The 71268-nt window shown below is 49.5% G+C and overlaps 2 long non-coding RNA genes across 10 annotated transcripts; one reads left to right on the top strand and one right to left on the bottom strand.

The window, feature by feature from the left end:
• Positions 1-6393: 6393 nt before the first annotated feature.
• LOC109549227 (uncharacterized) lies at positions 6394-18618 on the bottom strand. Of its 7 annotated transcripts, none has more exons than XR_002175455.2 (4): positions 18437-18618; positions 17694-17849; positions 9560-9653; positions 6394-8644 (listed from the first exon to the last, which is right to left on the bottom strand). It is a non-coding gene; the product is annotated as an uncharacterized lncRNA (long non-coding RNA). The 7 variants fall into 7 exon arrangements; XR_002175456.2 differs by having other exon boundaries at positions 18487-18618; XR_002175457.2 differs by having other exon boundaries at positions 17694-17821; positions 18487-18618.
• A 19708-nt stretch (positions 18619-38326) lies between these two features.
• On the top strand, positions 38327-63093 carry LOC109549214 (uncharacterized). 3 transcript variants are annotated; one of them, XR_004522225.2, is made up of 11 exons: positions 38327-38454; positions 39161-39920; positions 40618-43472; positions 47080-47380; positions 50181-50340; positions 52676-52819; positions 54593-55250; positions 55475-55672; positions 60313-60382; positions 60917-61126; positions 61639-63093. It is a non-coding gene; the product is annotated as an uncharacterized lncRNA (long non-coding RNA). The 3 variants fall into 3 exon arrangements; XR_012325971.1 differs by lacking the exon at positions 61639-63093 and having other exon boundaries at positions 55547-55672; positions 60917-61632; XR_004522224.2 differs by lacking the exon at positions 61639-63093 and having other exon boundaries at positions 60917-61632.
• The last annotated feature ends 8175 nt before the right edge of the window (positions 63094-71268 follow it).

Genomic DNA, 71268 nt, shown 5'->3' with positions numbered 1-71268 from the left:
TATTCTTGTTCATTTAATTAAAAGTCATATTTTGCAGATAATAGGTGCAGATGGCTGCAGTAAATCGATGCTTTCAGTTAGCGAGGCCCAGGCAAAGCTGTGTGCACAGGCTACAGGTGACCAGTTACTGGATGCAGACCCTTGGGAGGTACTCTCACCCTCCCGAGGTTGTGAATAGGAAACAGGCTCCACTGGTAAAGGTCTTTGGGGATTTGACCCCCGTCTTCTGGAGGCAGTTACAGCAGGGCTTTTCAATAGCATAAAATTTATTTACCCTCCCACCTCTACTTCCCCCGCAGAAGGGCAAACCCAAGGGGAGAATGACAGGCATGTCTGCAAACACATCCGCTGTCAAGCTCACATTACCGCCTGCCCCACCTGCCTCCCGGCACCTACAGCATCTCTGCTGTCTGCGGACGCGTCTCTCCCAGCTTCTGCCCACCCGGCCTCCGGGCACCAACTCTGATGAGCAATTACCAGGTTCCTGGCCATTTGCAGTCGCTGCTCATAGCAAGTCTCCTCAGCGACTGCAGTTCCAGGAAGCCACAGAGAGCTCTGTCCCCTGCCGCCTGGAACTTCATTTGGCTCTGGTGCCCAGACCGTCTAGAAGGGGTACGGTGGCGTGCCTGGGCGCTTAAGCCATTTGTGGTAAAAGGATCCGGATGTGCAAATGGCTGAGTGCCCTAATATTGGATTGTTTTTTCCGCTAGAGGAAAAACAGATTTTTTTTCTTCCAGCTGGCTGCAGCTCCATTCAAGTTATTACAAAAAGAACTTATATTGGCAATTATGTACATGGGAGTCTTTAACAAAGGCGGCCTTGCTTGGTGCAGGGCCCAGCATGGTGGACCTGTGGTGGCTGACATTTTCATTCAGTGGTTACAACTGTGCACGGCACTCTGGGGGCTGAGCTGAAGAGAAAACGTGTGAAGAAGGAAAACAGCAAGGCAAGGAGAGGGTCTGGGCACCCCAGGCTGAGGAGACCTTGAAGATCCATGGCAAGGAGGGCACAAGACAGAAGCGGGAATCACCAAATACAAGCAGGGTGGGGGGTTCCTGGGGGCCAGGCTAGATCTGGGGGCTGGAAATAAACATCGTCTCAGGTCACCTGTTACCTGAGCAATGACACAGGTGATGGGCTAAGTAGGCAGGTGAAAGAGGGTGAAGCCAGAGGCAGGGAGGCCAGTTAGGAGGTTTCCTTGACAAACATTCAGTAAGCTCCTGCTATGTGCTGGCAACATGCCCAGTCTGGAGGTGCGACAGAGAAGAAAGAGGGACCAGATTCCTGCCTACCCAAGGCTTCCATTCTTGGATGATAGATACTCGAGGAAACAGATGTTTATGCGTCAAAAAGAAAATAAACAAAGCAGGAGGCAGCAGCTGGGAACCGGCCATGTGGGGTATTGGCTTTGTTCCAGCCAACAGTGAACACAGTGAGATTAAGACCTTCAGAGGGATTTAGATCCATTACTGAAACCATGCATTTCCCTTTCAGAGGGTGTGTAAGCCCTGGAGGATTGAACACTCCAGAAATACACATTCGGCCCTTCAAGTCCATTTGCACGACTCCCCTCCCTTCCCTCCCTTCCCTCCCTCCCACTCCCCTCCACTCTAGGCTATGTGATGAGAGGAATCAAGAATTTCACTGTCTCTTCCCATGAAGTAAGACCTTCCAGAGTGAGGTCTGAGCCTTTCCCTGTGCTTTCTTTTTAAAGCTCACACTCCTAATAGGAAACCTGGCCCGTGTGGACGCTCCACGTGGGCAAAGGTGTTTTAAATGCAGTGTAGACAGAGCATGACTGAGCCATGTCTGGATGTTGTGATTTTTTAGCCACACAAAAAGAGCAGGGCTTCGTTGGTGCTGCGGGTGATTAAGCGTCAAATATGTTAGATTGGAGAGCTCCGCGGCTGCCAAGGCAAGTCACCCAGTTAAATAGCGACTCTACAAAGATAGCACTGCCAGGAACTCCAGCCAACGGTGGGGCTGTGTGAAAACCTCAACCTGCGTCCACACCATCACCCCTAATCGCAATGAAGACCCCACCAGACACACTCTCTTAGGGCTCCTCTGCCACTTGGGAAAGGTGATTGCGTTCATTTGTGCCTTTGGTTTCTGGGCCATTTAGTGGTTTGGGGCACCTCTAGTTGAGGACATAAGAAGTAATTGGTCTTTTCAGGCCCAGGGTTCATGCTAACGCCTGCTTATCCCCAGCATGGGGGTTAGTTGTGCTAAACAAAACTCTCTGGCCACACCAGCCTCCACTGGAGAGAGAAGGATCACAAGCTCCTGACTCCTTTCAGGAGTGTGTGAGGGAATATTTTCCCTGTTGGATGGAAAGGAGAAACCAACTGGGTGTACCACAATTCAGTTCTGGCTAACCCAGAATTCGATGCCACCAGAGGTTTGCACAGACTCCATAAGTTAAGGGCTTCCTGAAAGCCGCCCTAATTTCAGATACCAGCCACCCTTCTGGGGGTCCCCAGCCACCTGCACTTCTGACCAACTGGCTACAAATTCGGGGGTTTTCACAACCTCCTTGGGTTCAATAATTCTGTAGCATGACTCACAGTACTCAGTGAGTTACTCACCTATTCTCATGAGAGGTCTTATCCACCCAGATGGACTGTTAATTGCCCAAGGCCATGAGCAGCTTCTGAGAATTATCTCACAATCACGCCACCAAAACCCAGGTAAAGAGGTGCTATGATTGTCTCCAACAAGGAGGAATTACGTTATATAAACAAGATAATGTGTGTAAAGCCTTTGGCACTGGGCCTCACACATTGGAAGCACTATAAAAAAATATTTTTAGGAAACTGAAGCCCAGAGAGGCTAAGTAACTTTCCCAAAGTCACACAGCTATGAAGAGGCAGAACTCAGGTTTGAATATAAGTAGGTATGACTGCAAAGGCCATACTATTAACTAAGATTAATTGGCACCTACTATGTGCCATATAGGTTCCTGCTCTTGGGAATCTTAAACCGAGCGCTAGAGGCAAAAACTCAGATAGGCATGATTCGAAGCAGACCGCAATAGGAGGTACTGCAGAGCTGGTGAGGACAGCGAGGGGAGCGACGGGGGGGACCCTGGAGATGGCATGCGAGGTGGGCCTTGAAGAATGGGTACAATTTTGACAGAGATGGCAGGAAAAGGCATCAGAGCAGATGGAATGACACATGCAAAGGCACTGAGACAGGATGATGCAGCGTATGAACCAGGATGGGGAGTTGTCCTTTGCAGCAGATGTAACGGCTGGGCAGGAGGTGCTGCAGGGACTAGGCCACAGGACAGGCACCTCCAGATCATGGAGGATGTTGGCTACTGGGTTGAGGCATCTGTACTTCATCTCGGAGGCCCTGGAGGAGCAGCCCTGTCTCCAAATGTGGCAGATATTTGATCCAGATACCAATGTGCTCAGAGCTATTTCATCAAGAAAACACAGGCCCAAAGCACAGAGCTCAGCCCACAGCCCTATCCAGCCAGGGTGAGTGACTGGCCCTGCTCACTGGGGAGCCGGTGCCTACCAGCTCTGATGCCGTCTGGCCTGTGGCCCTAGGCTCCCTTTTGCTTTAGGAACAGAAGCCATCCAGTTACAAATGCACTGTTGCTTGGGTTCCCTGAATAAAACCGCAAGCACAGAAGGACTGCTATTTTATTATTTCAGGGAAGCCAGGTAGGTAGGTAGGTAGCATGACTGCCAAGGGAGTAAAGCCAACATTCAGCAGCATTGCTTGACAGCACAGCAGAAAGGAAGAGAAAATGGTCTTTCTTAGCACTAAAGAATGCAGCACAGACATGAGGAATCTGCGCTCATCGTTGGGAAGCTGAAATCTTCTACTCCATGATGTATCTGCTATTAGGTGGGTCCTGCAGCCACAGGCCAGTCGTACCGTACTCTTCCACAAGTCCAGCAAATGGCTCCATCTCTGTTGATGAGATCGGAAGGACTCACGCGTGCCTTGAAATTCCCAAGCGTCCACCCACATTCTGCCCCCAGATCCAAGGAGCTGCCAGAGTTGATATGGAGATTTTCTCACATTTTATATGATCGAGAAAAGAGTTGGTCCCCAGCTTGCATTTAATTTTGCTACCTTAGGTCTTAAGCTATTAAAACTTTATAGAATCCTTTCACAGCCTTCCCCTGGGACCTTCCCATGCCGGCAGGTGCTTCACTTGAGAATTTATGCTGTTTCCTTTCTCACTTTGAAGATTTCATGTCTCTCATTTTTGCATCTCACTTGGGCCAGAGTAGAACAAATTACCTTGGCAAAACTCGTCCTTACCAACTAGTAACAGTGCAGGAGAGAAACTAAATCCACACTTGAAATAAATCTGAGCAGAATAGTTTGAAGATCATCCAGAAATATTGTGCTACTGGCTAACCTAGTACATAGATAGAGCTGCGTCTGGGTGTACGTATGTACCTTCTTCCTTCAACAGCAAAGGGCCTCAGGGTGAAGACTCATCCCCACAAAGGCACTGCAAGAGCTGCAAGTGGAAGAGTCAGGGCTTTGGAACGGGGTGTGTGTGGTGGGTAATGCTTCAATTCTGCAACTGGTTATTTTGAAAAATAAAGTTTAACTAATTCAAACCTCTGATTATTGATTCTAAAATTTTCTTCCCCCAAAACAAACCAAGAAAGAGGCACCTGGCCCGAATCCAGCTGGTTTTTCTTTCAAAGTAGCTTTGGTCGGTAGACGTGACCTCAGACTCTGAAATCAATCCCTCTTATGGGAAGGCAGAAGAGAAAGCCAGGAAGAGGGGCTGGGGAAGTCCCAGTGCGGCAGGCATCCGGCTGCCCCCGAGGTATAACCAGCGACCTTCACATTTCCAAGGCACCTTCTCCTCAGTTGACCCCCAAGATGACCCTCAAGAAGGCAGCCAGGTCACTATGAGCCTCGTCAGACAGATGAGGAAACCAAGGTTAAGAGCTTTGGAATTCTGTTCCTCCTTCATAATAGTATACAAGGTGCAGTGGCTTTAAAGTCTTTCAGCTATTTCGTGGGTGCCTCCCTTCAGTTCTTCCTGTAAGTCCATTTGTTCTGACTGAGCTTTTCCCAGTCCACTCCCTTAAGCAACGGTGGGATAATGGAAGGAACTGATTGGAACCTCCGGGATATGGGATCTGTTGGGCCATCACTCAGGTGTCATCCTGGCGCTTCCCCATGACTTTGACATTTGGAACAAAGACGTGCTCAGCAGGAAGAGGCGATTTCAGATGCTTCACGACTCACAAACACCTCCCTCCAAAAGCACATCTTAAACTTCGGAAAAACGACTAAATAAAAAGATACATAATCCTTGCCTGGAACTGAATTTTTTTGGGGGGGTTGGGGGGGTGGGTAGGTGTAACAGTTCTATCACGAGTCATACTAATTCTACTCTAAAATTACACTTGACCCCTCAAAGCAGTCAATCCAATTGCATCCCTCCAGACCATGATTCAGCCCTTCTCAATGCTAAAAATGTCATTCTTCTCTCCGACAGCTTAAAACAAATTGATGTATTTATATCCTACCAATCTGTAAGCTCTCGGGGTGTGAACTGGTTGTTTACTTTAAAGAGCAGATAAAAGTAAGAATTGTAATCATGGTGGTTCTGTGCTGAGGGTTGAATGCCAAGAGCAGACAGAGCTCCTGGGTTCACATCTGATAACCACTTCCCCAGAGTTTGCAAGGGGAGAAGATGCTCCTTGCTGGGAGTGATTCTGAGGGAGGAAAAGGCCCACCTATGAGGTGGGCTGATAATTTCACATTTGTGCGTGTGCTCATCAGGCAAGTGTGGATAATAGCGGCTGGCTTCACGGAGCGCCCACTGCGCGTGCTGGCCCAGTGCTAGGCCCTTCTCCTGGAAGGAGGCATTTAATCCTCACAGCAGCCTTTGAGGTGGCTGCTGGCATCATTCCCAGGGTACCATGGAGGAGACTGAAGCTCAAAGAGGCTGAGCTGGGAAGCGCGGGGCAGAGCCCCACCAGGCTCTTAGCCCCAGGCACCCAGGTTCCCCGGGCACCCAAGCCCAGACACCGTAACCCTTGTAAGAAGCTCACACAAACTGACTGTGTTCATAAGAAAAGACCTTTGTGCAGCGGGGCTGTGCCTCATCTTGGTGCTTCAGGGCAGAGATGCTCACAGCAATGAACATAAACAGACAAGGCCCAACTCGCCCAACTTCTTTCCCAAGGACAACACTCTGAACAGCCTGACGAAGAACCAGTGTTTCACTTCTCTACAAGCTGAGTCATATCCAGAGTTTAATTAACGTAAAATACTGGAATGGCTATCTTCATTTTCACTCATGCGTTTAGGGTCCCCACTGATTGGTAAAGAATTGTCCTTAATTTTTCTTGCTCAGATGGTTTGGTCATCTTCCTCATTTAATGAAAATTGGACCCATAACACTGAAAAGTTACATGTTTTAATAAAAGTGGATTTGTGACGTGGGCTTACTTGTGTTTACAACTTACATTGGCAACAACACAGTAATTTACGTGTCAGAAACCAGGGCTTCTGCCCCCAGAGGCTGCAGAGCTACCTAGGAATGTCACACTGTGCTTACAAAATGCCATACTGGGCCCCCTCAGGTGGCATTGCTCACCCAGACACAGGGCAGCCCAAGGACGACCAGGGCGCACACTGCGGAAGAAACCTGTCTCTCTAGGAAGAGACTCGGATTCAGAACTAGAAGCCTGGGCAGGACTCTCGGCTCAACCACAGCCAGACCGGGGGGGCCTCGGGGCCCCCAGGCAGGGCTGAAGGAGAGTCATGACTGGATCAGGCAGGTGGCTGCCATGAGAGGGGCCCAACCATCCGGGTCCTCTTCCCTTCCCTGCACACCCATGGCAGCGCTCTGGGAATGTGGGTGATGCCGGATTTCTGCCCAGGAGGGCTGTGTGGTGGTTGAACAGTGTCCCCCTAAATTCACGTTCGCCCAGAACCTCAGAATGTGACCTTATTTGGAAACAGGATCTTTGCAAATGTCATTAAGATGAGGTTGTACTGGGTGAGAGTGGGCTCTACACCAGTGGCTAGTGTCTTTAAAAGAAGAGAAGAGACACAGAGGGAGACACACTGAATAAGGCTAAGTAAAGACAGAAACAGAGATTGGAGTGATGTGTGCACAGGCCAAGGCACAGCGAGGAACACCAGCAGCCCCCAGAGGCCTGTAGAGGTGAGGAAGGATCCCCTCTAGAGCCTGGGAAGGGAGTGGGGTCCTGCCGACGCCCTGATTTTGGACTTCTGGTCTTCAGAGCTGTGAGAGAAGTTTCTGTTGTTTCGAGCCACCCGTTTGGTGGTACTTTTTTACGGCCGCCCCAAGAGACTGATGCAGGTAATGGCAACAGCTACACCACCTGGACAGGCTCCAGCAAGCCCACTGCCCTCACCTCTCAGAGGCCGTGGAGGAGGACGGCGGGGCTGGGCAGGCTTGTCTGAAGCGCAGCCAGCGTGGGAACCTGGCGGCCGGGGGCCCAGGCCAGAGCAGCAGGCAACTCCAACAGTCTGACCAACAGTTTTTACCACACCGCCACAGCTCTCCCATCAAGGGAGGAAGAATGTTCATTAAAGTGTGATCAGCAAAGGCGCAGGTAAAAGTCTAAACAAAGATGTGCTGAGCGCAGGAGGGTTGGGCAGATGGGTTCACAGCATCTACTTATTTACCAAACACCTGTTACCCAACAGGCAGGTGCTGTGCTCAGTGCTAGGAACGTAAACCTGCCTGGGGATACAGGCACCTGAAGGCACCAGGCCTGTGCATGGCAGGGGCTCAGTCAAGTTCAGCCAAATGGATTTATAAATGAATGAATGAGTGAGTCTAATAGAGGAAACAGAATTTAAACATCTAAATGTACTCAAGGTGGGAAGGGGACTTGAGCTACAGAGGAGAGAGCAGTGAATTCAATCTGTGAGCAATCTGGTAAGGCTGCCTGGAGGTGGTGGCACTTGGTCCAAGCCTGAAAAATTGAGTAGAGTTTTAAGGACTGGAATAGGCCACAAATCAATATATATATGTATACCCAGAAGTAAGGTGGATATTTCTGAGAAGCCTGCACAAGACCAAATATAACCAGATTCGGGAACACTGAGGCATTTTTATATATGTCAGAAGGGTCACACCAGATATGGGTCCCAGAGGGTGTCCTGGAGGGGAGGTGGGCTGGGGGCTGAGCTCAGTGCCTTTTTTTTTCATCCTGGAGTAGCTTGGCTCAGGGCCAGAACTTGTGTGGGAGGCATTGTCCCCTTGGGGTCACACTAGCCCACTGGATTGCCCCACCTTTATCAGGGTTGTAGTCACATGAATAAATAAACCAAATTAGGCATTTCTGGGCTAGTGGTGATTTGGGGGTGAAATATGATTGTATCATGTTTCTACCTGCAGCCAGAGTACAATGGAGGCTCCCTCCACCCACACAGGTCCAGGGGGCTGGCACTCTCGGGAAGGTTGGGCCATCGCCCGGCCAGGACTCAGCTCATGGACGCACATACAGAGTCGCTCCACGTGGTCTGCGTCTCCCTCCTGCACTCAGCGCTTTCCAGGTAAGGGTTTCAGGAGGTGGAGGGATGCGGCGGGGGTCTGCTTTTGCTCCAAGCTCCAATATCGTGGGAAATTTTCACCCATCAAAAGAGAATATACAAAGACACCCAGCATCTGTCAACAAAAAGATTAATCAGTAGTCCATCTAAGAAAGAAATGGAAAATTTTACTCCAGCCTACCTGAGGATTATAAACCAGGAGACAGTCTTTCAGAAAGCTCTGAGGACTGTTCTGCCTGCTAGAGGTCAAAGCACAGTTATATAAGTTTTTGGACAAAGGTTTATATATCAACTGACTTATTATTGACAGTTTACACAATCCAGATCTGCATGTACAAAGCAAGCAGTGGGTCATGGTTCACGTGGCCCCTTCCAAGATTAAGAAGGAAGATTATCTCCTAAAGAGGTCTGGTTAGTGCACCTACACAGTCCACACTAAAGGGGAGGGAGGAGGCCCAAACAGGCAAATAAAAATTCTGTTTAAATTTTTCTCATCTTGCCATAAAATAAGAATTTTATTTCATCACATCTATTGGCATCTTGCAAAAGGATACTTTTTTAAGGTAAAATAATGACTCTCATACAACTATAAAATGAACACCTGCCAAAGGTCTTATTTAATTTATTAATTAATGAGGGAACTAGTAAGATGTTACTGATGGTTTAAAGGAGAATTGAAAGAATCACAATAAAGGACTCTGAAATGAATTTGCAAATAGATGCAAAACCAGTCTGTCCACAGGGCGGTAATAAATTGCTTTCCAAGAGCCGCACTTCATTTGCATTTCGATGGACAGGAATCATTTGCATCATTATCAATGTTCTACAACTTACAAGTTGTAAAAAACCACAAAGACAGTGAAAGGCAGAGATAACCGAAGCGTGTGCTGGGCAGGCCACGCAATCCTCTTTCTTGCCTGATAAGCTGCTCCCATAAACTCTGCCTTTTCTACGGGTGGACCATCTGGGCCTCAGAGCCAGGTCTTCCTCTGGGCACCAGACCCTCCCTCCCACCAACCATGGTCCTCACTTCAGCAACAGGCCCTCTGTCTCCTGCGACATCATCACTTTTGTGACGGCTATGGGATCATTCCCAGCAGCATTAAAACAAGCTGTTCTATCTCCTGTCAAAAAAAAGAAGAAAAAATGTTTTTAAAGGAAAGGGATAAAAAAAATCCCTTGATCCCACTTCTTCTGAAAGCTAGCACTCCTGTCGTTGCTCTTCTTTGTAGTAAAACTCTGAAAAGTTCTCCACATTCTCCCATCTCTGTCCCTCTCTTCCTATGCTCTCTTAAGCCCGTCCACTTGGGGTTTGCCCACCATTCCTCTGAAGGTGCTTGAATTAGTCTGCTCTGGTCACCATAACAAAGTACAGCAGATTCGGTGGCTAAAACAACAGAAATTTCTCAATAGTTCTGGAGTCTGGAAGCCCAAGATCAAAATGTTGGCAGCGTCAGTCTCTCCTGAGGCCTCTCTCCTTGGCTTGTAGACAGTCATCTTCTGCGTGTGTCCCCACATGGTCTTCCCCCTATGTGTGTGCGTGTGTGTCCTAATCTTCTCCTCTTATAAGGACACCAGTCCTATTGGAGTAGGGCCACCCCAGTGACCTCATTTCACCATAAATTACCCCTTTAAAGGTGATGCAGTCACATTCTGAGGTACTAGGGGGCTTAGGGCTTCAACATTTGAATTGGGGGGACACAATTCAGCCCGTCACAGTGCTCTTGTCAAGGTCAGCAATGACCCCCATTACTCACAGTCCCATCCCCCACTGGCAGCTTCTCGGCCCTCTGGGCTGGTTCCTTTTCTTCTCTTTGACTTCCTGACTTTGAAAGGCTCCAGGGCTCAGACCTCCGTCCTCCTCTTTTCTTCATATGCCCTCACTCCCTCATCCTCGTTCAGTCTCACGGTCTAAATTCCATCCATAGACTGATGACTCCCATTTGTACATCCCTAGCCTGGATCTTCCTCTCAAACTCTGGACTCCTATCTCCAAATGCCTACTGGGTATCTCCATGGGATCGTCTAATAGACATCCAAACTGAAAACTGAACCCCTGATCTTCCATCCAAAACCTGCGCCTCACACTGTCTTCCCCATCCTTGTTGATGGCAGCCCCATCACTGCAGGTTCCATCGTCTGGGCCAAAGCCTGGAGCCATCCTCGACTCCTCTCTTTCCCTCACACCCCCCATCCAATCACCTCTCACCACTCCCGGCAACCACCCTGGTCCAGGCCACCATCATCTCACGTATGGATTACTGTAACCACTTGCTAACTGGTTGACCCTCTCTGTCCTCACCTCCCCACAGCATGTAATGTCATTCCTTTTATCAAAACCCTGCAGTGCCTCCCATCTCATTCAAAGTGAAAACCAAAATCCTTCGGTGGTTTCACTCAGCTCCCATCACTGGGCTTGAAACACACAGGCACACTCCAGCCTCAGGACCTTTGCACTGACTCTCTTCCCCCAGGTCTCCACTTGGCTACTTCTCTTGTGTCCTTCAAGTCTTTGCTCAAATGTCACCTTCTCACTGAGGCATCCCCTAACAGGCCTCGCCTTATTTGATATTGTAACCCCTCCCCAGCAGTGTCCCCTGCCCTACCTGGCTGCACTCTCAGCCCTTACCCCACACAACTTTTCCGTCTGATTTTGTCCACTGATGTCTCCCGAGCACCTAGAACCAGGCCAGACACCCACCCAGCTTCCTCCCTATTTCACACAATGTTCTTCCTGACACAAAAAAACATATTTGCTTTCCTATCAGGGCTCGCCCTGGTAGCCGCTGTAACCAGAGCCCAAGCCAAAGCCTTGGCACCACAAGAGACTCAGGACAGAGGCTGCCGGGCAGGTAGAGGAAGGGCTGGCAGGTGATTGTCAGGCGAAGGAGAGGGAGCCTGGGCCCCAAGCCAACTCACCCCAGACTGGGCTGACATTCCCCAATGGAGTGAAGACAAGGGGGGAAAGAGTGTAGCGGCCACATTAAAACAGGCTGGCTGGTCACATGCTGTTTAAACCATTAAGCTCAGGTGACCACCCCGGAGGAGTGTGCTGTGCTGGCTTCAACACTAAAGTGGAGGAATTCCAGGCCCAGGGGGCCATACTGGGAGCAGAGAGAACTAAGGCATTTTAGCACTAAGTGTGTCTTTGATGTTTTGCCTCTCCTCCGCTCAGTGCACCTGCACCACGGCCCTATGGCTGTGGACCCATCTCCCAGAAGGGGCCACTGAAGCTGGGGCAGGCCAAGTGACACACCCAAGGTCACCAGGCTGGTAGGACGAGAAGCAAGAATTCAAACCCAGGGCTCTCTGCCCCCACATGTGCAGTCTTCCCCTGAGAGGCGGGCGGGCCTCAGAGCAGCATCTGGGTCAAGGGCATCAGGCCTGACTGGTGTCACTTCCTTGTCCTCGCCCCCTCCCCTGCCCCAGCTTCTGAGCAGGCAAGCCCTGACCTTCCAGAATCGGATTGGAGGGCACCAACGTTGGCAGAAGCTCATATTTTACCAGGAAAGACAGGCCACCATCACTGTGGAAGAACAATCTGTGAGCAGCCTGCCCTTGTCCAAGACAACGCTCAGGCAGCTTGCAACCCAACGGGGCTCTGACCCAATTAACCTTGCAGGTCGGCAGCACCTGACGTGAGATTTGGGAACGGTTGGCAGCAGTGGCCATAATCCCATCCAGAAAAAGGAAAAGATGAGAAAGAAAGAAAAACATTCTAATGAAACCAATAACTGTGAAATGGCCTCTCCGAAGAGGGTTGTTTCGTCCCGGTGTGCTTGTCACTAGGGGAGCAAAAGGAAGGACTTCCACGGCCACACCAGGGAGCACCAATTAAGCACCTACCTTCAGCCAGGAGAAGCCAGGTGCTAGCTGGGTGGAAGTATGTGCCCCAGGACTCAGAATGGTCCTCAGATGTGGCTGGATGATGGCCCTGCACATCCTTATCCAGTCTTTCTGTTCAGGTCCAAGACAGGTACTGTGTGCTGTGTGCCTGCCCCAAGTGAAGGACCCAAGGGTATTTGGAGAAAGAATCCCTTGGGCTCATTTCTAGTTACTATGGGGCCAGAGAACTGCCAGTGGCAGAAGGGAGGGTCAGTCTTAACCTCTCCCAGCTCTACAGAGTCCCCTGTTCTTACCCCCACCTAGGGCCCTGCTCACGCCTGGTGTGTGATGCTGCTCCCTGCTGGCCACAGGAGGTGAGGCAGCCATGCTTCATCCAGCTCCAATGGGCACAGCCCAGAGCTGGGAGGAGACCAGCTTTCCCCCATGGGCACACCCTGGCTACCCTCGGTTAGGTCTAGATGTATCCTTGGTCTGTGGGCGTCAAATTCCCGCAGTGGGCAGGGACTGTGACCAGGCCCCCCCACCGCCAGAGGCCCATGAGCCATGAGAGTGACACACGGCAACCTAGTGGGAGCTAAAGGGCAGGGGATGTCCCACCATCAACACCCACAGGGCAAGAACTGAGGACTGTGTGGGGTTTGTAGGGGCATTCTTGTGGATCCAGGGTTCCTTGGACTCAAGGAAGCTGGAAACTCTAGTCTAAAACCCTCCAACTGCATCTGGAAAGCTGAAGGTCATACAGCAGCAGGTCAGAGGCACTGCTGGGGCCAGAACCTGGGTCTCCTGATTCCTGGCTTCTGGTCCATTAAACCTTCCCCGAGGGGAGGACACATCCAGGTGCATTCAGGCCTCATGCATGCGCACATAAATTCCTGTGCACTGCCCAGCCCTTGGAAGGAAAGAGCATGGGAAATCCAGAAGAAGGAAAGAAAAGAGCACAGTCCTAGAGCCATCTGGGTGCCAGGCACTGTGCAAAGTGATTTGCATGCACCAACCATTTGATCTGCACAAAAGGTGACTATTGCTCATGAGGAGACAAGGCAAAGAACTTGTTCATCTTATACAGCTGGCAAAGTGCCAGAGCTATGTTTCAAGTCCAAAGGTCATGGCCTCCCCTTCAATCACACCTCTTCTCACATGCCTGCTCTGCCCTCCTCTTACTCCTATTCCAATCACTGATGGAAGATGCAGAACTCCACCCATCCTCAACCAGGCCCCACCCATCCCATCCAAGCTCCACCCATCCCCATCCAGGCCCCTCCCATCCCTATCTAGGCTCCACCCACCCCTGTCCAGGCACCTCCCATCCTCATTCAGAGCCCCACCCATCACAAGCCCAGGTGAATCCGGTTTGCTCCCAGCTGTGGATTTTCCAGGCAGCATTTTCATCCTGGATCCAGCTTGGTTTCCTTACCTCTGATTTGGGCCCTGACTACACTTTGACCGTTTTTAGTTCTATTAAAGTCTTAATTAAAGCTCTTTGGAAAAAGATCAAAGTAAACCAGAGCCAGTGACGCTTTATCCTGCAGAGTTTTGTTTGTGCATTATCCAAGAATCCAGCTCACAGAGGAGAGGGACCTACGCCCCTGAGAATAGTACCCCCCTCTTTCCCACGGACAATGTGGGGCTACCTCAGGCTTTCTGCACGTAATGAACCACAATGGCTGCTCAGGCGTGGCAACATTTTTGGGTAATAGATTTAGTCCCCAAAGATTGACGGGTAGAAAATGAGTGTGTAACCAGGACAGCCATGAATTGGTGCGGGTGCACAGGTTGCAGGGAATGGGGCAGAGGGGGGGCAGTGGCTTGGGAATTGCTCAGGACGATGGAGCCAGACCTGTCTAGAAACCCAGCTTCAGCACCTGGGGTCAGTCCAGAGACTGGGGCAGAGTCCCTCTGTAGCCATTGGTCTGCTTTGGAAAATGGATAACACAGCCTCATGGGATTTTCACAAGACTCACAGATGGAAAACGTGTTAACAGAGATTTTTGGGATCATTCAAAACTCTCACTTGGCTTCACAAGAACTGGTTGCCCTTTGAATGACCGACCAGGCTGGCAGAAGGGTGTCCACTCATGGACAGAGAGACCGTCTTCGTGGGAGAAGGAGACGCATAGGTTGGTTTCATCCAACAGCCAGCTTATCTCCACCATTTAAAACATGACTTGATACTCCCCAAATGCCCCTGGGGTGAGCAATTGTTTTAAAGCCACGAGGAGGTTTGGAATGGATGGAATCGTCTGGAACATCTATAAAGGGAACCCAGAAAGGCCCAGGCAGGCCATCATCAGAAGATCGTGCACAGGTTCCCTTTGTAGACTGTCTGCCTGGACTGCCTCTGGCTGCCAACCTCAAGCCTCTGTTTGGCGTCTTGAGACCTGTTAAAAAGCTGATGTGGTTTTCCTGTTGCAGAGACAGACTGAGTAAAGGATAGAAATAAAGAAGGAATGGGGCTTCCCTGGTGGCGCAGTGGTTGGAAATCTGCCTGCCAATGCAGGGGACACGGGTTCGATCCCTGGTCCGGGAAGATCCCACATGCCGTGGAGCAACTAAGCCCGTGCGCTACAGCTACTGAGCCTGCACTCTAGAGCCCGCAAGCCACAACTACTGAGCCTACTCGCCACAGCTACTAAGCCTGCACACCTAGAGCCAGTGCTCTGAAGCAAGAGAAGCCACCGCAATGGGAAGCCCGCGCACAGCAACGAACAGTAGCCCCTGTTCACTGCAGCCAGCGCATCAACAAAGACCCAATGCAGCCAAAAATAAATAAAATAAATAAATTTTTTAAAAAAAGGAGTGTACCCACGAGGGATGGTTATCAGTGAATGAGAAACTTCAGCAGTTTTCTGGAAGACGAGAAAGTGGATGGGGCCACATGGAACCATGAAATGAGGCAGGGGGAGCCATGACACAGGACTCAGCAGAGTGGGGGAGCACGAGGAGGACTGGCAGTGGGATGGTTATGAAACACCTGCCCCGGCAGACCACTGGGCCATCAGTACAGAGGGGATCCACGCCCCAGAATTGCCTTCCTCCAACGGGGACTCAGGGCATCGGGGCACCTTCCACCCACCCTCGAAGGAAGCCCAGTTGTTGGCATGCCCCGCCTGGTGTTAAAAGACTCCACTCAGGTAACCAACACAAGAAAGGGAAAGAACATAGCTGTCATTCATTGGGAGAGGAGGAGAAGAGGGTGGTGTAAATCAACTAAGTCCTCATGGACCCCAGCAGGGTCAGTAGTCACTCCCTAACTTGACAAGTGAAGAAGCAGAGGAAGAGGCATATCGTGTAGCCTTCCAGCTGCCACCAGAGCAGCTCTAGGCAGGGATTGTTCAGAGAGGTTGTCCCAGAGCAAGTAGGATGGGGGTGAGGGGCGGTGGTCAGGACACTGCTGCTCTTCATCCTAAACTCTTCCGTTCAGTTTCATTTATAACTGAGCACCTATGGTATTGTGAAATCCTTTTTATACATTTTTGAAATAAAAACCAGAACATTTTCATGAGACTGAGGGGGCCTGGGTGCCAATCACAATGGAGTCACTCGCTGGTTTCTGTTAGCTTTCCCCTGTCCCCAACTTATCCGAGGCAAATGCATTCACGTGCCAATTTGGATAGGAAAGAGGGAGAAAGGCTGAGGAGAGGAGGAGAAAAAAACATTTAGAACTCGGGAGTATCCACCGTGGTTTTTTTTTTTTTTTTTTTTTTTTTTTTTTGGCTGCATCGGGTCTTAGTTGCAGCACGCGGAATCTTTCGTTGCACTGCATGAACTTCTCTCTAGTTGTGGCACGCGGGCTCCAGAGCACGTGGGCTCAGTAGTTGCGGCACGCAGGCTTAGTTGCCCTGCGGCATGTGGGATCTTAGTTCCCCAACCAGGGATCGAATCGGCGTCCCCTGCACTGTAAGACAGATTCTTAACCACTGGACCAACAGGGAAGTCCCCGTATATTTATTTTGAAACAACAAAAAAGGCACTGCTAATAGGGAAGCACTGAGGGCTTATGGGGTGAGTGTCCAAAGATGACATCTCAGTGAATGCAGACAGAATCCAGAGGTGCTTCTGAGATGTGTTCTGTAACTTTCTTTACATCGCATGGGCTAAAGAATAAATCAGCACCACTAAGGGGTACCAAAAAGGAGGAAGAATTACACATTCACAAGTCAAAATTCTGTGTTCTGTTTCTATTCTAGAGGAAAACTTTTTTTTTTTTTTTTACCAAAAGTAAGAACTTTTGTTACAAATACCCCTGTAAGTGAGAGCTACAAAGTCCCCTAGCTGAGCAAGTCTCCAGGTCTGTAGGAGTGGCTGCCTTTACTGTAAATGGAGCATCTTATTTAATTAGATAAGAATTAGATAAGTGAAAACAGAGATGCAAGAAATGTCTTTGCTAATTGCCTTTCCTACACAGGCCTGCATCCTGTTGTTTGGCTTTTAACTACATTCACACCAGTCATGAGACGACCTTGACTTCAGGCATGTGAGACCAGAGAGGTGTAACCATCTCTTTTCTTATCCTGCCAGGCCTGCGTTGTTGGGTAGGAGCTCCCTGGAGAGGAAGCACATCCAGCTGGGCCCGCTTCTAACACCGTGCATCCCCAAAAGCCAAGGCTGATGTCTACACTTGTGGGGGCCTGGCGCCATGGTTGGTCAGCAGGGCCAGCAGCTGGGAAGGTGAGCTGGACACAGGGCAGAGGGGAGTAAGGATGAGCTGGTACCCGTGCTCAGTGTCAGTAGTATAAGGCCTCGCGAGCTTCTCAGAGTAGTGGCTGCTGCTTTACTGCTACCTTCCAAATCTTACACAAGTTCCTCTCACATCAAGCTTTAACCCAAAATCACTTAGGGGAGGAGAGTCTGGGAAACAGGGTTCCCCAGCCTTAGCCAGTCTGGTAGAGCACGATCCAGCACACCAGGTCTGGACCCAGGCAAGCTCAGCTGAGTGCCCCCCAGCTCAGAGACAGCTGTCCTGGCCCAGCTGCACATCCTGATTCTGAGCAGCAGAGGCCCATCCAGGGCACCATTTGCCTCCGGGATGAAAGTGAGTTACGGAAGCAAGCCCAGTGTGATTCTGGGGCTTTGGCTCGTAGGCTCCAGGCCGGTGGGAACCCCAAAGCCCTCCGATCCAAATTTGACATTTGGCCCCCGGGGCTGTGTAGTGGTATCAGGAACAGCTGCCTGCAGGGTGAGTCCTACTTCCCCACCTTGGACCTGACTTCCTCTGACAGCCTCCTGCAGGCAGCTGCCAGTGGCACACCCTCTCCCCACACCCAGGGGCGTCCTGGTCTCATTTCTGCCAAGCTTTGCTCCTCCCTGGGTCACCTTACCTCCACCACTGCCATCCAGGCACAGCGCCAGAAAGGCCCTTCTGCTTAGGGATGGCACCTGGGCACGTGCCAGGCCCTTGGGGGCATCAGGCAGCCTCCCAAACCAAGCTCTTCATGTGCAGGTGGCTCTGCGTCAGTTGCAAAGTTATGTGCAGACTTCAGTGAAAAGCAAAGAACTGTTGACTTCTGTCTTATGTGGCACCCAAGTCTCCCTACAACTGTTGTGGATAAGACTCTGCTCCAACCACTTTCCAAATCTCCTTTTTAAAAATGTAACATTTTGGGGGCTTCCCTGGTGGCGCAGTGGTTGAGAGTCCGCCTGCCGATGCAGGGGACGCGGGCTCGTGCCCCGGTCTGGGAAGATCCCACATGCCGCGGAGCGGCTGGGCCCGTGAGCCATGGCCGCTGAACCTGCGTGTCTGGAGCCTGTGCTCCGCAACGGGAGAGGCCACAACAGTAAGAGGCCCGCGTACCACAAAAAAAAAAAATAAATAAAAAATATAACATTTATTAAGATTTTTTACTTTTTAAAGAAAATTCAAAATGGGTAATCACCATAATCTCTCCACCTAGATAAATCCTACTGACATTTTTAATAATAAAACTAAATATAAATGATAAAAAATATCATATATGGTAAGTAAAAATATATATATAGAAAAGTAAAAAATATATACACGCACATATATATAAGATTTGGAAATGATCAAAAAGTTTAGAGAGGTACTACATTTGTCACTTACTATAGTAATAATGCTGTGTAACAAGTAATCTCCCAATGTTAGTGGCTTACAGTGACAAGTAGTGTTCTCTTTATAGGTCTGCAGGTTGGCTGGAGCAGCCCTGCTTCAGTCTGTGGGTCTCCAGGTCTCTCTCTAACCAGGACCAGTGATCACTCAGAGCATGTTCTTGTCACGCCAGTGGCAGAAGCACAAGATGTCAAGCCAAAACACAAAAGCATACGTAAAGCCTGTTTATACGTTTGCTCACATCTTATTGGCTAAAGCAAATCACATGACCAAACTCAAGCAGAGAAGTCTACTTCACCCCCAAAAGGAAGAGGGAGGGGAGTGAATATTTCCTGAACAACATTTCAATCTCACAGGAACCAAGTTAAGAAATTAGGTAATATCTTCCTTCCGACTCCCATACAGAAATACACACATGTGTTGTGCAAATGTCCACATGCAAGTTCATATACTTATTTTTAAATACAAAAAGGAGTCCTTTCGTATGCATGCTGTTTGTTCCTTTTAGAGAGTTTTGCAGTAGAGTTCCCCTATTGATTTATTTAATAAACACTTACACAGCACTTACTTGCTATGTGCCAGGCACCATTTTATAAATATAATCCGCATGTATTGGTGCAAAAATATCCTGGGGCATGTATCTGGAGAAATTTCAGAGTGTGCTTTTAGGCTAACTGCACAGAAGTGGGGTTGCTGGGAGTACTTTTAATTTTCATAATTATTCCCTAATTGTCTTCTGGAAAGAATGCACTGATTTACGCTCCCACCTACCGGGTAGAAAAGTGCCTACTTCTCCATCATCACCAGCCCTAGGGCATCACAGTTTTCCATTTTTGTCAATCTGATAACTGCACAACACATTTCACTGTTGTTTGTTTTAGATTTCCTTCATTAAAAATGAGGCTGGAAAAAAAAAAAAAAAAAAAAAAAAAAAAATGAGGCTGGGCAGCTTTCCCACATTTATTGGCCATTTGTATTTATTTTTCAGTAAATTGCCGTTCACATCCTTTGCCCATTTTTCTACTGGGTTATTTTTTCTTATTGATTTATGTGAACTCTTTGAGGCTGGGAAATTGGCCTGTCACATTTGTCTGCCACAGATGTTGCAAATATGTTTTCCCAGATTTTTATCTATCTCTTGACTCTGTTATGGTCTACTCTATCAAATGGAAGTTTTATTTTTATGTAGCTCAATTTATTGATTCTTTCCTTTCTGAGTTCTAGGTGATTTTTTTTTCACTCATGCTCTCTTCTGTAATTTTTATGCCTTTATTTTTAACTTTTTAGTCTGAAACAGTCAATCATAGATTTATAGGCAATTGCAAAGATAGTACAGAGAGGTCCCTGTCACCTCCCATCTGCTTACCCCCAATGGTTACAGCTTACATAGTTAAAAGTTATGCAACACAGAAACCAGGAAATTGACATTGGTACAATGTGTGTTCTATGCCATCTTACCACTTGTGCATATTCATGTAACCAACACCACAATCAAGATACAGAACTCTTTTTTTTTAATTTTTAAAAATTTTATTTATTTATTTATTTTTGGCTGCATTGGGTCTTCGTTGCTGCATGCAGGCCTTCTCTAGTTGCGGCGAGCAGCCTTCTCATTGCGGTGGCTTCTCTTGTTGCAGAGCACAGGCTCTAGGCGCCCGGGCTTTAGTAGTTGTGGCTCGCAGGCTCAGTAGTTATGGCTTGTGGGCTCTAGAGCGCAGCCTCAGTGGTTGTGGCACATGGGTTAGTTGCTCCACAGCATGTGGAGTCTTCCCAGACCAAGGCTTGAACCCGTGTCTCCTGCATTGGCAGGCAGATTCTTAACCACTGTGCCACCAGGGAAGTCCCAAGATACAGAACTCTTCCATCACCACGAAGATCATCCTCATGCTTCCATCACCACTGAAATCATCCTCATGCTGTCCCTTTATTGTCAGACCTGTCCTCCTTTCCCCCATCACTTATAACCCTGCACAACCACTAATCTGTTTTCCATCTCTATAGTTTTGTCCTTGTGAGAACTTTATATAAGTGGAATCATACAGTATGTGACCTTTTGAGATTGGCTTTTTTCACTCATCATAATGCCCTTGAGACCTTGATAATGCCTATATCAAGAGTTCATTCCTTTTTACTGCTGAGTAGTATTCCATGGTGTGGATGTTCCACAGTTTGTTTAACTGGTTACCCACCTATCACAGGACATTCTGTTTTTTTCCCAACTTGGGGCTATTACAAACAAAGTTCTATGAACAGTCAGGCTTCTCTGTGAACACAGATTCATTTCTCTGGGATAAATACCCAGGAGTGCAATTGCTTGGTCATATGCTAAGTGTATGTTTGATTTTTTTTTTTAACTGCCAAATTATAATATTTTCCAGTGTGGCTGTTTTCTAATTCACTCTGTCAATCTCTATCTTTTAATTGGTATATTCAGACTATTTACGTTTAATGTAATTATTGATATGTTAGGGCTAAAGTCTGACATTTTATTTTTGTTTTCTGTTCATTCTCTGTTTTTCATTTCTCTGTTTTTCTTCTACCTTCCTGTAAGTTACTTGAACATTTTTAAGAATTCCATTTTGATTTATAAATAGTGTTTTTTAATGTGTCTCTTTCTATACTTTTTTACAATGTCTTATTATACATACACAACAGATCATAGTCTACTGATGTCAACATTCGGGCAATTCGAATGAAGTATGGAAACCTTACTTCCCTTTATGTACCTTCACATTCTCCACTTATAATTGTCTTAAATATTTCCTCTACATCATGAGTACTTCATCAGAAAGTGTTATCATTTGTGCTTAATCATCAAACATAATTTAGAACACTCAAGAATAAAAGGAAAGTCTATGTATTTACCCAAATTTTTACTCTTTCTGTTGTCTTTTCTTCCTTTCTGTGTTTCAAGATTCCTTCTATCATTTTATTTCTGTTTCAAGAATTTTCTTTAGCCATTCTTTTAGGATAGATCAGCTAGTGACAAATTCTCTTGATTTTCCTTCAACTGAGAAGTTCTTAATTTCCCTCTCATTCCTGAAGGATATTTTCATTTTATATAGAAGTCTGGATTGACAGTTATTTTCTGTAAGCTTTTGGAAAATATTGTGCTACTCTCTTCTGACTTCCGTAATTTTTGATAAGAAATCTACTGTAATTCTAATTATTTTTCTCACATAGGTAAAGTGTTATTTTTCTGTTACTGCATTCAAGATATTTTATTTACCTTTAGTTTTTAGAAATTTTATTTTGATGTGTCTTGGCATGGATTTCTTTGTATGTATCCTGTTTGGGGTTTACTCAGTTTCTTGCATCCATAGGTGTATGTCTCTTGCCAAATTTGGAAAGTTTTCAGCCCTTATTTCTTTGAATAATTTTTAGCCCCATCCTCTCTTTCATCTCCCCCCAGGACTCCTATGAAGTGAATGTTAGATCTTATCATCCCTCAGTTCCCCAAGGCTCTGTTCTTTCACTGTTGTTGTTGTTTTTAGTCTATTTTCTCTCTGTTGTTCAGACCAGGTAATTTCTATTGGTCTCTCATCAAGTTCACTGACTCTTTCCTCTGTCCCATCATTCTGCTTCTCCAGCAAGATTTTATTTTATTTTGTTTTTGTTTTTCGGCGCTATGCGGGCCTCTCACTGTTGTGGCCTCTCCCGTTGCGGAGCACAGGCTCCGGATGCGCAGGCTCAGTGGCCATGGCTCACGGGCCCAGCCGATCTGCGGCATGTGGGATCTTCCAGGACCGGGGCACGAACCCGTGTCCCCTGCATTGGCAGGCGGACTCTCAACCACTGTGCCACCAGGGAAGCCCAAGATTTTATTTTGATTATTGTATTTTTCAGTTGTAAATTATCCATTTGGTTCTTTTTTTAATGTATTCTATCTCTTTGCTGGGACTTTCTATTTCTTTGCTTAAATGTTTTATGTTTTCATTTAGTTCAAGCATTTTCATTATTTCTTGCTGAAGCATTTTTTAGAAATTTATTTTATTGAAGTATAGTTGATTTACAGTGTTGTGTTAATTTCAGCTATACAGCAAAGTGATTCAGTTATACATATATATATATTCTTTTTCATATTCTTTTCTATTATCACAGGATATTGAATATAGTTCCCTGTGCTATACAGTAGACCTTGTTGTTTATTCATTCCATATCTAATAGAATCTAATCTGCTAACCCCAAATTCCAAGTCCATCCTCCGCCAGCCCCCTCCCCCTTGGCAACCACAAGTCTGTTTTCTGTGTCTGTGAGTCTGTTCCTGTTTTGTAGATATGTTCATTTGTGTCATATTTTAGATTCCATATATAAGTGATATCATATGGTATTTGTCTTTCTCTTTCTTACTTCACTTAGTATGATAATCTCATGTTTGTTGATTACCTTATCTCATTCAAGTTGAGATATTCCTGGATTTTGGTATGATGAGTGATTTTTCTATGGAAACCTGGATATTTTTGGTATTGTGTTTCGAGCCTCTGGGCATTATTATCTGTTTATCGGGCCTCCTCTGACATCACTCTGTCAGGGGAAGGAGTTGGTGCCACTTCATTACTTCAAGGTGAGGGTGGAAGTTCAGGTTCCCCTCTAGACCTCCCATGACAGCACCCCAGCAGGAAGGGGGAGGGGGACCGCAGACTCCACACACAGTCTTCACCAAACCCACAGATGGAGGGGTCTCATTACCCCCAGCAGGGATGAAAGTCCCTACTAGGGCCTTCTCTGCCACCATCCCAGCGAAGGGGGGCGGATGGGGGTGCCTCGTTACAACCCAGCAGGCTCCTCACTCAGCCTTTGTTGGAGGGTGGGCGTGGGACTGCAGTGTTTTCTGCAGTGTTTGGCAGGAATTTAGCAATTATTGCCTAAAAATTCCTACTTTGCTAGGCTGCCCCTTTTCTGGTCCTTCTGTCTAGGAGAGATCAGATTTTTCTTAAGGCTTTTTTAATCTGCACCTGTTGGCATTTCTAAGTTGCCAGCTTCTCCAGCACCCAGTCTGGGATATTTGAGGCCACAAGAAAACAGGTAACTCACCACCATGCCGTTCTCTCCATCTTTCAGAGGCTTCTTATATTGTTTTCCATATAATATCCAAGTGTTTTAGCTGTACTTAGCTGGACAAATAGGAAAAAGTGTGTCTATTCCATCCCAGAAACTATGGCTTTATTTTTTTAATAACACATTTAAGCCTCTGATCCATATGGAATTCATTTTCACAGAAGGAGTGATGTAGGGGACTCCAGCTTCATTTTTCCAGGCTACTCTAAGTTATCGTAATACCGTTTATCGGAGAGTCTCACTTCCCCCCACTGATCTGAAGCACCATGCACATTTCCATACATATGCAGGGCTATTTCTGAATTTATACTGTTCCATTAGCCTGTGTGCTTCCTCAACACCAGCTGCTTTATCTATTGTAGCATCACACACAGGTACTGTTTGCTGGAGTCTTTGCTGGAGCTCATGACCTCATTCTTCTTCTGCCCGAGAGCCCATCTCTGCAGATCCTCTCCCCACACCCTCTGAAAATCACTGTATTAGTTCCTGTGGCTGCCGTAACAAAGTACCACAAACTGGGTGACTTAAAACAACAGAAATATATTTTCTCACTGTTTGGAGGTCAGGAGTCCAAAATCAAGGTGTCAGCCGGGGCTGGTTCCTTCTTGGCGGCTCTGAAGGAGCATCTGTCTGCTCCATGCCTGTCTGCTGGCTTCTGGTTTGTGACTGCATCACTCCAATCTCTGCCTCCATTGTCACATGGCTGTCTTCCCTCTGTGCATCTCTGTGTCTCTTCTCCTCTTATGGTAAGGACCCCAGTCACATTGATGAAGACCCCTACTCCAGTGTGACCTCAGCTGTTTACGTCTGCAATGACTGTGTTTCCAAATAAGGTCACATTCTGAGTTTGGGGAAGGACATGAATTTTGATGAGACTCTATTCATCCCGGTACAGTCTCCAACAGGCCACATTTGTCAAGACCTCCCCCCAGGGCCTCTCTTCCACCCCCCAGGTGGTGGCCACTGTACACCCCAGAAGCCCACCAAGCCGTCTCCCCTAGCCTGCTCAGTCCCCACTACCCCCCCACATGGGGCCTTCTTAGATGTGCAAGAGGGAATGGCCCATTAGGGGTTCACTCATGGTGGGAACCTCTTGGTCTGCATAACTGTCATACTCCCTGTGGGGCAGGATCCTGGTCAAATCGGGGCTCAAACGGGGGCTCCTCTGTCAGGGCAGACAGGGTCCCAGGCTCTCAGAAGTACTGCACAGTAGGGGCAGACACCCATGGAGATGCTTTTCCACTTGCCACCTTGTTCCAAGTTCATGGAATCCTGGGAAATTCCCTGGCTGTCCAGTGGTTAGGGCTCTGCGCTTCCACTGCAGGGGCTCTGGATTCGATCCCGGGTCGGGGAACTAAGATACCGCATGCTGCGCGGAATGGAAAAAAAAAAAATCATAAAATCCTAATCATCAGAGATGCTACTCTGTGTTGAAAACATTAGGCACATCACAAAGACTATTCCTACTTCTCAGGAAAGCCCTGTGATGGATGCACTGCTCCCACTGTACAGAAGAGAAAACTGAAGCCCAGAGGGAGTTAAGTAACCTGCCAAGGTCCCACGTGAGGAAGATGCAGATAGAGATCGGAACCAGCTCTGCCTGGCTCCTCCCTCCCCCTCTGGAGGCCCCAGGGACCTTTGAGAGCTAGTCTGGCTGTTTCACTGGGTCCACCCTATATTACTTATGGCACATAAGGCCACCTGGTTCAATCTTGAGATAAGAAGTTCCTGGCAATAGCCTTCACCTTCAGCCAAGGAGGATCCAGAAGCAGTTAAGGGAATTTGTCCAATCAGCATGAGGGAAAGGAGCCTCTCACCACAATATTACTTTGACAGAGATGAGAGTTTTAATGTTCTCCCTCCTGAATTTGGGAATTTTGCATTTTAAGCTCTTTTGTACCCTTTCTGTTTTTCAGAATCATTAGCACTAGATGGAGGCCCTGCTGGGACCTTTCCAACCATCAGCCACAGGTGAGTGTTTCCATGAACCACATCACCATCTTCAGTCTCAGACAGGGAGCAAAGTGCCCCCACCACTTCCTCCGTGTGACCAGCCCTCCTGGGTCTCCTTTACCCCTGGAGAAGACCAAGAGTCTTGGTGGCTCCGAGAGAGGCTTGGGGGTCAGACTCCAGGGTTCAAATCCGTGCTCTGCCATCGGCAGCGCAGTGAGCTTGGGTGTGCAAGAAATTTAACTTCTTTGAGTCTCCGTTGCATCATTGGTGAGATGCACAATGACAATGGGTACTCCGAGGGGCTGGCGTCGACTGGATACAGCGTACACACATCTACCATGGTATCCAGCCTATGGAATGTTCTGCATAAATGCCAACTGTCAGTATCGCCATCGTGGGTATTACTCTTATTCCTATTATTCAGTCTCAAGGTTATTACTACTATTTCTGTTACTCAAGCAGGACCATGTTTCTTCTCTGGTCTAAGATACAGGAGCCTCTGACTCCAGGGGCCAACCTGGAGCGGGACATGGTTGCCATAATTTAGACCAGTGTTGCTTGAGGAATTGAGTCATGATTATCAGCTTGTGAGCAGGGCCTGTGTCCAGTAATAACAGCTTGACATTTACACCACATTCAAAGCCCCCCTGTGCCCGCTAGAGCGTGAGGCCTTTGCTGCATCCCTGAAGAGGCTGGAGAGGCAGCTGTCAGTCGTCCTGCAGGCCAGCCGCAGAGAGGACTTCCCTGAGGCCACACGTGTGCCCAGCGCAGACCTGGGCTCTGGCCAACTCTCTCTGGGCTCTGCCTACCCAAGTTCTTATCCTTCTACTCCACCACACCTTCCCGGGAGAATCTGGAACCCTCTCTGGGAACATGTCCTTAATTCTTGGTTCCCAGGATCCGATGTTTCCTTGGGAGATCTTTGGTAGGTTTTTTGGTTTGTTTTTAACATCTTTATTGGAGTATAATTGCTTTACAATGTTGTGTTAGTTTCTGCTGTATAACGAAGTGAGTCAGCTATATGTATACATATATCCCCATATCCCCTCCCTCTTGCCTCTCCCTCCCACCCTCCCTATCCCACCTCTCTAGGTGGTCACAAAGCACAGAGCTGATCTCCCTGTGCTATGCGGCTGCTTCCCACTAGCTATCTATTTTACATTTGGTAGTGTGTATATGTCCATGCCACTCTCTCACTTCATCTCAGCCTCCCCGTTCCCCACCGTGTCCTCAAGTCCATTCTCTACATCTGCGTCTTTTTTCCTGCCCTGCCACTAGGTTCATCAGTACCACTTTTTTAGATCCCATATATATATACATTAGCATATGGTATTTGTTTTTCTCTTTCTGACTTACTTCACTCTGTATGACAGACTCTAGGTCCATCCACCTCACTACAAATAACTCAATCTCGTTCCTTTTTATGGCTGCGTAATATTCCATTGTATGTATTGGTTCATTTTTTATTTGTATTTCCTTTCATTACCTGTGAATCAATTCCATGAAAATCCCTTGTTTAGTGGTCCAGGGAGGGGGCTGTGCAAGTCTTGTTGCCAGTGACTCACCAGAGGAGGACACTGCCCTCAGCGTGCCCAGACTCCCTCTGGCCTGAAGCAGCACCCGCATTGCGGGCATTTTCCTGTCTCCCAAAGGTATTCTCCTATACGTCATCATCCATCCATATGGCAGGGAAGGACTGGGGGCTTGGTGTCAGCCAGGGGCCCTGGCTTTGGACCTCCCACTCCTGTATTTGGATGTGTGTGGATGCATGGATGGTTGGATTTGGATGTATAGTCAAACCACAGTCACCCAGAACAATTCATAACTTCGTTCCTTTCACCAAATTGTAATGAGCACCCACAGTGGGCTTTCTGTCTTGGAGACACAGCTGAGAAGAGCCCAGCAGTACCCTGTCCTCAGGGAGACACAGGCAAAAACTCCAAACAAGTAACTGAGAAGATATTAGGTGTGAGCCATATGTTCATAAAAACAAGATTATGTCACAGAAGGTGAACCCACTTTAGGTAGGGTTGTCAGGGAAGGTCAACATTAAGACAGCATCCACCATGCAAATAGAATGACTAAGGAGCCAATCATGCAAATGTCAAGGAGACGAACACTCCAGGTGGCGAGAACCACCCATGCAAAGGTCCTGAGACAGGAATGAGCTTGCTAAGTTTAGAGGACAGAGGAGGACCACTGCTGCTGGGACATGGAGACAGGTGCGGGGACAAGCCCAACTCCAGAAGGCAGGGGGCTGTTTGCTAAGATCACGCCCTGTCGCGTTGCCACTGCCCCTCCAAGCCCCACGCAGCCCAGGCAGGGAGTTTTGGACTCTGCCCACACGTCCCAGTCACTGAGCATCAGAATGCCCCAGAGTCCCACGCTGGGCAGGCATTTTGGTTGATTGATGAGGGTGGGACATGTCAGGTCCTTTGAGGCCCAAGCACATTTCTGCATGTCATAATCTGCAGGGACCACTGCCCACAAGCTCTTCTGCATACTGTACGGAGACCCCATGGGTTAGGGGTTCTGCCCCTCCCCCCGTGGCCAGCTCACGGCAGCCCCAGCCTGGCCTCTCCATCTCCCACCGTCACCACCATAAGGGAAGCTGCACTCACTGAACTACCCTTTCAACATTTTAGAGGCACATTTCAGTCAACTCCACTCTTCAGCAAGGCTGGCAGATGAGACCTTCTGTCTCAATCAGATATCCTGGTTAATGGAGCATCACGTCTGTACCTTACACGGATCTCCCTTTCTCAAAGAATTATAAAACAATCAAATGCATTTCGCACTAAAACCTCAGTGACCATAATTTAATCGGGTTCCAGTAAACAAAGTCTCGCCAAGAATTTCTGTTGTCTGAGGGTCCTAATTATGAGTGTCAGTTACTATTTGTACCATAAATGTGCAGATCTGTTGGCTAATAGACATTCCTGGTGGAGGAAATGCCACATCGACCATCTCTTATGATCTATCCTCTTTGCTGGCCTTGATAAGTTACACATACAGAGGAAGACCATTTTCTAGTTCCCACGAACACCTGTCTTAATGAGGATGTACGTCACCCTATTTACTTGCCCTCATTCCCTCCAAAGTTTGCACTCTCAATGCATGGCAGGCATTTGCAGGACCTCCAAAATGCCTGTGCCCTCAGCTCAAGCGAGATCTTCAGCCACATGCCAGGAAGCTGAACGATGCCTGAAGACCAGCAGTCTCCTGCTGGTCCCTTCTGCCCTTGCCAGTCGACGAACTGGTACCAATTTCTGCCACCAGGCCCCAGCAATTAGACCCTGTTGAACTACTATCTTAGGTGAATACAGCAAAGCTTTCTCAAAAGCCTGAATTAATCACAGAGAAAAGGGGTGTCATGCAATCCAAGATGATATTAGTATCAGGAAAATGCAGTAAATTTTATTTTTATTAATCCATGTAGCTCGATGTTCTCATTACCTGTCACCTCGCAAATGATAAAAAGCAAGGGTAGAAGCGCCGGTTTTCCATACAGGAGATCTTATCAACCGTACTGAGGATGTGATCATTATACTTACACATTTTATAGAGCTGTTTTCTTAACAGCCAAAAGCGCTTTCGTTTAATATTAATAAAAAAGATGTTTGGCTGAAAGTGGCTGGAAGCCACGTGGCTTTTGTACGAATGATGGCACCTCCCACTGCACTGTTCTCTGGTCAACACTTCCCTGCCCAGAGGCCCAGCCTCTCGACAGAAACCGAGGCGGGTTGCCATAATCCCAGCCCCTCTCATCTTTTCACACAGCCTGAAATGAGGGTAAGTTGGGGAGAGTAGAAATCCAGTAGTACTTAGCCTAGGTCTAAAAAGACAAGAAGGTATTGGAAGATAATAACATTTTTTCTGCCATTTCTGTATTATCAGCCCCTCCACTGGAACCAACTATAACTGTGAATAGGATATAGAAATAGCCACGGAACACATGACATTAGCACCAAAGTAAATCATAGGAAAAATTGTGGGGCGGTGGAAAAGGACAGAGCTTCTCCACGGAGCCATCCCTGCGAACACGTAGAAGCCTCTTTGCAAACTCTGTTCTTGTGGCCGTGTTACAGCATGCTCATTCAGCTATCAGCCAGGACACTTTTTCTCTCATCATAATAAAAAAACAACTAGTTGGATAAATTTCCCCTTGGCAACCTCTTGTTCAGACAGGTATAAGACGTTTTAAATGTGTGGGGATGATTCCTCCATGCTACCCTGGAAGATCCAGCACTTGGCTCACCCCAGACAGCACGCCCTATAAATAAAAATGAAAAGCCCACCCCGGTAATGCAGAGCCGGGCTGGCTTCCTCGCCTGCCAGGCAGACAGACCTCTTATTAGGAAGAAGCCAGGAGAGGAGTGGGAGATGAGAGCAGGAAGGTTAGGACGTGGAACCTGATGCAGTTATTCACTGGCAGGGCAGCAATACAGAAACACAGAGGGATGATGAGGTTAAAGTCTCAGACACTGCCTGGCTCTGAGGAAGAAGACACTTGCAACACTAATCAAAACCAGGGTCCCGGAGCAACCAGTCTTCCTCAGGAGAGGAAACATTTTGAAGACCCAGCAGCACCCCCAGAAGTGGCCCCGGAGGTGTGCAGAATTGATGAATGGTTCGCTGTATTATTCACAGGAAGCCACATTTAAAGCTTATTTCAGCCGGGGCTAAACCCATCCAAATGTGTTACTCTGCACAAGGACTTCTAATCCACGGAGACTCTATAAACTCTCCAGTCCATTACCTGGATCACCTGGCCTTGGGCAGAAAAGTATTTGGGAATTGGTTGTTTTATTTGACACTAAGCAGGGTGCCCCACGCATGACAGGCATTCAGCAATGCCTTTAATGAATGAAGGCTTGAGTAAATGAACCAACACAAGGACACTCCGGCTTTCCCGAGGGTGAAGGATTGGTGCTCCAAGCAATATGTGTGTGCATAGTCAAGACTTCCTTGAAGAAACCCTCGCGTGGGCCAGAGAGAACCAGGACAGATGTCACCCTGGCAAGGATTCGTGGCCTCGTTTACAGGCCCTGTTGGGAGGTCTGTGTCATCTCTCAGAAGGGCCGGCTTTGCCACCCTGGCAGGACATGTCCCTCCCATGTCCCTGGCTGCACCTACATGGATGAAGCAATAGGCCGGCTGGCGCTTGGGTGCCCAGCTGCACAAAGCAATCGGTTTCACTGCCAGAATCCACTCTGCTCAGCCGGGGGAATAAATGTACTTCCCACCTCAAGCTAGGGCCTGTGGTCCTGTGCGTTTCCATCTGTATTTTCCTATCCTGCCACCCACCCCTCTTATTTTTATGCCAAGCGTGATGATTAAATTCTGGAATTTTAAACGAGTATGTGAGGCCATTGCAAGACAGAGCTGGCTGTTTGAGACCCCGACAGCTGTAAGCTTCCATCGCCCCAGAAATTGATTGGATTCCAGGCCCAGGCCCTGTCCACACCGCATTCAGAGCCCACAGGCCGAGAGCTCCTCCCCGGCTCTGGAGAGGAGGGTGTGTGGGTGGTGTCAGGACGCCCCGGGCACTTAAAAGGAATGGTGGGAAATGATGCTTGCTATCAAAAGTTAAGCGTGTCTCACCAGATGAATAATGGAATGGTCTTCAATAATCCATCAGCTTATATTAAAAACTCCAAAATGATATAAAATGTGAAGACATGGAAAATGGTCACTCTGTGTTTCAGGCAAATCAAAGCAGCCAGGAGGGAACCTCCCTCCCTAAACCCCTACCTGTCAGCATCCACAACACCCAGACCTCGTCTTGACCCCGTTTCCCTCCCTAGCCCCCACCCCCGTTCCTCTCCGCCCGCCTTCTCTTAAACCAGCCAGGCGTACACCCCGACTCCTCCGCTGTATTAACTTCCTGGGGCGACCGTAGCAAAGCACCGCAAACTAGGGCACTTAAAAGAACTTCAGCTCAGGAAGGCCAGAAATCCGGAATCGAGGTGTCAGCACTGTTCATTCCTCCCGGAAGCTCTGAGGGAGAATCTGGTCCAGCACCCTCTTCCCTCTTCTGGTTGCTTCCAGCAACCCTGGGTGACCCCACGTCACTCCAGTCTCTGCCTCTGTTGTCACGTGGCCCTCTTCCCTGTGTGTCTTCTCATTTTCTGCATCACGTAAGATACGCATCATTGGATTTAGGGTCCACGCTAAATCCAGGATAATCTCATCTCAAGATCTTTACCTTAATTCCGTCTGCAAAGACCCCTTTCCAAATGAGGTCACGTTCACAGGTACTAGGGACTATATTTTGGGGGGGTCACTGTTCAACCTGTGACATTCACCAGAACTGGAGTTGTCAAGGTTGCCAACGGCCCCAAGTTGCTGAATCCGATGTTGATTCTCCATCTGCAGATCATCTGACCCGTTGACAGCATCTTTTTTCTTGGTACCCCTCCCCTCGGCCTCCAGGACCCTCCACACTCCCCGTGGTTCTCCTCTTGCCTCCCTCTGCCCCTCACGCAGGCTTCCTCATCTGGGGGAAGATCGCCACTCCAGCCTCCTCGTTGTTCAGATCAAATATCCTGGCAGTGGCGTTGATTCCTCTTCCTCTGACACGCCTAATCCAACAGGAAGTCCCGTGGGATCCGTCTTCAGAAAAGACCCAGAATCTGACCATGTCTCACCACCCCTGTCTGAATCATTCCCATCTCTCCTTGGATACTGTACAAGCCTCCTAAGTGGTCTCCCTTTTTCTGCCTCCCAAAATCCATTCTCAACAGCAGCCACAGTGACCCTGTGAAATCATGCCAGCTCACGCCAGCCCTCTGCTCAAAATCCTCCAGTGGCGCCCATTTCCCTGGGAGAAAAGCCAAGTCCTTGTAATGCTGACCAATCCCTCCCCAGTCTGGCCTCTGATTACTTTTCTTTTTCCTTGTCATCCTCCTCCATCCCCCGCCCCCATGCTGCTGCAAAACAGGGGCTCCTTCTGGTTCGAGAATTCCCCCCAGCACTCTCCCACCCCCGGGCCTTTGCACTGGCTGTTCTCGATTCCTGGAAGGGTCTTTCCCTAGAGACCTAAGTGTCGCCCTCCCTCACCTCCTCCAAGTCTCTGCTCCATCTTCACCTTCTCAGTGAGCATCCCCTGACCATTCTGTAAAAATTACAAACTGCCCTCTGGCCCTCCTGATCTCTGTTGTCTCTCTCTTCCGCTCAAGCACACGCTCCCAGGGAAGAGATCTTTATGTGTCGATCCCCAGTGGATGACAACACCTGGAATACAGGAGGTGCTCACCAAGTGTTTTGTCAAATAAGCAAGTGGGGAGGAATGCCATTAAAAACAAAATGGTTTAATTGTAAACTATATCATAGGCCAAAAAGTATATATCATCTTTAAATATAGTTTAAAGACCAATACACACCCAAGTACCCACCACCCAGCTTAAAATAAAAATATGGCCCATTCATGTGAGTCTCCTGCGTGCCCCTCCCCATCCCAGCCCTCACTCCCCCCATTAATCACTATCCTCAATTTGTATTAATCATTCCTTTTCTTTAATGTTTTCCACGTGTGTATGTATCTTTAAACACATACTATAATATACTATATACGTTAAGTTGCATATTCTCATGTTTAAAAAACATGTTTATATACATAGAAGGGCTGACAGTTGTAGTCTCCAAATTATGGGTGACTTTCAATTTCCTTCTTGTCCTTTTCCGTATTTTCCAAGCTTAGAGAATGAACATATATTACTTCTGCCGTCAGAAAACAATGGAATACATGCCTACACATACCTAGATGGTCTCATTGTGAAACAGGAAGCATGCTTGTTTGTGAGGCAAACAAATATCATTTCTGCACTTAATGTCCCTCTATGACTTACCGTCAAAAAAAGGTTTAGATTTGTTTAACGTGGTAGAGAAGCAAATATTGCTTAAATGAATCTCAGAAATGACGTGCCCCGAGTGGCTGACTGGGTGACCTGTGATGGAGCAGGGACCTTAAAAATCCTGCTCCCCAAAATGAGACCCCTAACCCCCATCTCCCAGGTCCAGCTCTGGGCTCAGCTTCCCGGCGCATCTGAAAGCTGCTGTTCTTTCTATGATTTGTCCGCGATTCGAGTCCTGGGTGGTCTCCAGTTTGATTACAGTGACTCACCTCTTCTATTATTAAGGACACAGGCAGTCCTGTATTTTTACTTCTTTGCTGCTGTCAGGGATACTTGCCCACTCAGGGTGAAGGGTTGTGTGGGGCGACAGGCTGGGAGGCTACACTGGGCCCCCCACGCTGTCCACCCTCTCCCCTGATGTGACCTTGGCGGTGCAGCCTCGGAGCCCCAGCTTCCTTCTCTTCAGCAGGTAGACTGGGTCTAGAATCTAGAACATCTGCCCTGTACATGCTTCTGTTTCCCATACTTTTCCTTTGCTTCTTTCTTCTTTCTCAGAGTGATGATGAGCTCGAGGTCACTGGGCCAAGCTGCCTGGACCCCCATCCTGGCTCTGCCTCTTGGAGCTGGTGATCCAGTGTAGGCTCTCTGACCTCTCGGTGCCTCCGCTTTCCTGCCTGTGAAATGGACATAAAAAAATAAACCTAACGCAGAAGACCGTCGGGAGAAGTCACCCAGAGCAGCGCCAGCACACAGCGAGCTCTCAGTAAATGTTGCCCTTTTCTCCCCTCGACTGTTTTAGGAGGTATACATTCTTTTTCTCGTATTTTAGCAGTAGCTCTTACATTTTTAACATTGATACTTAACCTAATAAGCCTGAAGTTAATTAGCATCTATCTCCAGGACCACGAAAGTCTGCCCTGGATCATCAAGCTGTAGGATGTGTAACGCACATTATACATCCTCATGTGCCTCCCCGGCTTTTCATGATGTATAATATTTTAGTTTCACTTTGTTTTTAAAAATCTTTGACATTAGTCTTTTGTTATTACATTAAATATTTATTTGGTAGTGAAGAGACTTTTGGATTTTCTCGGGGGGCTTCCCCTGCATTGGCAGCCGCCCTACAGGCCTCAAGATCCACTGGTCTCCCTGCCCTTCACCACCCAACTATATACACACATGCACACGCACATGCATGCCTACACATATGGAAACACACACACGTGCACACAAAGATGCCTACAAACACACAGGCACACAGACATGCAGCTGCACTCATACACTTGCACACACAGGCACATGCAGACATATGGACATGCACGTGGACACACGTGCGTGTGTCTGCACACACTCATGTGCACACAGACATGCACGTGCAACATTGAGGCCTGGTCCCCTGAAGCACCGCCTCTCCTGGATCTCCCCAATCTCTCCCCTCCATCAGCATCCTGGGTCCCAGTTCCTCAACATCTTGCTATCTTCTAGGATAAATCCATGGACCAGTGTCTCCCAGGGTGACGTCCCTGAATCACTGTGTCAGAATCACCTCGGGAGTTCAGATTGGAAGAGAATAAAGAGAAATAGCAATGAAATGCAATGTGTTCTGGGTAGGATCCTGGGACAGAAAAAGAATATTAAACGGGGGATGCAAATAGAGTCTGTAATTCAGCTATTGGTATTGTGGCCATGTTAATCCTCGAGTTCCATCACTGTATGATAGGTAAAGTGGTAACTGTAAGGGGAGCTGGGTAAGGGGTATATGGGAACTGTCTGTTCTATTTTTGCAGCTTTTCTGTAAGTTTCAAATTAACTCAAAAAGTGAAAAAAATTATCTTGCGAGTTTTAAAAAATATATATTTCGGGACCCACTGCAGACCTGTGGACTCAGGAGCTCTGGGGGTGGGCTGTAGGTAGTAATATATATATATAATATAATATATATAATATTATATTATAATAATATATAATTATAATATAATATATAATATATAATGTAATATTATATATATATATATATATATATATATATATTTTTTTTTTTAGACTAGCAGTCCCCAACCTTTTGGCACCAGGGACCCGTTACGTAGAAGACACTTTTTCCACAGACAGGCGTGGGTGGGGGATGGTTCAGGCCGTAATGCGAGCAACGGGGAGCAGCAGGTGAAGCTTCGCTCACTCGCCCGCTGCTCACCTCCCACTGTGCAGCCCGGTTCCGAACAGGCCGTGGACCGATACCGGTCCACAACCCGGGAGTTGGGAACCCCAGTTTTAGATTATATCTCCAAATAGTCATATTCTGCAGTATTAGGGGTTAGGACTTCAACAAATGAATCTGGGGAGTTGGGACACAATGAAGTCCATAATGATCAGACCCCTGCAGACCCCCTGGCAATTCCCCAGGGCACACGGGTCCCACTCTGGGCACAGTCCCAGAGCAGCAGCACCCCCAGAACCACACAGGCTGTGCAGAGGGGCAGCCACACAGAACACCCACGTCCACTCCCAGGCCCCCACCCTGGTAGGGGTCGACAGTGGCAGGAAGATCCATCCATGGGCCAGCCTCGCCCTGGGCAACTAGGAAGGGCCAACCAAGGGCCAGGAGCAGAGAAGAAGATGGGAGAGGGTGGAGGGAAGGAGGCCACAGGCACTGGGAGCTGGGCTAGCAGCTGCTCTCCAGGAAGCTACGCGATTAACAAGCATTCAGGGGACACTTTCTGTTCCGTGAGAGCTGAGAACCACACGTACTCACCCATAGGGCCAACCAGGGCTGAGTGCACTAAGCCAGCACTGGCCAAGAGAACTTTCTATGATGATGGAAGTGTTCTGTATCTGTGCTACCCGATACTGAGGCTGTTGAGGACTTGAATGTGGCTAATTTGACTGAGAGACTGAATTTTAACTTTAATCTTAATATAAAGAGCCACATGTGGCTGGTGGCTGGTGACCGACATGCAGCACTCAGCCCTGGCCCCTTCCTCCACTGTGTACAAACTACAGCCTAACATTTATTTTTTATTTTTTAGATTTATTTAATTTATTTATTTTAGTTTTTGGCTGCGTTGGGTCTTCGTTGCTCCACATGGGCTTTCTCTAGTTGCAGTGAGCGGGGGCTACTCTTCATTGTGGTGTGAGGGCTTCTCATTGCGGTGGCTTCTCTTGTTGCAGAGCACAGGTTCTAAGCATGCGGGCTTCAGTAGTTGTGGCTCGCGGGCTTCAGTAGTTGTGGCACACGGGCTTCAGTAGTTGTGGCTCATGGGCTCTAAAGTACAGGCTCAGTAGTTGTGGAGCACAGGCTTAGTTGCTCCGCGGCATGTGGGATCTTCCCAGACCAGGGCTTGAACCCATGTCCCCTGCATTGGCAGGCAGATTCTTAACCACTGCACCACCAGGGAAGCCCCAGCCTAACATTTTAACCTCAGCCTTCAACACCCAAACGCAGAGTGGTGACCTGGACCAGGCAAGCCACGGGGCCTTTGGATAGAGGGAGAGACTTGCAGGCACTTACTGAAACGTGCCTCCCTCCCCAACTATCAGGATGGATGGCAAAAAGGAGTCTTCTGTGAGTAGCTGTCCAAACTAAAACAGGCCATAGATGCATTGCAGGTTGAGGCTCCAGGATCCAAATACCCAGGCCCTTTTGGATCAGGTAGGAACATTTTACTCCCCTTCTAGGGCCGGCAGCCACAGCACTGGGTCCCTGCTAATCTGAAACCAGACTGGAATTCACATCCAAGTGGAGCTGCTCTAGAGAGGGCAGCCCAGGGCTACATGAATAATGGATGAGCCACACTGCCTGCTCTGAGAGGCCACTCTCCCTTCCAGGATCCCGGAACCCTGAAGGAGGGGGCACCCTCCTTTCTCATCCACAGCAGGGCTGGCCCAGGCCAGAGCCTGAGAGGGGTCGTCGGGGCAGGCTTTGTCCCAGCCCCAGCACAGACCTCCGCCCTCCAGGATTGGACAGCAGAAGGGCCTCCCCGGCCCTCCACATTGGCTGCATCTGGGATTTGGGATTCGGGAGCCCCATGACTGGCCCTGAAGATGGCTTCCCCCCCCGCCCCCCCGGAAGGTGCAAGCTAGCTGGAACCATCCAGATCCCCTACGGGGTCAACAAAGAGGCCAGGAAAGCAGCAGGGGGCCTGGGCTGGGAGCCAGGAGGGCAGAGACCAGCCCCAGGCTGGGAGTCCTTGGTGGGAGCTGGGACTCACCACACTGGCCTGTCACCTTTACTAAGAGTGGTGGTGCCGTCTTTGGTTAGAGAGCCTGTGGTCTAGAGAGGACAGTCTGAGAAGGACTGGGACATACAGTAGTGTCTTAGAGCAGACCTGAGATGAGGTGACCCCAGACCCCAGGAAGCACCCACCCAGTGGGTGGGAGTGAGGCAAGGCAGGTGTTTTGGACTGAATTGTGTCCCCCTCAAAATTCATATGTAGAAGCCCTAACCCCCAATGTGACTGTGTTTGGAGACAGGGCCTTTAGGGAGGTAATTAATGTTAAGTGAGGTCATAAGGTGAGGCCCTAATCTTATAGGACTGGTGTCTTTATGTTATGGAGTCCAAGCTCATTGCTCACCACACGACAGACCAATAAATCAAGAGACTAGTTTTGGGGGCAAGGAATAGCAACTTTATACAGAAAACCAGCAGACCAAGAAGATGATGGACTAGTGTCCCAAAGAACCATTTTACCCGATTTAGAATTCAGGCTTCTTTTATGCTAAAAGGAGAGTGGGTGTGGCTGGTCGTTGCACACTTCTTGGTGCCAGAATCCTTTGTTCTTGCAGCTGTCCAGGGAGGTCAGGTCACAGTGTTCCTGTAAACCTCCAACAAGACAAGTGTTATTCTCTGTTCTGCAACTTTTTGTCTCTGTATGAATGGAAAAGTGCTATACCTTGAGAATGTATATTTCAGGCTATAGGCAACTGGTAGCAAAAGGTTAAAGTAAAAAGAAACAGATCCAATGTGGACTCAGATTTGTTCTTCCCTAGTACACTTACAATAACTCTCCCCCCCAGCAGCACCCTTAGCACAGAGAAGAGGCCATGTGAGGACACAGTGAGAAGGCAGCTGTCTGCAAGCCAGAAAGAGAGGCCTCACCAGACACCAACCCTGCTGACAGCTTGATCTCAGACTCCCAGACTCCAGAACTGTGAGTACATAAATTTCTGTTGCTTAAGCCACTTAGTCTGTGGTGTTTGCTGTCAAGCCAGTTGCCCCTGTGGGCAATGGAGGTTGACCTACTGAAGAACTCTCTGGAATGTGGCACAGGCCAGAGTCACCCACCTGAGAGGACAGGGGAAGCTCAGGCATTTATCCTCTAACTCCTGGCAGTCGCTGGGTGAGGGTGACCCTCAGGAGGCGATAATGCCCAGCTATGAGCAGCTTCAAGGAAAGCCTTCAGGCAGACAGGGAAGTGCAGATGCTGTCAGCTGGCTCTCAGGCTGGAGTCCACTGAGAAGTATATCCCAGGGGATCTGGGCAGGCTCTGCCCAGCAAAATCTGCATCTGGCAGCCTAGTTAACTTGGGAGCCTGGTGAGAATTACAATGCACAAATGGCCTGGCTGAGAGAGTCTAACAAGGAGGCTGAGTTACTGGGGGGTGAGGCACCCAGGCTCTAGCAACAGTGGGAAGCTGTTACGAGCTCAGGGCAGAGGGACCAAGTGATGGGAGCCCAGAGGGCAGGGAGCTGTAGCGGCACTGCCAGGCAGGAGGAGAATGCCAGAGGCACAGCCAGGCGGGGTGGTGGGGCGATAAATACCCCAACCTCTCCTCCCACGTTGGCTTAGGCCACAGAGCAGATGAACCATGGCAGTGGTGTGCTGGTAAATGTTTAACAACCGACTCTCTGGTATAGGGGAGCCCTGATGTGTAGCATCTGTCAATTTCTGTGATGAATATACTTCCACCAAGGCCTATTAAACGCTGCCAAAAGGTTGGTGCAAACTGTCCTGGGTTTTCTTAGATTCTGCATGTGTCTATTTGTCATCTCTTAATCATGGGGCCAAACTAATAGTCAAATTGTTTACACCGCCCCTGTGGCCTAGCTTTCACGGGCATGCGAAAATCATATTACAAACCTTCTAACAATCCCAAGTCCAGACCCCCAACCATCTCCTTTATCTAACTCTCACCCACCAACCCAGTACTTCCTCTGCCCTAAATCACCAGACGTCTAGAGACCACCTTGTAGCTCAGACCCTGCCACCATTATTCAAACTAGCCAATCCTAGGCTGTTCCCCGGCCCTGCCTTTCCCCCGAGGATCGCAATAAAGGATGTGGCCTGTGCTTTCCCCTTCCTCTTGCTTCTGCCTCCTGACTCTGGTGCTTTCCCACCGGGCCCTGCATGGATGTGTGCCTCTGTTCCAGGGGAAACGTGAGTAACAATAAACTTCCTTTTAATGGCGTTATCCTCACCCTGCTGTCACTCCGTCAGCTTTATCATTTAAGACCCGGCACAGGTCACAGACCCACGGGGCAGCGAGGTCCCAGAAGCCAAGAAAGCAAAGAAAAGGCTTTTCAGAAAGGAGGTAACGGCCAAGCATGCTGGACGCTGCCAAGGGCACAGCGAGGTGACCGGAAACGCCCGTTCATTCTGGACACCCAGAGCTCGGAGGTGACTTTGTCATGAGTGATTTCGGCAGGGGCAGCAGACGGCGGGCGCAGAGAGGGATGGATTCAGCAAGGGCAGGGAGCTGATCGAGAGTCTGTGCTCTGACAGGGAGCCCAGAAACAGGGCCGAGCTGGGAGGAGAGGGGAGGTCAAGGCAGGGTTGTGTAAGCTGGGAGATGCTTATGCACATTTGCAAGCTGGCAAGAAGAGCCTGGGAGGGAGGGCGGGGTTGCAGGTCCCCCCTTCAGTGCCTTCCCACACAGGCTGTGCTGAAGCTCCCCTGAAGACCATGAATAAATGATTAAAGATCGACATCGATCCACAGACCTGAGGCCCATTTTATTTCTGACTCCTGTCTTTCCAGTTGTTGCTCTGAATGGATATTAAGAAGGCAACCCCTGGACCCTAATAAAAATAGCAGCCTCCCTGCACTTGTGAAACTCTTGAAACCCATTTCCCAATGTCCTTTTCCAGCTGGTGGCTCTTCTCACCCTGGCCATGGCCCATTTGCAGAGAAGGGTGGGGCAGTGGCCTGTCCCCACTGCTGCCCTAATTCTGGCTGGCAGGAGCTGGTGGGAGGCGGGGAGAGGGATCGCAGAAGGATGGGGCTAGATGGAGAGATCATCTGTAACAGCCAGAGATCCTTTGTCTCGAGGAAATTTGGACACTTTTGACAAGAGGCTTTTTTCTTTTTTTTTCAGAGTATGTCTTCGAGAAGGTTTCTCTTCAAAAGACCAGGGCACGTCTGAGGCATTCTCTTTCCCCCCCGCACCCCCCACCCCCGCACTACAAGGCCATAAATTTCCCTCCCTAATCTCCTCTCCTGCTCTGTGAGTTACAGAAGCTCCTGGGTCATTTATTATTCATCATTATCACAGTGACACATCCAGCCATCTAATTCATTGTCTCCCAGCGCTAACTTCATCTCCTTCCTTGAATACTCACCCGGCTGGAATCTCTTCTGACAAACTCCTGGCACCGCTCTGGCATTATCTTCCCCCAAACAGGCACGATCCTTTTAGAACTTTATTGGCGATCTCTTAAAAGAGCCCTTCAGAAACAGTCGGGGCCTCAGTGTATCACGGATCACTTAGCACTTAGGGAGGACAAATGACTCAGCGTGACTGCCTGTTCTCGCTGTACTGCCAAGGAAATTCAAGGCGCCACCTCCGAGGTCTCCCCGGGGCCAGAGAAGGCACCCAACATGTCCCCTGGCTCATAAGTGACCCCACTGACTGCCTCATCCGTGGACTGTCTGGGGAGGGTGGAGGATGAAGCCAGCGTCCTGGATTCCCACAGGTGGGCTGGGAAGCGCTGTGTGTTCTCAGATCCCCTCCTGTCGCCCCACAGCTGGTTCCCACCCAAGTGATGCCCCCAAACTTCACCCCATCAAAACCTGCCCTCCCTATTTATTTCTGTTCCTTTTAGGGACCTGCCTCTGCTCGCTGACCTAAGGCAGTGCTGTCCTGTTGCACATTCTGCGATGATGGAGGATGATATTCTCTATCTGCGCCATCCAGTACGGTGGCCACTGGCCACGCGAGGCTCTTGAGCACTTGCCATGTGGCTCACGCAATCGAGAACTTCATTTTTAACCTCATTTAATTTTAAGTTAACATTAAATAGCCACACATGGCCAGTGGTGACCAGTTGGAGAGGCAGGTCTAAGGGGGAGGGGGGACTTATCTGTTCATCCAGCACGTCGACTCTCCTGGAAAACAGTCCGACTAACACCCACCAAGTTCCTGCCACATGCTGGGCTGTGGGCTGGGTGTGTTCTGTTCATTGTCTCACTTCATTGTCGTGACAACCAGGTGAGGTAGGTACCATTATATCCCATTTTACAGACGATAAGACTGAAGCTGGGGGAAGGAAGGTAAGCCAAGTGGCTAAGAAGGGATTCAGAGGTTGGCAGTCCAAGAGGGTGTCTAGGGGAATGTGGGCAGGCTTTCTCCACCACACGGGGTCCCTGTGATAGGCTTGGCTCCCAGACTGTCTCGCCTCGCTGGGTCTCCTGAGGAAGGTGTCGCTGGATGAAAAGCAGAGATACATCATTTTAGCAGGATCACACAGATTCCCACTGCATGCAGATGTGAAAAGTGTAGCCTCTTTATTCCTCTATAAATATTCTCTATAAGGTAATCTGATCTTCCTCCCAGACCCCCTTGTAGCTGGAGGAAGGGGAAGGGAAGAAGAAAACAAAATTTCGTCTAATTTTGTAAACACGGCATCCTTCCATAATCTAAATAGTCTCTGTAGTCTCTTCAGGGTTTCTCTGCCCTCGGGCCCCCAGAAGTCCCCCCCCACCCTTCAAGATGGTATCTGGCTAATGTGGACGGTGGGTAGTTTTATGACCTGGTAGCCCCAGGGGAAAGGGGCCCTGGACCCTATCGCATCCTCGGATGAACATGTGGCCGGTGTCTGCTAAGAAGAACTGGCTACGTAATTCTCAGGGCTCAGAGCCAAAGGAAAATGTGGGGTACTTGGTTCAAACACTGCTACGCATTTCAAGATGGTGACAGCAGAGCATTAAACCAAGCACATGCCCTTCTGAGCACAGGCCCTGTGGACTGCACAGGCCACACACCCACAAAGCTGGCCCTGCTCCCAGGGTCTGTGTGCAGACCTGCCACTTGTGAGGGTCCATCGCTGGGTGAAGGGGTGAGGGAGGTCTGTTCTCCTGGGGCCTGGTCAGAGCTGCAGTCGACCCTGACCTTTCTCGCCTCTGGGAGGGGTGCTGTGCCCCATCCCCGACCAGGGCCCAGGAGGTCAGGCCTGCAGCCCACGTATCCCTGCCCACAGGCCCCAACCCCAGGTCAAGGCAGAAGTCCAACTTCCTCATCCTTCTCAAGGGAGTGTATTTCTGGTTCCGCCCACGTCACATAACAGGGGCACTTGGAGGAGGGGGACTCAGGGCTTTCCCTCTTCCTACCAGCTGGGGCAGGGCCACCTGGGAGGCCACCTTCCCCCTTCCCAGATCCTGAAAAGAAAGTGAAACAGAAGCCCCTGTGTAATGCCCCCACCCATGTGCACCTCCAGTACCAGGAGAGGCGTGTATGAATGACACAGCTCAGCTCCCTGTGCCCACGCCCCACTTCCTGCAAAAGCCACTGGGCTTGAAGGGGCAGATTTCCCTGATTCAGACCACCAGGCCTGCTTCTAGATCTACTAAAGGAGGAGCTGAAGTAATTTCCAGAATTCTTACCTCTTTTGACCTAATCTGTATCTTGCTGCAGACTTGAAAATCCTATTTCATGCATCATATTAACTCTCCTCCTGTTTGCAGAGCTGCTGTAACGGCCTCAGTCCCCTACCCTGCCTCCCAAGAGACTGAAGCGGCCTTGTGTTCACATCCTAGGAGTCTTGAGCGGTCAGCAGACCAATCTCACAAAGTCAAGGGCCGGAAGGAGAGGAGGCGTGGCCGTGGTACACACGCTATATGGAGACCTCCCTGCCTGTGTGGGTTCCCTGTGCTGGAGGCGGCAGGATGGGAGATTCAGAGGCTTCCCCTTCTCAGGTCAGATCTGAAAGAGGAACAGGTGTGAATTTAGCAAAGGTGAGTGGAGATGAGCAGGTACACGGAAAGGGGGCGGGGGCACATGGTGAGGCGTGGGCAGGTACCTGCCCTGTCTTAAAGGAGCGGCCATCAGCTCTGGCTCACATCTGTCGCAGGGGGAATGCCCACCCACTAATGTTTTTATGGATTTTTATGTGTTTAATGTTGACAAATTATTCCAAATTTTAAAAAAATCATAAAACAATGTGCGTACATCAGGTAGGAACCAAACAAAGCGTGTTTTCTGGCTGAATCTAACCACTAAAAGGATAGAAGGAAGACTGGATTCTGGGAATTGGGGCATGGGATTAGGCCATCAGGGCAGATCTTACAGGGTTATAGTTGTATTCTGGGAGAGATGTATTCTCACTACTTGGAAACTGTGACATGGTCTTAAACAGGGTAAAGGCGCCTCCAGTTTTGCATCGTGAAGAGACCTCACTGGTTGGCACATGGAGCCTGGGTTGAAGGGGAGAATGTACCCTTGGGAAGGCCATTTAGGAGAGAGTTAATAAGGCAGGAGCAGTGAGCAAGGAGAGATATTTAGAAGGTAACATTGATGGGACTTAGAGATAGACAATCATTAAATAAGCCAATAGTTTAGTCCCTGGCACAGTCCAAAACTATACATTAAAATCAATGCCAGAATTCATTGACATATACACACTACCAAATGTAAAATAGATAGCTAGTGGGAAGCAGCCTCATAGGACAGGGATATCAGCTCGGTGCTTTGTGACCACCGAGAGGGGTGGGATAGGGAGTGTAGGAGGGAAATGCAAGAGGGAGGGGATATGGGGATATATGTATACATATAGCTAATGCACTTTATTATACAGCAGAAACTAACACAACATTGTAAAGCAATTATACTCCAATAAAGATGTTAAAAAAGAAATCAATGCCAGAATTGACAGGTATGTCGATCAACGGGAACTCTCATTCCTGGCTGATGGGAATGTACAATGTACACCCACCTTGGATTACAGTCTGACAGTTTCCTTAGAAAGTTAAGGATACACTTGCCATATAACCCAGTCTTTTCACTCTTAGATGTTTACCCAAGAGAAATGACATCTTATATCCACACAAAGTCTCATACACCTGTCTATAGCAGCTTGGTTCAAAATAGCCAAAGCTGGAAACAATCAAAATGTCCATCAATGAGTGAATGGATAAAGAAATTATGGTATATCCATTCAGTGGAATACTACTCAGCAAGAAAAAGGAACAAACTGTTGATATATAACAGTGTGAATGACTCTCAAATCACTAAATGGAGCAAAAAAAAAAATTCATACTGTATAACAGTTCTGTGGCTTTTTTAAAATGGATTTTATTTTGGTAACAGAAGCTTTTATTTCCAAGTCTTCTCTATATAAAATTCTTAAAAAATGCAGAGTAATCAAAAGATTGATCAGTGGTTGCCTGGGGATAGGAAGGGGAAGGATGAATTACAAAGGAGCATGAGGAAACTTGGGGGGGAGCATGAAGGAAATGTTTATCTTGAGTATAGTGATGGATATATAAATATATATGTCAAAATGGATCAAATAGTACACTTTATGTAGGGTTTCACATACTTCAATTATACCCAAATAAAATTGGGGAAAAAAAATTAACTCAAGGAACTGGAATAAAACATTCCTAGAAGGGAGAGTCCCACCTCCACACTGGCCCTGCATTTCCATGTCTTTTAAGCCAACTCTAATTTTAGATAGAAAAGAAAAAGAAGGGGAAAAAAGACACCAAAGTGAGATATTGCTTTACAAAGGTGTTGGAAATACATTAAACACTAAGATGTTACCATAATAAATTAAACAAATAATTTCAGGTCTGTCTTGCCACATATTTAAAAATATTTAAAATTAACAAGGGCAGAGAAAGCTAATGTTGAGCCAATAATTTTAATGAATATATCCCATTATGTTCTAATGAGTGGCTTTTTTAAAATGGATTTTATTTTGGTAACAGAAGCATTTATTTCCAAGTCTTCTTAAAGGAGCTTTCCTATTACATATTTTTAAAGTACAATTGGAAGAGAACAGTCCGTTTTAAATCATTATATTACAGTGTGACCACAGGGCAGAGGCTTGGAAGTTAGCCGATGCTTAGGTTGATTCCCAGTTCTGTTTCTTGTTTATTCTGAGGCCTTGGACAGTCCCTGTGCCTGCAGAGCCTCAGTTTTCCCATTTGTAATGTGGAGGTAATGACCCCTCACCTCCAGGTGGCACAACATGCTATAGAGTCTGAACATGGATTTCTTCTCTATACAGGAGTAGCTGATAATTATTAGATTTTATACTCAGTCCTAAAACTGCTATCTCCCAAAAGGATATTCAAAGCGAGAAAACTGTAATGCTCGCTCCCTTCATTCAAGTCTGAATGTTGATCATACAATGAACTGGACCCTTCTGGATGCATCCTAAACCATTCTCAAAATAATCCCTCTTTCCGTTCCTCACCCGCCAGGCAGCTGAGCTGCAACTTGACAAAACATGAGGCTAGTCCTCTTTTACAGCCAGACATTCATCTGCAGGCTCCTTGGCATACCAGTCCCTCCAAGTTATTTTATTATTTCCAAGAAGCCGTAACTGAGCCTTTTTATATACCTTCTGTTGTCATAGGAGCGATCACACGTAAAGCATGTCAACCAAGTAGGAGAAAGTCATCTTTCATCAAGTTTACTGTTTCCTTGAGACAGCCAGTCTCTGGGTCTGGTCAGTTGGCAGCTTTGATGGGGTTATTGAACACGGCTTTTCAAATAAAGAAAACCTGGAGAATGTGGGAGATCCTTTTTTTGGTCAGTTCAGCCCAGGGTTTGGGGTAGAAGGAAGTTTCTCTCACCACGTGGGGGTCTGGTGGGCCCCATGCAGGCCTGCAGCTGGTCCTGGGCTCACGCAGCCAAGGTGCTGAGCTTGGCCTAGATGCTAAGCACAGAGACAGCTGTGCTGGTTCTCAGCCACCTTTCCCTCTGTGGCTTCCCCTTCCTGTGGTTTCAGAACAGGACCCCAACTCCCTGTCCAAGCTCAAGGTTTCCTCCCCATTTTCCTGTCACATCTCCTTGTTCCAAAGAGGCAGATCTCAGTCTCCCAGTCTTTAAAATGGGGATAGAAACAATGCCAGCATGAATTTTTTGCCTTTCATTTGTTTTTTGTTGTTTTGTTTCGTTTATTTATTTATTTATTTATTTATTTATTTATGGCTGCGTTGGGTCTTCGTTGCTGTGCACGGGCTTTCTCTAGTTGCTGTGAGCAGGGGCTACTCTTCGTTGCAGTGCGCGGGCTTCTCATTGCAGTGGCCTCTCTTGTTGTGGAGCACGGGCTCTAGGCACACGGGCTTCAGTAGTTGTGGCTCGCGGGCTCTAGAGCGCAGGCTCAGTAGTTGTGGCGCACGGGCTTAGTTGCTCCACGGCATGTGGGATCTTCCCAGACCAGGGCTCGAACCCGTGTCCCCTGCATTGGCAGGCGGATTCTTAACCACTGCGCAACCAGGGAAGTCCCTTTCATTTGTTAATAAGGATCAACTCAGCCGGTGGCATGAACACGGCTGGTAAATTACCCAGAGGTGAGCCGCTGCTGTTACTAACATTCCTCCTTCTTGTCAGGAGCCGCTAGCTCGCCCCTCCCCGCCCCAGGCCTGGCGACATGCACACCAACAATCCTTGTTTGCAGACTGCATCCTGCAGAAGCACTCCCGCAGGGAGCCTCCTCGACCCCAGAATCGTTTAACGACTCAGGAGCGCCAGGCTTCCCCCAGGCATCTCCTGCCTTCCTGGAGGGACGCCCCGAATCCCCCAAAAGTTCTGAAAAGTAATTTCAGTCTCATTAATTCTGGAAACAAACAACGGCAGAGGGAGAAGGAAGATGATGAGCAGAATTAAAGGACAAAGCAGAAGGGGACCCAAGGTACCTGGGGTTGGGGAGAGTGAGGGAGGGGGTGTGAGGTGGGTGCAGCGACCCCACACTCGGTGCAGACTGGGACAGGCAGGTGAAGGGTGCAAGAGGAGTGGTGCTGGGGCGTGGTCAAGGCGGGGCCAGGGTGGGCGGGGCCCACGGGAATGGGGCCTGGATGCACAGGTCAGGAGTAAGGGGAGGATGGGGAGGGGACTGGGCGGGGCAGGGTCCAGCTGGGACTACATCTTCCAGGATGACTGAGTTATCCAGAAAAAGAAACAAGGGGAAGAACATACCAGATGGAGACAACAGCATATCCATGTATAATGGGTTGAACTGTGTCCCCCAAAATTTTATATGTTGCAGTCCTAACCCCCAGCACCTCAGAATGTGCCTATATGTGGAAATAGGGTCCTTGTAGATGTAATTAGTTAAGATGAGGTCATTAGTGTGGGCTCTAGTCCAATATGACCTGTGTCCTTATATGGGGAAAATGTGGACCCAGGGACAGTCACACCAGGAGATGCCATGGGAAGGTACATGGGGAGAAGATGGCCATCTACAAGCCCAGGAGAGAGGCCTAGAACAGATCCTCACAGCCCTTGGAAGGAACTGACCCAGCCCACACCTTGATCTTGGACTTCTGGTCTCCCGAACTGTGAGACAATAAATGTATGTTGTTTAAGCCATCCCATCTGTGGTACTTTGTTACAGCAGCTCTAGCAAATTAATACACAAACTAAGTCACAGAGACCCAAAAATGTGTGGTGAGGGGAGAGTGCAGACAGTTTGTAGCAAAGTAGGAAGTAGGAATGGGGGCAGATGAAGCTCTGGAGGCGGGGGGCTCAGAGGGCCACGTTTAGGAGTTTGAGGTTTATCTTTGGTCAGTGGAGAGGCATGGAGGCCTTCAAGCTGGGAACGAAGGTGGTCAGTTTGGGCTTTAGGAGACTCACCCTGGCTGCAGAGTGGAGGAGACTGCCACAGCCATGTGAGCAAGAGATGGAGTTCCAGGGCAGGGAGTAGAGAGAAGAGAGCAGCCCCAGGAGAGTGCAGGCATTCTCATCCACAGGACGCCACAGGGGCCAGCAGGGTGGGGTGAGGAATGTATCACTTTGCTCAAGATGACTTAACAAAGTCCACAGACTGGGCAGCTTCAATAACAGACATTATTTTCTCCCAGTTCTGGAGGCTGGAAATCCAAGATCAAGGTGTCAGCAGGGTTGATGTCTTCCGAGGCCTCTCTCCATGGCTTGTAGATGGCCGTCGTCTCCCTGTGTCTTCACGTGGTCTTCCTTCTCTGTGTGTCTGTGTCCTAATCTCTTCTTCTTATAAAGACCGCAGTCCTATTGGGTGAGGGCCCACCCATATGACCTCGACTTAATATTTTTTTCAATTCAAATGTACATTTATTGAGCCCACATTAAACGGGACCTGGTTAAGAAATGACCCTCTCCTCATCTGTGTACAATGCCCTGCTGTTTCTCCTTGGCTGGGTACATCCTATTTCACTAGTCTTCCACAAACATGTAGTCTTCCAGAATGGAGACTTCTGGGCAGAAGTTCAGAATCTTCTCAGAAGTGATGGGCAGCAGAGTGGTGGTCACAGCTAGTGGAGACTTTGCTTCATTTGAAGCCTGCCTGGAAACAGACTCGTGGCTTCCCGTGGAGGGGCCGGCCCGGGCTGGGCTGGCGCTCCAGTCATGGGCTCCTTGGAATAAACAACACTGATATCTGCATGATCTCCACTCACAAAGTGTAAATGGAATTGTAATTGGCTGTTGGCCCCCTTGGCTTCTTCCCCAAAGCTGAGGGTAGTTGACTCCACATCCGTAGAGAATTCGAAAGCCTGTGTGTGTTCTCCAAACACATATCAGGGGCCGCCTCCAGGGGTGGCATGAGGAAAGTCACAGCCGGGACAAACAGGGCAGAGAAGACCAGGGCCTTCCTGAGTGAACGTGGTGCCAGCGGAAAGCCGGCAGGGGGGGCAGCCCTGGAGCGTGCTGGACGAGCCTTCCGCTGGGCTTGTACAGAAACTTCGGCTCCGTTCCCAGCTGGCTGTCAACCTCATTTTAATGTAATTACCTCTTTAAAGACCCTATCTGCAAATAGAGTCACATTCTGAGTTGCTGGAGGCTAGGACTTCAACATATGAATTGGGAGGATTCGGTATACAATTCAGCCCATAACAAAGGGATACCCACGTTTCTGTGGCAGTTTTCACTTCAAGCCCATGGCTCATACACACTACTATATATAAAATAGATAACCAACAGGGACCTACTGTATAGCACAGGGAGCTCTACTCAATACTCTGTAATTACCTATATGGGAAAAGAATCTAAAAAAGAGTGGATATATGTATATGTATAACTGATTCACTTTGCTGTACAGCAGAAAGTAACACAACATTGTAAATCAACTATACTCCAATAAAAATTAAAAAGAAAAAAAACCCACAGCTCACTGTGAGACATCAGAGAGAGCCCAGGACAGGCCAGCTGCTCCCCTAGCCTGGCCCTCCCAAGGTGACCATTTTCCTTGGGAATGCATTACTGTCTGGGTTTGGCCTTCTCCTGCAGGCTCAAAATCTAATTTCCATTCCTTCGAGTGATATTTATGGCGCTGGCTCTGCACCAGACATGATTTTGAGGGCATAGTGAATGGTTCCATCTCTCTTGGGGGTGAGCGGGCATGAACCAAGTTCAAAGAAAGTGATAAATAAAAACCATGATGTCAATTTAATGATTTGCCCGAGAAATACAATTATCAGATGTGCAGGTTGACAGGACAGCACCCTCTCTCCCTCTGGCAGGCTCTAAGGAGAGCCAGACAACCGTCGGCTGGCCACTTTGGTGGAAAGACCTCCTTCCACACCATCTGCACTCTCCTGTCCGGCAGGCAGGCCTCCAGGAGAATGACTGTGATGCCCACAAATTCACCTGATTAGCCTGGAACCAGAACAGGAGAGTGAGGTAAACTCGGGCGGGGGTTCTGGCTCTAGGCAGCCGGAGGCTCCCTCTCCCACGCCACGGATCAGCCTTGGCAGACAACCTGGATGCCAGAGCCAGGATGCCTCCTCCCTGGCCCCAGCTGGACGGCTCTGCCCACAGCTGTCTCCAGGCCCCGGCTTACCAGCCCCTTCTCGCTATGTGATATTTCTCCCAACAGGATATGATTCAATTGGCCAGGTTTCCATCAACTGAAATTGCAAACCCACGCCTGGCTGCCTCTGGGCAACTGCCCCCAAATCCCGGAGCACAGGAGTCCTGGGTCTTTCCAAATCCTCCTGCCTCTCATTTACTCACAGATCTTGGGTCCCACTGCAGGCAGACCCAGCCAAGGCAGAGATACGACTTTTCTAGTCAGCCTTGTTTTCCAGGGGCAGATTTTCGGTAAAGCTAAGAAAGCCCGAGTGTCAGGACCCCTCCTTTGCTTGGGCCCCTGGAAGAGCTGGAAGATGCTGGCAGTCATAGAGTGTTCTAGGTGGGGAGAGAAGTCAGCTTGGATTCAGCAAACATGTCTCATAAATTGCCTAAAGGCATTGCAGAAGAAAAAGACCTAGATTCCCAGGGCTCCCGGTACTTGGTGGTGATTTCCTTTCTCACTGTAAATCAACATTTGCTTTCATACCTAAATCCATATTGTATTTATGTATCCTTTCTCTCAAAGAGAATCCCTCAAATGGGCTGAGCTTCAGGCCTCACAGACCTTGGATCCACTCCTGCTGGTTTCCCCTGAGTCCTCATCCGTAGGGTGCTGGGGATGAGGGGCTGCCCCGAGACAGGCAGCTCCATGCCTTCCAGACTCACAGGGACACTGCCCAGGAAGTGGGTTGACATCATGAGTCAGAGAAAGATCCTGAGTGTTTCAGCATATGAGCCTTCAGTGTGTAATGGACGTTGGAGCTGAGCTCTGCGCCCCCTGCACCGGGCCCTCCCCCAGAAGACCACCGTGGTTGGGAATACCTGCTTGGCTGGTGTAGCCCTGGGCTTCCTTCACATCACTGAAGGGAGAGACTGACATCTCTCAATAACACATGGCTCACGTTCCCTTCTAGGGACATTTTTCAGCTTTGGAAAAGAAAAAAACAACCTTTGAAAATCCCTTTAAAAGTTAAAGCATGGCTTTTGGTGCCTCCCCCTCCAAATCAAAAACATGTATTTTTGCAAACGACAGAAACATCAGACGTCTTCCCTCCGTCATCTGTCTGGCTGACACGTTTTTCGGGACAGGCGCTTGCAAGGCTTAATTTATGTCTCTGTGTGTTTTAAGGAGCTCCGTGCTATCATTCTGATCTGGGAGTTGCCGTGTGACCCTGCATCTCTCAGTCTGGTCATTCGTCCTTTCCTCACCTGTGGAGAGTCCGCCCCGCCCTGCGCTTTGTTTTGTATCTGTCGGTCCCCTCCCCACCCCACCTCCCTGCAAGCCAGTCCATCTGGGACTGTTCAGGTGCCAGATCCCCCATTCAGGATAAAGTCTCTCACATATGGATGACAGCGCGGGAGGGGCAGTAGCCAGGGCCCCGTCCCCACGTGACCTGGCGGCAGGGCTCTGGACACTGCCAGCTTCACCTCCCTGACCCCTGCCTCCTGAGTGCACAATGGACACCCCTCCCTTTTCAAGAGCTGCACCCTCTGTGTGCAGCCATCACCAGAACTAATTCATGGTTCATAGGAGGCTCTTGGCCCGGCAGTGGGCGCCAAGGGAGAGGAGCATGAGGCCCACAGAAGCACTTTGGTTCAAGGAACATTCTTTCCCTGATGCACATCTGTGCTGCCTGGAAGTGCATTAAAAAGAATCAGATGAGCTGCTACTTCTAAAATAGGTTTTGAATGTGTAAAGTGCCCGGGGAGGGCGGGGGGTGGTGCCGAGCTGACGAGGCGCTGGGGCTTCTTTCCGGCTTTGTCCCTGAAGCACAGGGCACCATGTGCCCTGCAGGGGCCCTCCTGGGCAACTGGGAAGGGGACAGGCCTGCCTCAGCAAGGGCAGGGCCACCGAGGCCTCCAAGCCTCAGCACTCTGCTCTCTCACCAAGCAATGCTCTTTCGGCTCTGTGGCTGTTTCAGGAAGAGGAACGGGTCTCTTATCCTGGCCTAACAAGGAGACCCCTCTAGAGCCTTTGCCAGAGACCCAGATTCGAGCAAAGCAGCCAAGGGGCCCGACCTCCTGGCTGGTCCCAGCTCCACCACCCACCACCTGGGGGCCTTGGGCAAGTCACCGAACCTGGAATCAGGAAAAGTGTGCCCTCCTGACTTGAAACTCCCCAGGTGGTATCCCACCGATTTCTGATCTGCTTTTCTCTGTGCAGACCACATACTACAGGATATTCAGAAGGACCATTTGTCCTGGGGACCAGACCTACAGAGCTACGAGCCAAGAAATTCTGAATCAACAAGGCATGTAAGGCCAGGACTTGGGCACAAGGCACATGCATTAATCATGGCTTCCAGTGGTAAGTGACTGAAATCCCAACACAACTTGGTCTTGCAAAAAGAGGGAACTTATTAGCGTCTACAGGTGAAAGGTGGCTTCAGGCATAGCTGTATCCAGGCACAGAAACAATGTTGTCAAGACTCACTGCTGTTGCAGCCCAGGACTGTGCTTTCCCCTCTGTTGGCTTCACTCTCAGGCAGGCCTGGTCCCCATGGTATCTTCATGGCCTTGCCAGCCCTGTGGAAGACGGTCTCTCTTGTCCAAGGGCTCAGCTAAAGTCTCAGGGCCAGTCACTGTGACCAGGAAGATGGATTGCATAATAAACTTGGGGATGAGGGGTGTCATCACTGCCCAATCCACAAGAAACAGTGGGGGGAGACCCCTAGAGGAAATTCGGAGTCATCAGAAGTCTATGGACAGCATGCTGGGAAAAGAAAAACATTAGGCATCCAACATGGAGTGAAGACAGGGACCCTGTCACTGTTCTGTGCTGTTTAGACGGATTGAGCCAATAGTTCATGGTTTGGGGTTTGTTCTCCCTGGTGGTCAGGTTAGAGGAGTGGGCGTTTGAGCTGAGCTGCCGAGAGTACAAGTTTGCCAGGTGGGCAAGGAGGGAAAAGCATTCCAAGCAGGGGGAACAGCACAAGCAAAGCCATGAGGTGTGAAAATGCAAGGCACGTTCATAACCGGTGAGCCTCATCCTTGCAGGCATCATGCGGATGGCAGGGAGCACAGCGTGGGAAGAGCTTCATCTGGAAGTCAGGCAGACTCAGGTGCAAACCCCAGCTCTGCCACCTGCTCTGTGAGATCTCAGCAGGTCCCTACCCCTCCCTGGGTTCTGGTTTCCTCCACAGGACACTGATGTGTGCTGGAGATTGAGTCCCTTACGTCACTACTGTTCTCTGTGAGCTTCCACTACCTGGGATATTTGCTGGCTTTACAGTGCCCCTGCTCTACCCACCCACCTCACACACACCCACAGCTGTCACCTGGGCCTTGCCTTCCCTGCTTTACTCCGTAATGCAAAAAACTACACTTCCCAAGCTCACTTGCCCTCTGGCTTCTGGGTAAGTTTGGTTAATAGGAGGCACTAGTGCATGAAAAGATGCTCAAAGTCACTAATCATTAGAAAAATACAAATCAACAATGAGATATCCCCTCACACCCATGAGGATGGCTGCTATTTAAAAAACAAACAGGGCTTCCCTGGTGGCGCAGTGGTTGGGAGTCCGCCTGCCGATGCGGGGGACGCGGGTTCGTGCCCCGGTCCGGGAAGATCCCACATGCCGCGGAGCGGCTGGGCCCGTGAGCCATGACAGCTGAGCCTGCGCGTCCGGAGCCTGTGCTCCGCAACGGGAGAGGCCACAGCGGTGAGACGCCTGCGTACCGCAAAAAAAAAAAAAAAATGGTTACGGTGGTAAATTTTATGTTATGTGTATTTTATCCAAATATTTAAAAATTGGAAAGCAGGATGAAAGAAGCCAGGGTCTGTCCCCCCACTTCTCCACATGGTTCCTTTTCCTCCACGTCTCTGGCACCTGCTGCACAGTCGCTCCCTCTGCAGCCCCAGCTCCCGAGGGTCCGTGGTTCTTGCCGTGACTCCCCCTTCCACCAAATGGCTCCAGATCCCGGGGTCCAGTAAAACCACTTCCTCCCTTGGCCTCTCCAGTCCCAGGGATGGTTGTGGCTTCCTGCATTGCTAATCCATGAGTTGCCTCACTTTACCCTTTGGTTTCTCCACTCTCTAATCATTAGAGTAACCAACAAATTCACTCTTTTTAAAAATACCCAGGTGGTTTCTCTTTCCCTAACTGGGATTGTCTGTTACACAACCCAATGAATGGCTCACGTGGCAGGCGTGGGCACAGGCCTCCCCGGCAGCAACTCCGGCAATCCCCACTGGCTGGGGTACACTGGGGGCCGAGGAAGTCCAGATGTTTGGTGCCTCTGGGACAATCTGTTCAACCAGGAACCAAACCTAAAACAGCCAGCCTGGAGTCTCAGCTTCTCTGGCAGGTGGGAACACATGAGGCAGACACTCCACGGGTGCAAAGGAGAAGTCAAAAGAAATCCACGGGACTTCCCAGGTGGTGCAGTGGTTAAGAATCCACCTGCCAGTGCAGGGGGCGTGGGTTCGAGCCCTGGTCTGGGAAGATCCCACATGCTGCGGAGCAACTAAGCCCATGTGCCACAACTACTGAGTCTGCGCTCTAGAGCCCACAACTGAGCCCGAGAGCCACAACTACTGAAGTCCATGCACCTAGAGCCTGTGCTCCGCAACAAGAGAAGCCACCGCAATGAGAAGCCCGCGCACCACGACGAAGAGTAGCCCCTGCTCGACACAACTAGAGAAAGCCTGCGCGCAGCAAGAAAGACCCAACGCAGCCAAACATAAATTTAAAAAAAAAAAAGAGAAAGAAATCCACAAGCATCCTTCAGATGGTGGTTCTGTAAGTAGCTGCAGTGTTTCATTATTTACTCCTGCTTGCAGCGGACTCAAGCCTGGGCTGGGCCCTCCTCCAACCCCACCCCACCCCCGGGCCCTCTTGTGCCCTGGGCTGGCCGTGGCGACTCCCTGGGAGGTTGGTCCATGACCCCTCAAATCCTCCTACTTCTCAGATTGGCCCCTGGTTCAAGGTCTGCGATCCTGAGCTCATCTCCCTCCGGTCCCCAGGGCCACCCACACTGTCCCCCAGGGCAGCCCTTCTGCAAAGCCAGGAGAGAGAGTAAAACCTGCCCCACTCAGGTGGGCCGCGGCCCGGCCGGATCCTGATGCTTCTTGTTGAGAGCCGCCAGCCTGCCTCCCGGGCACAGGCAGACAGCATGAAGAGGCCTCCTCACTCTGGACCGGTCAGAGAGGCAGACAGCAAAGGTAAGACCCTGCCAGGCTGCCTCCCGCCCTCGCCACACCCAGTTCCACTCCCCATTTGTTCTGCAACACCGCCCAGCCCCCCACGCCACAAGCGGCTCGGAAATCTGGGAGGGTCGCCGTCGGCGCTCTGCACCAGGCCCTTCTCGGGAAGAAGTTGAGCATCGCCAATGTCCTCCTCCAGCCCCGAGCCCAGCACCTGTGGCCCCAGCACCACAGCGCCGCCCTGGCCCTCAGCCAGCCCTCAGCTCTGCACTGGGTGGGCTCCGGCCCCCTGGAGGCCCCTGCCGTGTTTACTGGGGGCAGAGCCAGGAAACAGCCGCCCTGAGCGCCACCTCCTCTTGGGGCTGAGTCCGCTGGGTGCCAGAGACCACAGGCCTTGCCCGGTATTCACGGATCCAAACTCAGCGGGTGTCCGAACCTTGTCAGGCCCCATGGGAAACCCAGCCCTGGCCACCCCCTGAGCAGGAGGCTGAGCTCCCCTCCTCTGCTCCCACCTTGGCCCATAAAATAGAAACTGCTTTCACTTCCACCTCCCAGGAAGACTGTGGGAGAAGCACCCACCCGGCTCTCCCTTCTCCATCCCTGTCATGGTGGACAAGTGACCGCCGTGATCGATTGTCAAGGGCGGGGCTGGTGCTACCATGAATCAAAGACCACCCTCTGCCCGCTCACCCTGGGCAAGGGCCTGGTGGACGGGGAAGAAGGGACAGTCCTTCCTGCTTCTCACGTGGGGTGGCAGCCCCCTCCTCTGCCAGCCCACGCACCTGGGCAGCAGGACCTGGCCTTCCGCTCTGGCCCCCCCGTGTAGTAGTGCGGACCCGACTCCCCTCACTGGCCCAGCTGGAGTCTAGGTGGCAGGGGTAGGTGGAGGAAGTCAGGCAAGGAGCAGGGAACCCCCTTCCGGTTTCAGAACTCTTAGGGGCCTAATTCCCCTCTCTGGTCTCAAACTGTGCTTTTATTCTTTGAACAAAAGAATAACAAGTGGCCTGGAGTCAGAAACCGTTTGCTCTTTGGCTGCAGCAGCATTGTTCTCTGCTTGGGGGTCTAGCTGGTGTCAGAGTGGGATGGACAGACAGAGGGGTGAGCCCGCGGTGGGCCACATCCAGCCCTCTGCTCCAGCCCAGAGCATCCTAGTCTCTTTTTAGAACCTTCCTTGGGGCTGAGACAGCAGAAGAGAACAATTTGTCATCTTGTGCCTGGGCTTAACCCATTAGTCTTTGTTCAGACAATCTCTTTAGACCTTAAATAAAGGATTCAGCTTCTTCCCAAAGAGCTGAGGACAGCAGGAAAGGCAGAGGCTGTTCAGGAGATTCTTCACAGTAAAGAAGGAAGTGACCTTGGGCATCCTGTGTTTGGGGACAGTGTCAGGAGTTTATAAATATTCCCTCTTCCCATTGAGATAACCTCCCAGCTCAGCTGTACTGTGATAATGCTGACAATGGACCTCTTCTGGCCCCCTTGGTCTGTCTACCAATTGACTGACACTTAGAGGGTGTAATGGGTTGGATGGTGTGTCCCCCAAAATTCATATCCACCCAGAACCTCTGAAGGTGACCTTATTTGGAAACAGGGTCTTTGCAGATGTAATTATTAAGGTTAGAGTTGAGATCATACTGAATCACGAGGTGCCCTAATCCAGTGAGAGTGTCCCTACAACAGAGACTGACCACCTCAGAAACAGGGGGCCTGGCTTCCAGGCCAGGAACACCTCGGTAAAGGAACTTGCAGACCCTCATCCACCCGTTCTTCTCTGCCCGTGCCCACCCATCCCCATGAGGGTCAGGATGTCCCCAAGCCCTTCCTCCTCTTAGTAAACTATGCCCTGAGCGCACCCCAAGTCCCTGCCAACAGTTTACCCCAACCTAGTAGTCAGCAAACTCAGTGCAACTGGCACATCCCAGGAGACCTAAGGACAGAGCAGGGATGTCTGCCGCCAGCATCCTTTCTCTAGCCAGAAACGACTCCAAGTTATTCACAAACAGAATACCTCTTAAAGCAAGCCTGAAGATTACTTTGCAGCCCTTAACTTCATGAAGCGTTTAGACTTCCTTGGTTTAATGAATTTATGTGAAAATCTGGTTCTCCAAATCTGTGCATCCTCCTAAAAATAGTAATTCCGATCTCAGTGTGTTTTTCACAGTGTCGCCCCTTTGACACTAGCGATATTCTAAGCTTCATGAATTCCTTTAGTAACATGACATTCAACAGTTAGGTGGGATGTGTGGCACCCACTGCCATGCCTGACGCAAAATAAGCTCACAAAAGATATTTCTCGCTTGAAAGAAATGCAGTAAGGCACGGTGTTCTCTTGTCTCTGCAGTTACCGCAGTGCAATTCTGACTCTACCCCTGTGGAGTTAGCACAAGTTTCACAGGTTCAAGGGTACAGTCCCCAACAAGACTGCACCCACTTCAGACACCAGCCACACTTTGGAGGCCCCCAGGCCACCCACAATTCTGATCAAGTGGCCACAAATCTGGAAGGTTTTCACAACCCCCAGCAGGTTCAACTATTTGCTAGAATGACTCACAGGGCTCAGGTAAGTGCTGTCCTTCTGGTTACAGTTTCATTATAAAGGATCCAGCCAAGTGAAGAGGCCCCATGGCGAGGCCTGGGAGGATCTTCTGTTCCCTCTCCTCGTGAGGTCTGGGTGTGCCACCCTCCAGCATACCCATGTGTTCAACAGTCGGGAAGCTCCACCAAGTGTCAGGGCCCAGAGCTTTTATTGGGGTTTCACTGTAGGTAGGACTCGTTGAATCACTGGCCAGGTGACTGAACTCAATCTCCAACCCTCCTACCCCATCCTACCCCCAAAGTCTGGCTTGTTTCTTAGTCCATTCATGCTACTGTAACAAAATATAGACTCTCTGTATAAACGGTATAGTCTATATTTTGTTATAGACTGGGTGGCTATAAACAGCAGTCTGTAACACCACAGACTGGGTGGCTTATAAACAACAAACATGTATTTCTCACAGTTCTGGAGGCTGGGAAATGTGGGATCATGGCACCAGCAGATTCAGTGTCTGGTGAGAGCCTGCTTCCCGGTTCACAGACGGCCATCTTTTCACTGTGTCCTCATATAGCCAAAGGGGCTACGAAGCTCCCTGGGGTCTCTTTTATAAGGTCACAGTCCCATTCATGAGGGCTCCACCCTCATGACCTAATCACCTCCCAAAGGGCCCACCTCCAAATACCATCAGATTGGGGGTTAGAATTTCAGCACGTGAATCTGGGGGAGACAAAAACATTCAGATCGTAGCAGGCTGACATCACCTGGCTCAAGGACCCAGCCTGCTAGTCCCGTGGTTGGTCTCTATGGCGTGGCCACCCCCATCCTGAGTCGTCTCAACAACCTAAACTTAGTTGTGGGCCTAGGAGTCCACCATGTATAACAGGCACTCCTATCACTCAGGGAATTCCAAAGACTTAGAAGCTCCCTCCCAGGAACCAGTCACACTCTTTATTACACAAGAGCTCAGATCTTGAGTGATTCTTTTAATAGGAGGTGCCACTGAACACAACACCTGAGCCCTCAGATTCTGATGGCCACTCTCTAAATGTATCTGAGTTAATCCCACAGCCCCACGTGGCAGCACCTTCCAAGAAATGCCATTAGATAAAAACTATCAAAAGATATTCTGATCTATATCCCATCTATGACTCTCGAAGAATGTCACACATGGATGCTTCTTCATATACCTTTTCCTGTCTTTTGGCATTTAAACCCTCCTCACCAAAGCTGCCCAGGCTCCTCTCTCCACTCCCTACTGTTGACTCCAAGAATTCAGCCCTGGGACTTCCCGGGTGGTCCAGTGGTTAAGACTCCGCACTCCCATTGCAGGGGGCCTGGGTTCGATCCCTGGTCAGGGAACTAGATCCTGTAACCAAGATCCTGTGTGCTGCAACTAAGACCCGGCACAGCCAAATAAATAAATAAATAAATAAATAAAAGAATTCAGTCCTGACCTGGGCCCCAGTAGCTCTCAATGTTTCCCCTCCTCCCCCAGGAAATAAGCTGAGCTACAAAGACCATGCCTCCAATTTCATGAAAGAAAGGAAGAAACTTTCCAAGCTGTGATGGTTAATTTAATGTGTCAACTTGACTGGCTATGGGATGCCCAGATTAAACATTCTTTCTGGGTGTTTCTGGATGAGATTCGCACTTGAATCAGTGGGATGGTCCTCCCCAAAGTGGGTGGGCCTCATCCAATCCACTGAAGCCTGAATAGAACAAAAGACCGAGGAAGGAGGGATCCACCCCTTTTCAGTATGAATTTCAAAGTTTGAACCAAGAGGGCTGCTGATGAGCACTTGATTCCTAAGAACCAGATACCCCTCCTCCCCCACTGGTTCCCTGGGCTCTTTGGATTTCAGGGGCAATTCATTTGAATTCCTGTTTCTAACCAACTCTGTTTCCTGAATTTCTAAGCAATCCAGGTGCCCACTACTTGGAATGAAAAGGAGAGCATGTGTGTCTGCCTGGCCTGATCATGAACTGTAGTCTTCAGAGGGGAGGTGATGCTTCTAGGCGTTCCCGGGTCATTCTCAACTGACCTCACCTGAGGACAGATGCAGTGAAGGGCACCCTTCCCTGCCCAGGGCCCTCCTCACAGGCACCCCCAATTGTTTTTCTACAGCACTGTTTTGCCTTGGGGCGGGGTCAACACAGAGCTCCTGTCCGGGAAGCCGTGGTGTAGGGAAAAGATGGTAAGTTCCAATCCAGCCTCCAGAACTCACTGGGTAATCTTGGACATGTTATTGGATTTGCTGAGCTATTTCTCTGCCCACAAATCGGGGGCAGGAGGGACTCCCTTGCTCAGGCATCCCACAGGCTGCTGTGAGAACCCCAGACATCAACCGTGCAGCAGAGACCGTGCCTTTGGGCGCCCTTCCCACCCTTTGCTCTTCTTCAAGAAGTCTCCCTCCTCGGGGCGGGTTCCATGCCCCGCCCCCAGAACGTCAGCTTGCAGTGCCACTGGCACCCTCCAAGTCCAGGGTCCCAGTGGGGTGAGCCCCACCCACTGCTGAGCCCGACCCTGTCACTGGTGGCCGTGCTCCCATCCCCAGCTCAGAGAGGTAAACTCTACTCCTGTCCCCCACCTCCTCTCTGTGGAGGCAGAAGGAGCGTGGTGAAAGGGTCCCCAATCCCTCGGGTTTCCAGGGATCCTACAAGCCATGCTGTGATGCTTAACTGCCAAATAGGAGAGGAGAAACAAATGATGTTTATTCTCCCATCCCCAGATCTCCCGACCCCATCCTGAGCATTCTGAGTGGAAACCAGACCCCATGGGTGCCCAGCCAGGATCAGTTTGGCAGAAGTACCTGGAGTGTGAGAAACTAATAAGATCCGTTCAACTTGAAGGCTAATTTTATATGACTGTGTCCATTTTTCCCCCAAGAAATTTCACACCTTGACACAAACGAGGAGATTCTAAGAAAGAGAAATTTAATGTAAGTAGCATTTCCAACCGTGGAGGGGTATATGGAAATGGGCCTTTTTCCCTGTGACCAGTGGCCTCCTGAGATACATGAAAGGAAGACCGCTCCCCCAACATGGTGTCCCTCCCACGACAATCAAGCCCCAAGTTGGCTCATCTCACAAGGACCTTGTACATCTGATGGCGTCTTTTGAAGGCAGTCAGTGAGAATGATACCTGAGCTGCAGCTTAGCTGGCATTACCTGGCATACAGTGAGTGCCCAATAAATGCTGGCTGGCTGGCTGGATGGATGGATAGATAAGTGAGTGAGTTATTCAACAGTCCCATCACAAGCCAACATTCATTAAAGCCTTTCCATAACAATCTAGACATAGAAGAGTTGTTTGTGGAAAGGCAAGAACCGAATTTGCAAACCCTCCTGTTGACTTCACAATAATTCATGCTCACCTGCGTCTAATAAAATATGGAAGCAATTCTACAGGAATGTTTTGTGCTTTAGCGATTCATTTAACTATTTCCTCCAGGGGGCAAGTCATATATCCTCATCCAGATGTGTGGGGAGTTCCACGAATAAATCTGCAAATATCAAGATGAGATGCTCCCCCCTGACCCCCGGCCACACGAGTTCTTGCTAACGGAAGCATGAAAGTGGAGACCAGCGGAAGTCATTCTGGCCTCTGCTCCCAGTCACGGTCCCCAAGCCCAAAGCTCCCCGTGCCTGACCCCCCTACTGCAGTGACCTGAAACGGCTAAAGGAGCTGAGTGCCCAAGGCACTTTCTTCAAGGAATTTTCCTCTGTCAAGTCCATGCCCGGCGCTTGGCAGGACCTCGGAGAGATGAGATGCTCTCCACCCCATCAGCCCTGATTCGAGAACACCAGGAAGGAGGCTCAGGTGCCACAGCTGCTGCCACTGTCCCTGCAGACCCCAACCACGGCCCTTCACTGGGCTGAGTCCGCCTGTGTCAGCTGCCCCCCAACTCCTTGCAGATTCAAGAACCGATGAATACAGATGAGCAACACCTGCCCGGAGCTGCCTGGCATTCCACTCACGTCCTGATTTTCTGGGTCACCAATTTTTTTAATTAAACTTTTAATTTTGAAATAGTTGTAGATTCTCATGCAGTTAAGAAAGATCCCCAAGTCCCAATTCTTCCTCAATTCTTCCTCCCCTGCCCCTGTCCCCTGTGGTAATATCTTGCAAAATAGTAGTACAATAGTGAGTCACCAATTTTTTAAAATGTCACATCCCATGTCTATTTCCTAATGTGTGATAAGAAGTATATTTTCACCCAGTGGAGGCTCTTGTCTCCCCGTTCCCACTCCCAAACCTACTTGACCTCACCACCCAATTATTTCCCACTTTGATAAAGAGCACAGTGTACACAGCCCCACATTCAGGATTTCTCTCCCTCTTCCTTGCATTTTCTCACTTTTTTTGGTGGGGGGCCAAAACAGTCCTGAATCCACCCACTTGTCACTCTCTGGACCACAATGACCCTGGCATTAGCCCCTGTCAACGCTCTTCAGCAGAACCAGCTAAAGAATTTGTAGGGCCCGGTGAAAAATGAACGTACAGAGCCCCGTGTTCAAAAACTATTAAGAGGGACTTCCCTCGTAGTTCAGTGGTTAAGAATCCACCTGCCAATGCAGGGGACACGGGCTCAAGCCCTGGTCAGGGAAGATCCCACATGCCACGGAGCGACTAAGCCCGTGCGCCACAACTACTGAGCCCACGCGCCACAACTACTAAAGCCTGCGCGCCTAGAGCCCGCGCTCCGCCACAAGAGAAGCCACCACAGTGAGAAGCCCGCGCACCAAAACAAAGAGTAGCCCCCGCTCGATGCAACTAGAGAAAGCCTGCACGCAGCAACGAAGACCCAAAGCAGCTAGAAATAAACAAATTAATTAATTTAAAAAAAAACTATTAAGAATTTCATTATGGCAGCAGCACAGCGTTACACCAAGCTCGGGGCACTGGTCCCACACCCACAAAGCCCCCCCTGCCCCTCAACCAGAGACCACCAGGAGCACGGCTGTCGACGAAAAGTTGGGCTTGTTAATTTGATGCAGGAAGAGTGAACACACACCATGGGGAGCCCTGGGGCATCTCAGTCAGGACCTCTTACAGGACTTGGGCTTCTGTCATATGATCTGGGGGAGGGTTCAGGGAATCAAGCCTTCACTCTGGGTTAGATGCTATCAGGAATCAGCGGTGGTGCTATGATTGGGCATCTTAATAATTCTTATATAGAAGGTAAGAAGGATGGGACAAAGCTAGAACTGTGATAAGTTTAAAAAGAAAAAAAGAGTCACGTTAGCCAGGATGGGGGCGGTTTGGATGATGTCCATGTTTTGTCTGTGTTCAGACGTGATTTCAGAAGAGTCGTGTTGCTGTCTTAACCCATCGTGGTCACAGAGTGGCTTTGTCTGAGGTTGGTGATCCGTGAAATTGTTTGTGTCCAACAGGAAAATGCCTTTTTCTCTTTCTCACCCGTCATCTCCGGCTCAGCTGCCTGCAAGAGCCCGCACTTGCCTCCCCATCTTCACGCTCTTCTCCACACAGCAGCCAGAGTGATCCTGTTAAATCATAAGGCAGATCACAGCTCTCCTCTGCTTCAACTTCCAGTGGTCTCTGAGTGAGTTGAACTGTGTCCAAGTCCTAAGCCCCAGTATCTGTGAATGTTAACTTAGTTGGAAATAGGGCCTTGCAGTTGTAATTAAGTTAAAGATCTCAAGATGCTATCATATTGGATTTAGGTTCTAAATCCAATGACTGGTATCCTAATATAAAAAAGGTACAGAGTATAACTGAATCACTTTGCTGTACAGCAGAAATTAACACAACATTGTAAATCAACTATACTTCAATAAAACGTTTTAAATTTCTATTTCTTTCTTTAAAAAAAAAAAAAAGAGGGCACAGAGGACACACACACAGAGAATAGCAGGTGTAGACGGAGACAGACTTTGGAGGGATATAGCAACAGCCAAGGAGCACCTGGGCCCACCAGAAGCTGGGAGAGGCAGGGAAGGCTCCCCCCAACCCAGATTCTTTGCAGGGACCATGGCCAATACCCTGATTTTGGACTTCCGGCCTCCAGAGCTATGAGAAAATACATTTCTGTCTTAAATCACCAAGTTTGTGGTACTTTGTTGCCACAGCCCTAGAAAATGAACACAGTCCCTTACTGAAATTAGAAAAGAACCTCAATCCCTTCCCCCGACCGCCAACCCCCGTGGGACCTTCTTCTCTCCAAACTCTTTCACACACAACTTCTCCCATTGGCCCCCACACTCCAGCCACACCTGCCTAACTTTTCCTCCATCGCACTGGCCCTTTGCGCATGCTGTGCCCGCTGCCTGGCATCCACCCCTCTGATGTTTCTTTTTTTTTTTAATATTTATTTATTTGGCTGCATCAGGTCTTAGTTGCGACATGCAGGATCTTCGTTGCGGTGTGCAGGATCTTTAGTTGAAGCATGCGAACTCTTAGTTGCGGCACGTGGGATCTAGTTCCCTGACCAGGGATTGAACCTGGGCCCCCTGCATTGGGAGCACGGAGTCTTAGCCACTGGACCACCAGGGAAGTCCTTGCACCCCTCTGATCTTTGCACAGCTGGTCCTGGTCATCATTTCAGTCTCCATGCAGAGACCACATCCTCTGGGAGGCCTTCATTAACTTCCTTGATTAAAATAACACTCCCCTGCCTGCTACCTACCCTCTATCCTGTTGCTGATTTAATTTCCTCTTGACACTGCAATTCTGTCATTTATTGGTTCACGTCTGTTGTTAGTCTCCACCCCTGACGTGCGGGCTCCATGGAGTTAGGAACATCCCTCGTCTCCCAGCTTATTTTTATTGAACAAACACACATATCATGTGTACTGTATGCCAGGCACTCGGCCAAATGCTTTACAAATGTTACCTCATTTAACTTTCGTGAATAAGATATTTTACAGATGAGGAAACCGAGGCACAGAGAGTTTAAGTCACTTGCCGAAGGTCACACAGCTTGTCAGTGGTGGAGGCACCCAGAGTCGATGAGCTTAAAGCCTCTGCTCGACACAGAAGACTTCAGTCAGTGTCTGCCGGATGGGTGGATGTCCCCTGAAGAGTGAGCACCAGCCCCTCACCGGTAACCTACCAGGTGGGAGGGAGAGGGACCTGTGTCTGCACCTCACCCACTGCTCCCACGAAGGCTCAGGGGTGAGTGAGGGAGAAAAAGCAGCACTGTGGAGGGTTCTAGAACAGCTTCTAGCCCCCCAGGTATGGGATGCCTCCCAGGGTGTCAGGCTCCTCTCTGTTCCCACGCCCCTCTCACCTACATCTCTCCAAAGCGCCCTCTGCCCAGCTACCTGTCCACCTGGGCCCTGAGCTCCTGCGGAAGGGAGTCCAGCGTTCACCAGCAGTTCCTGCACCGGCCCCTCAGTGCCCTGTGACCCCTGCTCTGTGACCCTGCCCCCAGCTGATCAAGCCCACCACGTCCTGGAGCTGCTTCGGCAACCAGGCCCCCAAGGGTCATCCAGGGCCTGGGCCCTGGGCCGTAGTGCACCTTCCTCCAGCCACAGCGCCTGAGGGTGTCTGAAGAAGGGGGTGTCTTCTTCTCTGTGCTCTGGCACTTTCTGGCATGTTTTATATGATATTAGCACTTTGGTGTATTGGTCCTCACTCCCAGGAAGCAGAAAGGAAGTGAGAAATACATTTTGTAAAAAGGAGAGGGAGGGCTTCCCTGGTGGCACAGCGGTTAAAAATCTGCCTGCCAATACAGCGTACACGGGTTCAAGCCCTGGTCTGGGAAGATCCCACATGCCGCAGAGCAACTAAGCCCGGGTGCCACAACTACTTAGCCTGTGCTCTAGAGCCTGTGAGCCACAACTACTGAGCCCACATGCCACAACTACTGAAGCCTACACGTGCCTAGAGCCCGCGCTCCACAACAAGAGAAGCCACCGCAATGAGAAGCCCGCACACCGCAACAAAGAGTAGCTCCCGCTCGCCGCAACTAGAGAAAGCCTGCGCACAGCAACAAAGACCCAATGCAGCCAACAATAAATAAATTAAATAAATTTTCAAAAAAAGGAGAGGGAGAAAGGGAGGGGAAGCATCATCGGAAACAAGGATGTGAGCGCCGCCCGGGGAAGAAACTGGAGGTGGGCACGGCTGGACGTGAGGAAGAGAAAGGAAAATTACGCTTTCACCCCAAGCCCCAGAGGAGAAGAAACTGCTCCCGAGGGCCCGGCTGGCCACCTCCAGGGCCTCAGCGACCCTTCCGGCTGGAGGCCTCGTGGTCAGCCCGGTTCGTGATTCATAGATCAGCGGTGAGTTTTTATTTTCAGGTTAAAAAAAAAACATAATAGAATAACTATCTGGTTCCTTAGACAACTCCTTTTCCTCAGCGGTTCTCTTGGGCCCTAGAAGGCTGTAAACAGAGTTTATGGCTGCCCCTGGGTTTCCTTTAAGGTCTTCGGAGCTTCTGTTTCCTGCTGGCTGAGAGGTGGAATTGAAAGCAAGCTCTCAGCCACGAGCAGCCTCTGTCTCCAGAGGCATCTGATGCCGCTGATGCCACACTAACAGGAGGCACTTCTAGATAGTTTTCCACCCGCCTGGTCCGTAGGAAAACCTACTACCAAAACATCCACCTGCCTGTTCTAGATTGAACGAAGTATTTCCCATGTCTTCTAATCAGCATCCTCCACAAGCAATCAGGATCCGGGAAAGAGAGGTCTGATTCAGGAAGCTTCCCTGGATTAAAATGAGAGTTCTCCTCCACCTCTCTTAAAATTAACATCCGTCATATGCGTTACGCTTCACTATTCACAAAGCAGTTTTGCAAACATGTTTTCACCTGGCTTTCACGTGTCTTCTAGGGTGAAAACTCACTCGGGAAGCTTTCCTGACATGACCCCAGCCCCCCTCTGTGAGCGAGGGAGTGGGGGTAGCCTCGATGGGCGGGTCTGGGTCCAGGGCCACTTTGGAGCCCGTTCGCTAGTGGGAAGGTCACTGTTATCTAAGGACTCACACGTCCCTAGGACTTACCTCTCTCCTTTGACTTGTGATCCTGGTGAACCTAGGGAGTGATGAGACTCAGGCCCAGCCAACCCTCCTCCCTGGCCCCCTCCTCCTCCTCCCATGCGGATGTAACAGAGGGCTGGGCTGGTCACCCCCACCCTCTTCTCTCATGAGGCAGCGAGGTGCTCAGTCCAGACCAGATGGGTCTTAGGGTCTGGGGGCCGATATGGTCTGTCTTGTTCTCTGCCTCTCTCTGATTGCATCTTCTGGGGCTGACAGATATGAATAATTGGTCTTTTGTCCCAAATTCCTGGACCTTAGGAAAGAGGGGGCTCCATAGGATCCAGCTTGGATCACAAAGGATTTGGGACCCAAGTCAAGAGACACTTCCTTACTCAGGGACCATGTCAGGGAGGAGGACATTGACAAGGCCAGATGAGGGCATTGATGATGTATCAGTCAGGAAAAGTTAGGTTATGCTGCTGTAACAAACAGCCCCCAAAATTTCAGTGGCAAAGAAAAAGAGAGGGAGAAAAGAAGGAAGGGAGGGAGGGAAGAAGGAAGAAAGAAAAACTAGAGAGAGAGGGAGGGAGACAGGGAGAGAGGCTGGTTTCTCATCATCTTCATTGTTAGCTGCAGGTCCACTGTGGTTTTTCTCTCTGTCCTCTTTATTCTAGGACCAAGGCTAAAGGGGCCACTTCTACTGGCACATTCTGGGTTTTCAGCAGAGGGAAGGGGTAATGTAGGACAAGAAAATGGGAGGGGATCCTGGGAAAGACGGATGAGGGAGCAAAGAGAATGAAACAGATCCTTCCTGACCCCCAGGAGCTCCACCCACATTTCATCCCATGGCCAAGCCTGATGTCAGTGGGTTGGGACTTGTAATCCTTCCTTAGGGATGGCCCCGTAGGGACGAGCAGCTGATGTGACAATCAAACGGCTGCCCCACCTGGCCGCAATACAAACCAGAGTCTCACTTGTCTGTCCCTACTGTGTGCCGCCAGGCTGTCATGAGCAGCTCTCCTAACTCAGAGCTGAGACTCAAGGATACAGGGCAAAAGTGAATCCCATTTTATAGACAAGGAAACTGCAATTTCAGAGGGCGAGTTTGGCAAAAACAGACCAGATACTCCTTCAGCCCACCTTCTCCTCCTGGGCACACAGATGACATTTCCCGGTGGACTGGTTCTAGGACACAGAATATGCATAGGACTCATGCATGCTGCTTCCACACCCGAATATAAGCCTCTGTCAACCTCCCACCCTCTCTCTTCCCCTCCATCGTTCGCTGTGAAGGCCGTGTTTCAAGACGGCATCATCTAGAATTGGAAGGAGCGGGAGTCCCAGAATCAGCGCTCAGCTTGCCGCCCCGCAGAGTCCCCGGATCTGCAGCACACGGAGATCTGAGTGACAAACCTCCAGCGTGACAGGGCACGGAGAGACTAACACACCTCACAACACAGTAAGTCAGGACACGGAGCTGGGGAACCGTGAAGCTGGGAGACGGGCCCCAGGTATTTGGGTTTGGGTTCCCCCAAAAGCGGAGCCTGTGACAAGGACTGGGTCAGGTAGTTGTACTGGAGGTGATCCTGGGAAAGAGGAAGGAGGGAGCAAAGAGAATGAAACAGATCCCTCCAAAAGAGATGGGAGGTCCTGACCCCCAGAGGCTCAGGTCGTAACCTTATTTGGATATAGGGTTGTTGCAGTTTGTTGAGATGAGGTGATACCGGAGAAGGGTGGACTGCTAATCTAAGATGACTGGTGTCCTTATAAGAAGACAGAGACACACAGGGAAAGCATGTGATGACAAAGGCAGAGCCTGGAGTGATGCAGCCACAAGCCCAGGGACGCCAAAGGGAGGAACCCCCTACAGCTTTCAGGGGGAGCATGACCCTAACACCTTGACTCTGCAGTCCTAGTCCCAGAACTGTGAGCCAATACACTTCAGCTGCTTTAAGCCACCCAGTTTGTGGCACTTTGTTGTGGCAGCCCTAGGAATCTAGTAAGGCGAGAAGAAGGAAAAGCTCATCAGCGGTGATTGAGCTGCCTCCCCTGAAGGCCACTGGCTCTCAATCCACCCAGGACACCTGAGCACCCAGGAGACTGTGACTCAGACTCGTCCCTCCAAGACCACGGACCGGGGCATCTGTGCACCAGCTCCTGCTTCCACTGGTGAAGGCTGTCCCTGGGGCCCGCTGGTGGCAGGGACACCCCTGCACATGGCCTGAGCTCACCAGCTTTCCATTGAGCTGCAGATGACGTCAGAGGTGGACGTGGGGACAGGGGGTGGGACAGGCGCCAAGAGCATCTGCTGCACCAGGACGTGGGTCCTGACCCATCATCTCTCTGTAGCACCACTTTACTCCAAGTTCAAGGTGAAGACTGAAAGTCACCCAGGCAGACGTACCATTCACCGTATGCACTTTGGGACCTCTTATTTCATATGTGTGCATTGATGAACTTGTCAAGATGTTACGAAGGGGAGAAAGAAGGAAGGGGAAGAGGAGAAAAAAGGAGAGGAAAGTCAATATTAGTATCGTCATTTCAGGGAACCTGGGACACAGATTAAGTGATGTTTTCCTGGCAGCACAGCTAGCGAACATCTTCACACTAATTTACACGAAGCCCACCTGACTCCCAAAGCCCACAGTCATCTTGAACACAGATGATTTTTTCTTCCTTTTACAACCTGAAGAATCCACGGTCACAAGCACATCTGATCTGGTAAAGACAGAACTGGGAAGTAAACTGACGGAAACACTGTTCTTGCTTGTGATGAATCGTTAGAAGATATACATATATTTATTTGTGCACAAAAATCGCACAACCTTGGCTATGGAGCCACACAATTTAGGGGTTTGAAGGTGTGAAACGAACAGGCTCAGATTCCTGACACTGGCACCTTGTACTCTCGCTTTGTAAGCCAAGACGGAGATTTCTAATTTTGCTCATAACCAATTTAAGGGTCTTGCTAGCTGCTATAACAAATAAACTGTGTCAGGGCTCAAAAACAGTCACTCACTTTGGAAGTTTATTTCTTGTTCATTTAGAGTCCTGAGTTGGGATCTGGAATCATCCTCTATGCAGTGACTCAGTTACCAGGTCCCTTCCATCTTGTGGCTCCTCCAAGGTTACTATGCTTGTCTGCACCAACCCAAGGGAAGGAAAGAGAGTTATAAGACACATCTGGTTCTTAAAGGGTGACTATATAACATATCTCCCAAACCAGGACACTTTTGAGAGTGAAAGGGGGTGTTATTAAGAATTATACCAAGACAATAAACTCAGTAAGGGCAAACTCAGATATATGATCTCCCTACTTCATAACCACCTTGATCTGGAAACAACCCGCTTCACTTTGCTTCACATGCTATTGGTGAATATGGCCACATGGTATTCCACTGATCTGTTTTTGTGTAATGAACCACACTGAAGCAGTGGCTTGAAACAATGACCAAACATTTTTTGGTTCACAAATGTGGGATGATCTGGGCTCAGCTGGGTGGCTCTTGCTCAGGGTCTCTCACATGGGGGGAGGGGGGCCGGGAAGACTCAACCGGGGGCCTCGTGCACATTTACCTCCCCGTGGTCTCTCCAGCATGGCAGCTCCAGGGCAGCCAAACTCATGCAAAGTGGCTCAGGCTCCAAACGACACATGTCACAAAAGAGAGCCAGGCGGAAGCTGCATCACCTTCTGAGTCCTGGCTTGGAAGTCCCACAGATCACGTCTGCTTACTCTATTGGTTGAGGCTGTCACAAAGACCCACCCCTGGTCCACCTCTCAAGGGGAGAGCAGCAAGTACAGATGAGACCAGAAACAGTGTCAATGTCATTTTTGGGAAAACACAGCCTGCCATGTATGAGCCCACCAAAACATGAGAAGCGATGGGTGCTGCTGGAAAACAGAGACAGGCTGGGCCTCCCCTTCCCACCTCTCAGTCAATTCAGGCTGCCGTAACAGAAATACCGTAGACCAGGTGGCATGTAAACAACAGACGTTTATTTCTCATGGTTCTGGAGGCTGCAAGTCAAGGACCAAGGCATCAGCAGATTCTGTGTCTGGTGAGCACCCACTTCCTGGTTCACAGGTGACATCTTTCCTCGGTATCCTCATGTGGCAGAAGGTGCAGGGGAGCTCCCTGG

This window comes from Tursiops truncatus, chromosome 15, assembly GCF_011762595.2.
Source record: "Tursiops truncatus isolate mTurTru1 chromosome 15, mTurTru1.mat.Y, whole genome shotgun sequence".
In the NCBI taxonomy this organism is placed as follows: domain Eukaryota; kingdom Metazoa; phylum Chordata; class Mammalia; order Artiodactyla; family Delphinidae; genus Tursiops; species Tursiops truncatus.
Note: the sequence above shows the minus strand (reverse complement) of the source record. Positions and strands in the feature narration are given on the sequence as shown.